The 72,089-nt window shown below is 44.5% G+C and overlaps 1 long non-coding RNA gene across 1 annotated transcript; it reads right to left on the bottom strand.

The window, feature by feature from the left end:
- Positions 1 to 18,172: 18,172 nt before the first annotated feature.
- Positions 18,173 to 65,820, bottom strand: LOC112676423 (uncharacterized). The gene is made up of 4 exons (XR_004809462.2): positions 65,535 to 65,820; positions 21,757 to 21,857; positions 20,618 to 20,702; positions 18,173 to 19,885 (listed from the first exon to the last, which is right to left on the bottom strand). It is a non-coding gene; the product is annotated as an uncharacterized LOC112676423 (long non-coding RNA).
- Between the last annotated feature and the right edge of the window lie 6,269 nt (positions 65,821 to 72,089).

Genomic DNA, 72,089 nt, shown 5'->3' with positions numbered 1-72,089 from the left:
CTTTGAAACCCCCATCGTTTTTCACAGAGTGAGAAGCCAACTTGAAGTAATTGTTCTAAGATCTATTTCCAGTGAAGTATAATTTATCTGAAGCAGAGAGCTGACTTGAACTCTAGCAGGAAACCGTTTTGGAGAGTTGCAGGTCAGAAACAACCGAGTGCATCAATCAGGGAAAGTCATAGCCTCTGCTGGAAAGATGTAGTCCTTTCCTGCACAGAACAGTGTCCCTCACTCTGGCTCAGCCTCAAAATCATCTTGGAGAATTTCTTGAAATGTCAGTTTCTGGGGGCCTCTGCTTTGGTCCATGGAAATCAGCAAGGAGCTGACATCAACCAAATTTGGGAGCCACTGGACAGACCCCCACAGCTCTCTGTCTGCCTTTATCACTTATTTGTTGGCATGCAATCAGTATAACACCAGCCAAAATACATGCTGAGGGATTCCCCCCGCCCAAATTGTATTTCCCGGGGCACCTGGGTGGCTCAGTGGTTGAGCGTCTGCCTTTGGCTCAGGTCATGATCCCTGGTTCCCTGCAGGGAGCCTGCTTCTCCCTCTGCCCCTGTATCTCTGCCTCTCTCTGTCTCTCATGAATAAATAAAATTGAATCTTAAAAAAAAAAACAAACACCATATTTCCCCCAGGAAAAAGAAGGCATCTTATATCAGAGTTCTTAGTCTGAGTTCTCAGATGCTTGATTTTGAGTGACAACAACCTAAAATGATGTTTGAAGAAAATAGGTTCAACCTGAAATGATCGGCATCAGCGCTGGCCTTGGATGCTTACAGAGCATGGAGCAAGTGGCTGAACAGGAAGAAGAAGAGGAGAGGCAGGAGGATAACAGAAGTGGAGGGAGGGAGAGACACAGAGAGAGGTTGAGATTCTGTACATTTTGAGGCCATTTCTGGGCCATGATGTCACAGTTGCAAAATATTGCACGTGACTGCTCTCAGCAGCCTTTCTTGTTTTTCTTATATTTATTTACTTAAAAAAAAGATTTTATTTATTTATTCATGAGAGACACACAAAGAGAGATAGAGACACAGAGAGAAAAGCAGGTCCCATGGGGGGCCCGATGCGGGATTTGATCCCAGGACCCCAGGATCATGACCTGAGTTGCAGGCCACTCAACCACTGAGCCAACCAGGTATCTCTATTCACTTTTTTTTTTTTTAACAGCCTTGAAAAAAGATCATCGAGAGAAAGAAATAATGTCACGATGCTTCCCAGGAGATAAAATGTGTGTTCTCATGTTATACAAATGTGTGTGCACAGCCTGGGACACTTCGTCCAGGGAAAACTCACACGCAGATTTCAAATGTTCTCCATTTCAAACATTGTAGTGAAATGTGCAAATGATCACCATCCCCAAAACCACCCTAGGCAAGTGTTTTGGACTGAGGGACCATGATGTCAAAGATATGGATGATTAATTTAAATAAAGAGCTACGGGAAAGATGGGTGGTGGAAAAGACAACATCCTTCAATGTGCTGATTTAAAACATGTACATACAATTCAGTCGCTACTTTAAATGTGGACTTTTTCATCTACATTTTTAAAGTTTATACCTTCACAGTTTTTTTTCTTATCTAAGAGGTGCTTTATATTGAGAATCTTCTTAGTTTGATTATATCATATGTAATAAATATATGCAGGTTTCTGGGAAGCCACAAGATGACTTTTTTTCTTTTTATTTAGGCTGAAATGTAGAATGCAAAGACCATTTCAGGGATGCAGAGCCCAGGTAGACATGCTCTGACATGCATTTCTATTTGCCCCTGCTCCCCCGGGACACAGCCTACTATTTCCTGGGAAATACAGGGGCAATTGCCTTCCCTATGACCCAGTGGATTTTTAAGACTGCCTTTGGCTGTCCAGAGCAAAGAGTTCATGCATTTTTAAACATATAGAATATTGATATGTTGATTATAGCTCCTTAAAGCCGTTAAAATAAATGAAAGAGAAAAAAACTGCTCTTCTTTATGCATCTGAATAGAAGAAGTAAATCTACCAGCAACATGTAGGAAGCTTATTTTTGTCGAGGACAACGAAATTGTCAAGACTAAACGGCCATACACACATTTCTAAGACCTTTCCATGGATTCGGCTCTGCTTAGTGATGTACGTTGTAACCAAACAGGGCAGAAGGCTCTCTGTGCACACACATGTAATATACTTACTTGCAGTGTGGAATGTTCTTGAGTCATCCCACAGAACTGCAAAATGGAGTATTTTGGGATTTTGCTGAGGCACACTTTTGTGTCGCCTGCTGGGGAGGCCAAGGGCAGGATTAAGTCCCGTGGCAGTGGTCCAGCCTGACCCTGCCCTCACCCACTGCCTTTCATGGCAGCTTCTCAGGACTCACAGGAAATGACTTTTGCCTTAAGCACACTAAAATAAACCACAATGTCTCTGTGCAAAATGCCATCAATTCAGGGGGAAAGACTCAGTTGCAAGTTAGAACGATCGTGACCTTAAGTGCCAGGATGTAGGCAGGAAGCATTCCGTTGAGAGGTCATTTGGAGTAGAGCCAAGAACCCATGCATGTGTTTTCATATCTCCTGGAAAGGTCTTCTGGAATGTCAGCATGTGCTTATTAAGCACCTACTAGTGTCAGGACTCCTGCCAGATGGTGCAGATGCATGGAAGAATTAAGACGCTCTTTGCCATCTTGCTGCCCACTGCTAAACTGGGAGGGGGGCGATGTAAGAACAGTAAGATGAAGAATAGCTTCAAACAGAGGTGCCAGCAGAAGGAAGGAGGGTAAATTAATCTCGAAGGCCAGAAGACTCATTGGGGGACTGGGTGTGGAAATGTATTTTGGGAAATGAGCAATTTGAAAAATTCTACAGGCAGATGGAAGGGGAACAGGGAAGCCTGCTGAGTTAAGAACATAAGCAAAGGCAAAAGCAAAAGCCCATCCTATCCTGTTCCTAGGAAAACGGTCTAGTGTGTCCCAGAACACATTGCCTATTGGATTCCCTGATAAATTTGGGGTACACTGCCTGCTTCCGATAACCTACCGGTGCATCTCATTCCATCACTAGTAAATCAGGGATGAAAGTCAGTGGGGTCTGTGTCTCATTCCAACTTAGTTTTAATGACAAGATGATCTAAAGCTATTGTGCCATAAGCTCTAAAACACCCGCTAGGGGATTCTCCATTACTTGTCCTCCATTTCCCTCCCCATGCCCGCAAGGATTCACTTTGTTACTACTTTGAGCAAAGGGAAGTGGAAGATAGAAATGTATCCGTTCAAATTAACCTCATAAGAGAAATTTCTATTTTGATGTAGAAAAAAAACATTCTCCCTGGATGTATGAAGTCAAAATCATTTTGTATTTTATTTTTGCGAAATTCTTGAGAAAATCTAAAGGGACATTTCCAGCTTGTTCTGGACTCAGTTAAGGATGGAGGTAAGTATTCAAGTGGTTACTTGGCACATAAAATTCTCCCTAGCGGCCATCTCTGTACCCTCCACATTGTCCAGGCTCCCTGAACCAAAGGTGGAGACATGTGGCCCAGGGAAGACCCATCAGGTTCTATGCTCATGGAATCTCAAGATCAGAAGGAAGATGTCCAGGCATAAAAGGTGGGGGAAACCAAGTCACAATGACAGATGCATGATGGGGAAGGGGACCATGAGGTGTGGTCTCTGTTGATATTTAATGAAATTGACCACCTATGTTATAATATTCCATATTATTTTCATTGTTCATTGGATCTACTACTAAAATTTTCCAAATCCTTAAAACCAAGGCAGGTGACTTTGTTTCTTCTATGCATGCTCAGTTCATAAAAGAAGCACCTCTGCTGACTGTGCTAAGCCCTGGGCCTGGTCTGGACAAGGTGGTTTCTTTACAGACTTTCTCCAGGAGGGAATTTAACAGACAGATGCACAAATTATACCTCTTGACCCTGTTGAAGTTCCCAGTCTAAGTCCATGGGAGTCTCCTGGCTGCTTCATCCTAGACAGTAGGGATATGAGTCCCTCGGCCCCAAATGCTATCCAGATAGCCTTCAGATTGTCTTCTGTGAAAGAATTTGGTGATAGTGGTGAAGTGTAGAGGTGCTGTGTGAGGGTTGTGATCATTCAAAATAAATGTGCATGTTTCTCATGCATTACAATTAGCCGATGCTGCATTTGGTTGGGGTCGCTGGGGAGAGTGACTATATAAATATAGACCAAGCTGAGACAGCTTTCTTGTGCCTCCGAAGCTGGCACTTAACCTGAACTTTATGTGCATTCTCTTGCCTGAGCCTCACCTGGCTGGGGTTGGGGGATGCTATCAACCTCCTGTTTGTTTAGATGGTGGAAATGAGAACAGACAGTGATGGTGAGTCCATCCAGATAATGCTTGCGTGTCCAGTTTCCTTATATGGTACCTCATCAATATGAGAGCTTCCCCAATAATTAGCTGCTGATTTATAGAAAGCAGTGTGCCTGAGAAATCATTTTTCTTGGGGGTCAGGAGGAAGACAGTATCCCTTTTATGAAACCTGGCTCATGTTGAGATTTAACCCTTTTTTTTTTTTTTTTTTTTTTTAGATTTTATTTATTTATTTGAGAAAGAGTGAGCACAAGCCAGGGAAGAGGCAGGGGGAGAGGGAGAAGCAGACTCCCCACTGAGCAGGGAGCTAGATATGGGGTTCAGTCCCAGTATGCTGAGATCATGACTGGGCCAACCAGGCACCCCGATTTAACCTATTTTTTTTTTTTTAAGAAAAGCCATCTCAATTCTGTGTCAGGGGATATCTAGAGATTCTCATCCATCATTCCCTGGAAGACACTCTCCTGAGTCAACAAATGAGCATCCCAGGCAAAAGACATAGTGACACTTTGCTGATACCATGTCCAGGATAAAGATTCTACATTGAACAAGAATAAATAACCACTTCCCCTGCCCAGGTGAAAAAATAGAGAAGTCCAGAAGTCTCTCACATCTCTCTGCCTTGAATTCCACCAGCGTGGCACAGCAGCCCGTCTCACACACGGCAGGAGGTTCGGGTGACGGAACATGATTCCTGCCTCTTCCCTCCAGGTTCACTTTGCTGTGGACAGGTGACCCTTTGTTTAAAAATCTCAAAGTAGCATGTCCATTTCTACCAACCTTCTGTAATAGAAAAAAAAAAAAAAAGATATTGAAGCCCTGGGCAGAAAAACAGTTATTGTGTTCAATGTTCTTTATTTGCCATCTGATAGCAGAAGGCAAGAATTGGGGGTGTGATGTGTCAATCCATTTTGCTCCATTCTTGCTATCAACGCTGCTCACCCACCAGCCTCCAGCTGAAGAGAATTCCATTCAGATGCCTTTTGCAGGGGTCTCAATTTTCAGAAAAAAAAGTGACCTCCAGGATCACGAATAGCAGAAAGAAAAGCTCAAAGCCATAGATGACAACTTGATTTTCCACTGGCCAGACAATGGGACTCAGTTTAATAGCTCGAGCTAGGATTTTATAAAGTCATAACTGGCTACAATAAATTCCCCAGGTTTCCTGAAGAGCAATATTGATAAATGTGATCCAGCCATTGTATTCATTAACCTCATTCCAGCAATGAAAAAAAAAAAAAGGTATTTTGATTTCAAATAACTTCCAACAGGAAGAACGCAAGATCACGAAAGTGAATCCTTGGTTCATGGATGTAATAAATTACAATGTGGGCATTTGGCTGCAGGACCAGAATTAAGACCTTTGCTTTCTGTATGACTCACTGGAACTGAATTGGTTTCTGGATGAGGCAATGAATCCTGGGGGTTTTTCTGAGTTTTGGAATACACCTTCATGAATTCTTTCAGACGTTCTCATCCAATACTCCAGTAGTTAATTACTTGCTTTGGCAACCAGAAAATAGGTTTATCTTATTTTTTAAATGACTTATCACGACCATGGTAGATCAATCTAACGGTTTAGTCAAATTGCGTCAAATTATTTATACACAGCCACAATACAATAGGGATATAAGTAATACAGCATCAGTATTATATCTTCTAAATAGACCAGATAGGGAAGAATGTTTGTGTAGAAGAAAAAAAAAAAAAAGACATTTCGGGCTAAAAGTTTTGCTTTGTTTTGTTTTAAATAAATAACTACTACAGTTTAATTGTGGCCTCAGTTCAATGACACTCAAATACTTTCTTACAAAAATAAGAGCCTTCATAAGCTTTTTAAATGGATATAAAGATATATTCATTGTAGAAAATCTGGAAAAAAATAACTTGCAATAGCAATCATATACCCACCAAGAATAACTGTTTTTATTGTATATTCTTACATTTTTATAAATGTGTAAATTTTATTTTAATTTTTTAAAGATTTTATTTATTTATTCATGAGAGCACAGAGAGAGAGAGAGGCAGAAACACAGGCAGAGGGAGAAGCAGGCTCCACGCAGGGGGCCTGATGCAGGACTCCCAGAACCCTGGGATCATGTCCTGAGCCAAAGGCAGACACACTCAACTGCTGAGCCACCCAGGGGTCCCCATAAATTTTATTTTTCCTAATGAGTACATTTCTGTATCATGCTGTATGTGTAAAATTATAGTCTGCTCTTTCCACTTAACAGTATATCATGGATATGTTCAATGTATTAAGTATCTGTTTTAGTCCCTTCATCAAATTCCATCATAGATGGATTCTATTTTATGTATGTCATTTCCTAATATTGAAACTTTACACTGCTTCTTGTCTTCACTATTGGATGTTTCTTTGAGGATAACAATGTTCACAATATCTTTGAATGTGCGCCCAATTACACCATAGGATAATTTCTAGAAGTGGAATGATTGGGTTTTGCATGCATCATTCCTTCAAACATACTGTTAAGTGCATCTCTCCACACCCACTCATTTTACCCTGGAGAAGAGTTGCCCTCCAGAAATTGCCCCCAGGTTTATAGATTAACACCTACAAAACCACAGGCTCATGGCAAACAGAGAAACCTAAAGTCTCCATGCCGAGGAGCTCCCTGTCTTCCAGGATGGGCTCAAAGTTGTCTCTTCAGTTTGCAGGCAAGCAGATCCAGGGTTTCTGCTCTGCAGTGGAGACTCTCCAGGACACTCATGGACTAGGACATTGTTGGGAGGGAGAAAGCTCCCTGGGCTCTACCAAGCCAACAGGATCACACGTGTGCATGCAAAACATGGACTTCACAAATACACCAAGATGGCCCAAGGCAAACAAGCGAACAAACAAAAACAAAATTTAAGCAACAAATGCAATATTGAATTGAGGTCAAGTCAATTTACCTATAATCCTGTCGTGTTGAATGTGAAGGATACTCACAAGTGATCCCAGCTCCAGAAACAGCATTGGGACAGCTCCCTTCCTGCTGCCAAAGGAAGACACCCTTCCTGCCCCTCAAAGACACCCATTGTCTAGCAGCAGCAGGAACTGATGTGCCTATGCTTGCCCTTTATATAAATGGAATCATGGGGTATACCCCTTATTGTTTCTTTGACTTGTTAGCAATGGAGTGATGTCTAAAAGATTTACAGCTTATATTTTGTATGTGTGTATCTGGCCTATATTCTGTATATGTTGTGTGTGTGTATCTGGCTGCCTTTGCAAAGCACTGTGGGGCATGTAGTTACAGATAATTTATTCTAGGTGTTGTAGAGCACTCCTGAGTATGATTATACCACAGTTGGGTTATCCATTCTGTCCTTAGTGCTGTGGTCAGGCAGCTTTTTAGGTTCTCAGAATAGGATGCTGACCTGGACAGAATAAGCTTACATTTTATGGAGAAGACAGATATGAATGACCAATAACTCTGGGGAGAGATAGGTACTATGGGGATAGTAATGCAGGTGAGCATGAAGGATTTTGACGTGGTGGGTGGAAAATATGATATAGAGTGGGCCCTGTAGATAGCTCCAAAGAGGGGGTGTTTGTCCTGAGCTCCAGGTGGAGACCAAGTGTCAAGCAAAAGAAGGTGAAGGGGCAGATCCTTCCATAACAAGAGAATAATGAGCTCAGAGGCTCTGAGTTGGGAACAAAGCAGTCTGTTTAAGGCAGAAAGAGAAGCAGTGTGGCTAGAAGACAGGGGGTAAGGAGAAAAGGATGTGAGGTGGATTTAAGAGATTGGTGGGGCTAGACGATGCAGGCTCCCCAGAGCCATGAGAAAAGCAGGGGTTTGATTCTAAGGTTAGTGGGGGCCATCAGCTTGCTTTAGAGCAAAGGGGTGACATAATCCTTAGACACCATGGAATTCGAACTCGTTTTTTGGACTCTGCCATTGTAACCACTGGTTGCAAATAAATGACAGAATAAGTGGAAATGTAAAGAATACACAGATTTTATTGGGGAATGAGGATTGCAATTTCAGTAACACGAGCTCGTTTCAGGAATTCTCATTTCTAGCTAGCAGGGCGACTGAACACAAATTAAACTCACTCGGGGAAGTGGTAGGACAATGTACAAACCCCTGTCTCTCTCTGGAACATTCACTTCCCAAATGGGCCACTCCTTGTAGCTCACAGGAGGCTACATGAGTCCAACGTCAAACCTATTGTTACCGTATTTCTACTCTTGTTAAGCTATAAAATGCATTTCCATGAGATTAGAACAGACTTCTGAATTTCCTTTTGTTTTATAGGAATGGAGAAGATGAAGTGATTTGTTTAAAATAGAAACATCGCCATCAAACACTTTCTTTAAAGATGAATTAAAGACACAGGTCTGCTAAGGAACAATTAGTTCCCTGCAGGCAGGGTAGACATATGTTTCCTTGTAGCAACATTCTGAGAATGCTGTTCCAGGTATTTTATCCTGTTTAACTGAGCATCCTCTCCTGTTAGCTGTGAATTTCTTCTATGATTGCATCTGGCCTTTGTTATTTTTCCCCAATTTTGTACTTTTCTGGCTTTATTGATATGCTATACTATAACCCATTATTTATTCTTTTTTTTAACATACTATAATTTATTTAGGACTAATTACTTTTTTCAGGATTCTGTTTTTTGAATCAATAGAGAGAATGTAGGAAAAGGAGGTATATTCCCCCCCAGATGAGTTGAAGACACTGCCTGAAGCTGGTTTATTAATGGCAGGTATCTCTGTTAATTCAGTTAATGTTTTCTAGGGATGCTTATGACTTATATGACTGGAGTCCACATGAATTTATTCATTTATTATCTATCCAAGCCAATATAATCAAGGCTTTTCATGGTCTCAACACTGACCCAGACAATAAGGTTATAGTGATAAATTAGAGAAACCCAATTCCTGCCCTTAGGAAACCTAGAAATGAAAGAAAACGAGATCACGCCGTTATTATAGGTATTACAAGCATTGCAGGAAGAAGCAGGGCTGCTGCAAGCCCACACAGTTACAGGGTTTGGTGTCCATGTAGAGCCCATGGTTCCCAGACAAGCCTCTTCGAAGGATGAAGAGGTAGACCAGAGGAAGAATGGTGGGCAGCCCAGCAAAGTTTATTGAGCAAGAGAATAAAGATCCTGGAGAGGGAGGGGGATCCAAGTGGGTTGTCTCTGGAGTTTCTAAGTTTAGGTGTTTTTAAGAGCTCTTTTGATGAACTCTCTTAGGCAATCAGGTTGTGTGGAGTCATGCCAATCAGGGTCACATCTCTGTACCTACTAGGTCAATGTCCACATGTGGATGGTCCTCTTTTTTTTTTTTTTTTTCTGATGTCTGGTGGCTTAGGTCCTAACTGGCCCTTGCCTGTGATACTGACAAATGCTTTTGTGATTAATTGTCTTATTTTAGGACATTTTGCAGAAGTCATTTCTGCAAAGGCTGCAAAGTAGAATGTCAGTGCAGTTTTGCCTAAGCTGAAAAATAGGATGTCAGTGCTGTTTGCTGTCCTGACTCCCTATGTCCTTGTTGGGCACCCTGGCCCTGACTGACCCAACTGTCCAACTAACTCCTAACACTACCAGTGTGTCCACCAGATGCCTTCCTTACAGTAGGAGACTCCCACTTGAAAAACCAAGTGTTCAGCAGCCCGGGTGGCTCAGCAGTTTAGTGCTGCCTTCAGCCCAGGGCCTGATCCTGAAGACCTGGGATCGAGTCCCACGTCGGGCTCCCTGCATGGAGCCTGCTTCTTTCTCCCTCTGCCTGTGTCTCTGCCTCTCTCTCTCTCTCATAAATAAATAAATAAAACTTAAAAAAAAAGAAAAGAAAAACCAAGTGTCTTTCTTCTAGAATGAATGTTTTAATGTGCCGTATTAAACATACTTTTAAATATTTTATTTTACACTAATTTTGCATAGCTAGTCCTCTTAATCCCAATGATTCAACATGTAGAAGGAATGTTAAATTTTCAAGGGGCGGATGCAATTTTCACCTTTCTAAAATGGTGCTGCCTAATATGCCAAGCGCGTTGCTTGTATGCTCGAAGTACGGAATGCATCTGGAAATAATAACCAGGAATCTTAGAAAAAAGTGTGTGCATGTGAGTGTGTATGAGTATGCATATGTGTATGCACATATGTGTGTATGTGTATGCACACGTGTGTGTGAGTGTGTGTTCTACAGTGTGTTTTTTATTTTTTTCTTTTACTTTTTACAAATAAAATGTATGTGGGAGCTTCCTCTGGAGGAAGTAATAAGGAATAGTTTGCATGAAAAAATAATTAAAATAATCGAACCCATACATGAAAACATTTAAAATACATGTTGGGGGCACCTGGGTGGCTCAGCTGGTTAAGCAACTCTTAATTTTGGCTCAGGTTGTGATCTCAGGATCATGAGATTGAACCCTGCCACGGGCTCTGTGCTCAGCAGGGAATCCGCTGGAGATTCTCTCCCTCCTTCTCCCTCTGCTGCTCCCCTATCATTCTCTAAAATAATAAAAAGTAAAATAAAACAGATTAGGTGTAGGCAACAAGGGTAGGGAAGGGTAATGTGGGACTTGATCCTAGGACCCCGGGATGATGACCTGAGCCAAAGGTAGACGCTCAACCACTGAGCCACCCAGGTGCCTCAGGATAGTCATTTCTGAGAGAAAGGGAATTAAAAGGGAAAGCCTTGAAATGGCCCCTGGACATTGCCCTTGGGAGCTCTAGGCGACAGGAGAGTGCTTGTGACAGTCTTGATTGAGGAAACAGAACTGAGTCCTGGGAATGAAGAACCAGGGCACACAGAGAGACCTCCGGAGAGGTGTGGGGAGGTCCCTGCAGAGGCTCAGCAGAAAATGGATTGGCACACACCTGTGGCAACAACAGATGGAGGCCAGGGAAAAACACACACGCACACACTCACACACTCGCACGCAAGGACTGGAGTGAACAGCACCATGAGAGCACACAGAAGCTTGAGATAATATCTGTCCCATCAGATAAACAGAAAAACTTAATTCAAAGAGAGATAGGGTCAAGCACTGAGGAAGGTTTTCACTCCCTCCTGTGGAGTAATTAAATGCTGCTCCAACTCTGCCTAGTAAAACCTAAAAGACTAACCCAAAAGGATTGAACTGTTCCCAAATGCTCTGTGTTCCACAGATACTCTAAAGAATATCTATAGAATTTAAGAAAAAAAAAATCTAGCTCCTAGCAAGATAAATTTCATAATATCTTGCATCCAATCAAATATTAGCGGTCAGTGCAAAGAAGCAGGAAGACATGACACACAATGAGAAGAAATGTCAATTCATCAAAACTGACCTGAAACTGACAGAGGTATGAGGCTTTAGACAAGAAAGGCATTAAAAATTATTCAGTATGTTAAAAAAAATGTAGGAGAAAGGTTGAGAATGTTATATGACAATGAGAGAAATAGAAACAAGCATTATAGTTGAAATTGTATAGATGGGGGGGCACCTGGGTGGCTAGGTTGGTTGAGCATCTGACTCTTGGTTTCAGCTCAGGTCATGATCTCAGGATCATGAGAGGGAGCCTCACATCTGGCTCCATGCTCAGCACAGAGTCTGTTTAAGATTCTTTCTCTCCCTCTGTCCCCACCCCCTGTGCTCTCTCTAAGTAAATAAATAAATAAATACATACATACATACAACCTTTTTTTTAAAAAAAGATTTTATTTACTTATTCATGAGAGACACAGAGAGAAAGGCAGAGACACAGGCAGAGGGAGAAGCAGGCTTCCTGTGGGGAGCCCGATGTGGGACTTGATCCCAGGACTCCAAGATCATGCCCTGAGCTGAAGGCAGGTGCTCAACCACTGAGACATCCAGACACTTCAAATAAATACATTCTTAAGAAACATTGTAAAGATGGTATAGCTACAATGAGTGAGCTGAAACAAACATGCCCTGGCCCAGAATGACAGATTTGACAAGGCAGAGGAGACATTCAGCAAACTTGGTGACAAAGTATCCCCAGTATCCAAAGTAAACCACAGAGAAGGGGAAAAAACACAAACGCGCACTCGCACACTCACACACAAAAGCAAAACCAGAATACAGATTCATTATCTGTAGGAGATGTAGCCCAGTGAAGGTTTAAGGGGAGCTCCCGAAATAGGGGAGTAGGAACAAAAATGTTTGAATAAATTCTATGATGCAAGCATCAATCCACAAACCCAAGAAGCTCAATAAAATCCACTCACAGGAAGCGTGAAGCAAACCACACAAAAGAATATCATAGTTACATTACCCAAAACTAGCGACAAGGAAAAATATCTTAGAAAGAGTCAGAGTAAAAAAGAAATATTACATGGAAACAAGAATTCTAAGAATTACAACATAGTCTTTGTTAAAAAAATGCAAATGAGAAGACAGTGGGGTACCATTTTCAAACAACAGAAAGAAAAGATGTTAAATTACAATTTTATATCCAGAAATGTGTGTTTTTTGGCTGAAGGAGAAATAAGGACATTTTCAGATTTACAGAAGCTTGAAAGGATTCATCACAAGACTTCACTGCAGGAAACGAGGAACTCCATCTGAGAGAAGATCTCATATTGGAAGAAGACAATGGATCTACATCAAGAAATAAAGAGGACTCAGAATGGGTACTATGTTGGTATATATTTGAGTTTTACTTTTATTATTTGGATCACTTCAAAAGAACATGTGCCAGCATTAATTCACACAACAAATACTTATTAACCACCACATAGGTCTTGGGCATGTCAAGTGGATCTTGGAAATACTGTAGTGCAGCTGCTGGGAAAAATGTAAATTCAGAGAGCAATGTATACAACTATGCTAGAATGTAAAACAATATGCAATTCATGGTCTTCACAATGGCTTGTTTTATTAGAAAGACAAATATCAACAGTCAAGGAAAACACAGTGAGTCAATAACAAGAACTAATTTATGACGGCTGTGCACTCCAAGAAACTCAATCCTCCACTTCCAAATCCTTGAAGAGATATGAATTAATGCCTATTGAGGGAATTAGCAAGGGCTTTTGATCAGTTATTGGTTTAATGAAACGTGGCATTTGGACTGATTTTTCCTTGCATATGCTAAGGATCCCCAGTCGCTGAAAATTGCAAAGTCATTTTTAGCTACTTGCAAAAATTCTATGCAGGTACTGGTTTAACTTTTGTATTGTTCAATAAATATTTTCTGGATCTATTATTCTTTCTCCAACCTGTCTATAAGGCAGGTTCCTTGTCTTAAAAGCCCCACATCCACCTGTCAAAGTGAATGCAAATGAATGGTCTGGATGGGAAGGTGCTCAACAAACAGGCAGCGTGTTCTGGGTATGAGGCATAGGCAGTGGGATCTGGGGAAACCATGTGTTATTTACTTCTCTGGCACTTTTCTTTTTAAAAGATTTTATATATTCATTTGAGAGAGTGAGAGAGAGTACGAGCAGGGGGGAATGGGCAGAGGGGGAGAGAGAAGCAGACTCCCCGCTGAGCAGGAAGCCCATTGCTGGACTCAATCCCAGGACCCTGAGATCACCACCTGAGCCAAGGCAGATGCTTAACCAACTAAGTCACTTACTAGTTTTATGACTGTATTAGTTCTCTTAGCTGCTGTAACAAAGTTTCAAATACCAGGAGACTTTAGACAACAGAAATGTATTCTCTCACAGATCTAGAAGCTGGAAGTCTGCAATCAGAACCAGGTTCCCTCCCAAGACTCCAGGAGAAGGTGCTGCCTTTCCCCTTGGGTTTCTGGGAGCCTGGGGATTCCTTAGCTTGTGGCTGCATCACTGGCATCTCTGCCTTGGTCATCATGGGGTCATCTTCTCCCCCATCCCTCTGTGGGTCTCGACATCATCTTCCATCTGTGCATCTCTGATCAATGTTCAAATTCCCTCTTCTTATACGGACACCAGTCATAGTAGCGTAAGGTCCACCTTCATAACCTCACCCAAATTCAATTCTACCTTCAAAGACTGTTTTTAGGGAAGGCCACATTCACAAGTACTCAGGGTTAAGACTTGAATGGATCTTTTCAACCCACAGGAGTGACCATGAGCACAGTCTTGATTTCTCTAGGCCTCGGATTCTACATCCATGAAATGGAGACAGTATCAGCAACAATCCCTAGGTTATCCTAAGACCTAAACTAGATCGGGAGTTAACAGCATGGTTCTATAGTGGTGGCACTTTGGGAGGGGAGGAAATGAGGTGACATTAGGACAGCATCCTCCTTGTTCAGGGCTTCAAGGAGGAAGAAGGTGGTGGGGAAAGTGTTAGGGGCAGGAGGGGATGGGGGTGAGTTAGAAAAAAGCCCATTTTACTTTTTAAGGCTCTACTGAAAATCTGTAATGAAACAGCAATTTAAAAATTGGTAAACTCTTTGGCCAACTAGGGCAACCGTAGCATATTAGGCCTTAGAAGAAATTGGAGAGCTGCTAAATTGGAGCAGAATATGAGAGAACATCATATGAAAATAGTCTGCATTATGCAGCATCAGTGAATGCTTTATGACTATGTGATCCCAGAAATTCTAAACAAAGTCTTACCTATTCATACTGTCACAACCCTAAGCAGATACAACTAAAATCTATGTTCATTTGCCAGAATGCACATATTTATTTTTCCTGAATCGGATTCCAAATTCTTACTTCATTTTCAGATGTATCTCCAGGTCCCTGATAACTTGGTTTTTGCTCAGGGAGAAATCACCTGGCTAAGGACCTCACTGTGGGAACACTTCCTTCTCCTTCAGAATCTGCTCCGAGTTCACCTTATGCAAGGCTTCCATGAAGTGAGATCGCCACGTGTCCTCAAGTCAGGCATCCAAACAGCCCCCAGCGGGTAATTCCACAGGATGGTTTAAGGAGACTGCTTAGCTATTAACTAATGCTTTGTTCTAACTACCCTTTTCCAAGTGCAAATTTGCCAGCAATCCATGGTTGTACCACGCACGAGTAAGTATAAATGTCTTTCGCGAACAATGCAAGACCCTGTTACTCTCATACAGTCAGTCCCAAGATGACCATTTGCGCACCTGTTAGAATTCCACATTCTTCCACTAGCAGCTTGAAAGCTCTTTAAGAAGTACCCACCCACCCCACCTAGAGGAACATATGCAGGCAAGATCAACGGGAGGCAGGGTAAGGTGACAGAGATGCCAGCAACGTCGACGTAGCATAGCCTGATTATGATGTGTACACCTCCCTCACGGAAAGCCACAGTCCAAGGGGTTCACGTTTAAAGGGAAATAATCCTCTGGTTCTGACATGAGACAATCCCCCCAGATTGCAGGCCTGGGGCCAGGTGGTCCCAAAAGACTGTGCACTGTGGAAGTTTCAGGACATTTGGCAAAAGGTATGGATCTTTGAAACTCATTTGCACAACTAGCTTACTGAGGGATAGAGCTTTCTCTCTCTGAGTCTTTCCTCCACATCAAGATATCTCTGGGACTTAGAGTTTGTCACTGAGCCTTAGTGCCCCTGACCATTGCCGATCCTGTTTTGGGAACTCCTGGTAGCCCCACAGACACATCTGTGTGTGACAGATGATGCAGGAGCTGTGTAGTCAGGGCTACACCCACACACTTACATAAGTTACCTGACTCCTTTTTTCAGAGACACTCCCTTACTGGGACAGCAGAAAGGCAGCAAAAAAAACAAGCATTTCCCCCAAGCCATGTTAATATATCTTTCCTCATGAGGCTTTGTCGTGAGCCTGGTAACTGAGTACAGATCCACAGCTCCAGAAAGTAGCTCCCCAGTATTTCTTTCATATCTGGGAGCATGCTTTGCCTGGCAGGCATGTTGCTGGCCTAGAGACTGGAATGCATCCTGCATGCCCTCCCACCTGGGGCCCTGATTTTGTTCCTATGGTGCTGATCAGGGCATCTGTCTTCTTGGGACTTGAATCATTAAAATCCACATCTCGGGATCCCTGGGTGGCGCAGCGGTTTGGCTCCTGCCTTTGGCCCGGGGCGCGATCCTGGAGATCGAATCCCACGTCGGGCTCCTGGTGCATGGAGCCTGCTTCTCCCTCTGCCTGTGTCTCTGCCTCTCTCTCTCTCTCTGTGTGACTATCATAAATAAATAAAAATAATAATAATAAAAATAAAAATAATCCACATCTCTCACAGCTGTCCCCCACTGTCAGCAGCCTAAGAAGGGGTGCAGGAGGCAGAGATTAAAAAGAAACACACATCCTGACTTGAATTTAGGCCATATCGCTAACCTGTCTTCCAAATCTTTCAACACAGGCACCTGTTCACCAAGATCTAGCTTACAAGCCAGCCTCCACAGAACAGCCCAGTGATCTATTTGAAACATGCCAGGTATCGTCTCTCCCTGCTTCAAATCCTCCACAGATTTCCACTTTATGCTTATAGTAAAATTCATACACCTCTGTACAATCTACCAGGCCTCCTGGTGTGGCCTCCCTCTTGCTCCCCTATGCCATCACTCATCCTTCTTCATTCTTACACCCACTGGCTTCTCCACAGGCATCAACCACACCAAACCACTCCAGACCAGTTAGTTACCAAGATAAAACTCTCTAAGATGTCAACTATGCTCTCTCTTAGCGTGAAAGCTCTTTTGAGTAGGGACACATTTTATTGATCTCTTTTCTTCCACCATGTTTCATACACTTACATAATCATGGGTCATGTCTTAAACAGGTGTATGGTTTCTCTAAGTTCAGAACACAAGTGGAAAACTCTCTGTAGAAAATGGATATTGAAAATCTCTTTAAATGCCTCTCAAGTATGCAGTTCACAGGTTTTGTTGTTTGTTTGTTTGTTTTTATTGCTGTATACCTAAGTGCTCTCCAACATAATTATGCCCATAAAGAATGATAGTCCCCAAGACACACAAAGGAAGAAACAAAAGACTATGAGCAGATGTGGGAACATCCAAACCACTCTTTTTCAAAGAGGACTATCAAATCCTTAGTTGTTGCAATGCCTCGGTGATTCAGTGGTTGAGTGTCTGCCTTTGGCTCAGGGCGTGATCCCAGGATCTGGGATCAAGTTCCATATTGGGCTCCTTGGAGGGACCCTGCCTCTCCCTCTGCCTATGTTTCTGTGTCTCTCATGAATAAATAAAAAGTATTTTTTAAAAAATCCTTAGTTGTCAATGAGACATGGTGTCACACCTGCCAGCATTCCAAGCCGCTTTAAGATTTCTTCCCTTTCTGTCTAAGGCTCAGCCTCTACAAACTTAGCATGTGTTCATAGATTTCTTTTGGAGAGGATTTCATGAGGACACAGGGTAAGATCTCACCCAAGGATTAAGTATTAATCCCAGCAAGTAGGTGCCCTTGTGATGCTGCACTCTTGTCTGTAAAAGATGCTCAACACGTGTCAAACAGGAAGCATGGACCAAAAGCCAGGATTTCCAAAATAGGGTAATAGACCAAAGTGCAGATTTTCAAAGAAATACCTGAAAAGGCATTCAATAATTCTTGAAGACTCTCAACTACTTCAAAAACACAAGAGGCAGAAGGGAGAATCTAGGGAGAGTGAGGACTTTGAAGGATTTCTGGGCTGATCAAGGAAAAATGGTGGCAAGATGGCAGTGGCACAGCCAAGTTTTATTTGGATGACACTGTAACAGCTTGCATTCTGCAAAGTCCCTCAGCACGAGACAGTCCAGAGGCAACTTCTGTCCTTCGGAGCTCCCTGGCCTGGAGACTCCCACCTCACCTGACTCATGAGCTTCTTCTCCTGGGGTTGCCTTGTTCTTCTCTTCTTCTGCAGGGTATGTGTGTTGGGGGGTAAATGGAGACTGTTTACCTCCATAGACGCTCGACAAGACATTCACACAACTCAGCACATACTCTTTTTTTTTTTAAGATTTTATTTATTTATTCATGAGAGACACAGAGAGAGAGAGAGAGAGAGAGAGAGAGAGAGAGAGGGATGCAGAGACACAGGCAGAGGGAGAAGCAGGCTCCATGCAGGAAGCCCGACGTGGGACTCGATCCGGGGTCTCCAGGATCACGCCCTGGGCTGAAGGCGGCGCTAAACCGCTGAGCCACCGGGGCTGCCCTTAACACATACTCTTAATATAAAATGTGGGGAAAGTTAAAAAGGTGGATCCAGCTCTCCATATTAAAGCCAGTAATTTGCAGAATAAGAGAATCCTAGAGAGATGCCCACTGAGATCGTGAACAAGGCAAGAATGTCCACCATTTCCTTTGTATTTAACAGTGTTCCTGAGACACTGATCAAGGCAATTAGAGTAACGGAAACAATTAAAGGCATAAAAACAGGGAAGAAAAAATAAAACTCCATTTGCCGAGGACCTAATCATATACCTAGTGAGCCAATGATAAATCAACTCAAATTCTAGAAGGATCCAGCAACATAGCAACAAGAGATTAACATACAGAGATCAATAACAGTTATATAAAGATGTAATAACTAGGTAGAAGAGAAATGAATCCATAAACCTCATTCATAATAGTAACAAGGTAGATACATATTTAAGGATAAACATAAGCAGAAATGTTCAAAGCCAATACGCAAAAAACTGTAAAACACCCCTAAAGACAAAGCCCGCTTGAACAGATAGATGTGTTCTCTCTCGTTCTGGGTATGATATCAGGACACCATCAGTGTTTTAATTTTCTTCTCTAATGTGATCTCAATAAAAAATGTTTATGAATTTTTCTTGCAGTGACAAACTGACATTGGATTTTATATAGAAAATCAACACACAGAATAGTCAGGGAAATCCTGAAGAATTAAGACTGAAGAGGAGATTAGACCTAGCAGGTGGTTTTGTTTGTTTGTTTGTTTGTTTGTTTGTTTGTTTGCTTTAAAAGGAGCCCTGAGGGCTGGCACGTGAATAGTCAGATCAACGGATGGACTAGAAGTCCAGAATACCCCTAGCACAGATCATTTCCTAGTACCCGGCTAACGTATTTCAAAACATGCAGCAAAAATACCTCTTCATAAAAAAATGGTGTTGTAGGAAGTGAATAGTTCTTTGAAGAAAGAGATATAATTAGTTCCATTCTTCACACCATACCCAGGAAAAACTTCCAGTTGGATCAGAACTAAACGCGGAATAAACAGCATGAAGGAAAAAAATGGAACTAGAAGTCGATTGCTACATAATCTGAGTCTCGGGAAAACCCTTCCAACTATGATTGAGGTTGCTGGTGGGACCCCCAGAGAGAGCAGCCCTCAGGGCAAGACCAGAGCCCTGCCCCCGACTCTCCAGATGAACTTGCTTACACCCAAGACCCCAGGAGCTCCCCAGAGAGTTGGCACAGAAGCTGGCTTTCAAGGATGGGAATTAGTCTGAGATGCCAGGGGAGGCACACAACCTTCACATGCTTATCTGCAGGTCAGCAAGACCTAGCATCGCCAGCACCCCAGCCAGACCAAGAGGAAATGTCATTCGACAGTAATCACTACATGTTTTTTCTTCTTTTTAAAAATTATTAGTTGATTTTCTTTTCTTTACCCTGAGACCTTCTGATCAGACCAAACTCGCTAAATTTCTTATAACCAAGAAAACAGGCAGGTTTTTTTTTTTTTTCTCTCTCTCTCCACGAGCACCTTGTGTTACTTCGCATGGTTGTCTCTGTTAAATAAAAGACAGAAAAAGAGAGAGACACCTCTTACAAATTACCTTCTGTACCCATTTTGTCTCCAGGCACATGTATTCTGTATTCATATTTCAGTGGGTTCGCCCTGTCCTTTCATGAAATGTTAATGCTACCTTTGAAGACAATATTATTAAATCACCCTTCCATTAAGATAGAGAAATGGCCCTGGAGTCTTTATTTCTCTCAACTCATTTCCTGTTAAAACTGCCCTGAAAGTCCGGGCTGCATTTTAGAGGCCACGGTGACTATGATGCGTCGGTACGTTTCACAAATCTTCATGGGCGGATGGAGTCCTCATCATCTCAGGGGGTTCAGAAGTTCCAGGTGCTGCTGGTCTTTTTCTGCAACACGTGGCACTAACGTGGCCCGCAGAGTCATTCTCATCTTAGTGATGTCAGGGGAGTGCCGAGTTGTTTTAAAAGGAACAAAAGCGGCATTGGCACCAACTGTCAGGGACTGTAAGATTTCAGTGGTGTCCCCAAGTGGTTGGGGTGGGGAAGCGGGTAGTTTTGTTGGATTATTTTCCAATTCCCCCATCTGTTTGATTTTTTTTTTTTTTTCAGATTTTCATCCCTCCATGCTTCCTGTAACCAGAAATTCCCTTGTGGTCAGAAGCTCTTCTGTGCCCCTCTGCTTTGCTAAGTGCTCCTATTTGGGGTCCCCACGGTCACCCAGGCAGCCCCCACCATGGCCCCCTTCCACCATACCTGAATGAGACTTTGTGTCGTTCAGATTGCAGGCCTATTCGTGTTGTGCACGGTCCGTGTCACATAGCAGCCACTAACTCTATGTCTGAAATGAGAGAAGCAGAAAATTGGAGAAAATCTCTGCTATTTTATTGTACTTATGGGTAAAAGGCCATTATTTCTCATTTAAGATGTGTGAAATGTCAGGCTCTGGCTGCAGCTATATTTACGGTTCAGCTACCATTGGTAGAAGTTTATAATGATTTATTAAATCTGCCTCTCCCACATGGACATGATTCATCACGCTTCACCCAGGAGCTCCCTGTGCCCCTCGGAACTGGGAGAAAAGCTGTCCTGGAAATGGGCCATGTCTTTCAGAGACTGGAGGGCTTTCCTTCTCTCACCTGGACACGGTGGCTGGATCAGAAATCCCATCTTCAGCACCCACTGTCTGCATGATGCTCATGTCTATGTTGGCTAGAATGAGTGCTCTGGTCTGCAGAGTGTTGGTGTCTGCCTCCTAAATCCATGTTGAAATCCTAACCATTATTGAGATGATTTTAGGAGCTGGGGCCTTTGGGAAGCAATTAGATCATGGACAGTCAGTGGGGAAGAGGGGTGTATCAAGAAAGCCCCCTTGCCACGTAAGAGACAGTGAGAAGACAACCATCAGTGAGGAAGGGGCCCCCACCAGGTGCCACATCTGCCAGGACCTTTATCTTGGACCTTCTAACCTCCAGAACTGTAAGCAGTGAATTTCTCTTGTTTATTAGCCACCTACTTTATGGCATTTTGTTATAGGAGCCCAAACAGACTAAGGCAATGGGCTTGTGAAAAGTCGTGGGGAAGAAGCCTTCTTTACTAGAGTAATAAATGTCACTTGCTGCAACTCATAAATTCTGGAGTCTTCTTGGCCTAAAACAGTAAGGTGTTGGTTCTCCTGGGAGTCCAGTGTGACAGGGCAGCTCTCTTCCACATCACAGCCAGGTCACTGTGGCCCTGGAGTGGGAATGAGAGAACCCCTGGCCCTTGGCCACCACCACCCCTGCCCAGGCATCCCTGGGGACTCACTGGAGGTCAAACCAAGCAGCAGGATATGTCGACCCTCGTTCAGCAGAAGGGGACCAAAGTCAATATTTATCCCTATGCAGTGTCCTTACCAAGAGGCCACGTCCTCCGGTTCCCACAGGTCTGGACCTGGCATCACCTGGCATCACCTGTGCTGCCCACCTGGCACCAGGGGCATTTGAATTCAGGATGCCTGGAATGTTAATGAAAAGTGTATGTTTTTCTGTCTTTATATATGTATTTGTGTGTGCTGATGTCCGATTCTTAGAATAACTTTTTTCCAGTCTGAAGATTGAATGTGAATATCTTGGAGAAAGAAGAGATAGAAGCAGAGGCACTGCTCACTGTGGTCCTTGCAGCACTGCTGGGAAGGCTAAAGCTCTGATGGTCCAGAGACACTGTGCTTTGGGCACGACTCTGCAGTCCAGCCAATTCTGAGTCCAAGGCTGACTTCTGGGGGGAAAGGTGATACTCTGGACTTTGACATTCTAGAACTGAAGCCCACCTTTCATCAAGGGTGGAAGTGGCCACAGGACATTAGGAAGGCCACAGCTATGGATCATTTGACACCAGGAAGGTGAATCTACTCTAAATACTGGTGTACATGATACAGGATTCTGACAGTGGCCATTTCGCTGGGGGCAGCACAAAGGATGAGCCATTTCAGAGGGAGGATGAGAGCTGGTGCAAAACCATGCCATTGACAGCCATCTCCTTGCAACCATATAGTATTTACAAATTCGTCTCAGTATGCAGTCAGATCATAAATGAAGGTTCCCAAGAACCGGCCTCAATGAGGGAAATTAGATTAGATTTAATTCTTTTGATAAATCCTTACTCTGCCCCTGGTTCTGGGAAGCAGAGGACTTGGGAAGGCCTGAGATAAAACTGGTAAGAGCTGGCATATTTAATTTAGTAATTATTATTAATATAAATGATTACTAATAAATGAGATTTTGGTAACTTTGTAATGATGTGGGAAACTTTTTTTTTTCTGTAGTGTGGACAATTAACCATGAAGAGAATAATTCTAGACCTCATAAATAAAAATCAAATTGAATAATCTTATATGCTTAGGGGAAGATGAAATGTTCTACTCATTAGTTTTCATAATTAAGAACAAGAAACAAAAGTGTTCAATAATATAATGGTAAATAATTTAATCTTTATTTTGAGTCTACATTATGGTAAATTAGAAAGAAAATGAGGTTAAAGGAGATATTTGCAGCATCAGGAAGGGTTTCCCGGCATAGCTGGGAGTCTGGAGACCTGAAGTCTAAGGACTCTGTGGTCTACTGAAAGAGATCGTTGTGGGTTGCTCCTGCTGCAAAGCCACAGTCTAAAGCTCTGGTCTGTTTGGTGTCATCTAGAGCTATCTGTGAATTGGAGTCAGAAGGAAAAGAAAGAAAGAGAGACAGAGACGGAGAGAGAAGGAGAAATACAGAGGAAGAGAGACAGTGAGGCTCCAGTAACTCTCTTCCGATAATGGGTACACAGAGAAAACATGTTTTTTTCAAGTACTCACAGAGCATTTACCAATATAGGCCATACTCTGGGTCATCGGGAAAGCTTCAAGTGATTTAAAAAGATTGAAATAATATGAATTCTATTCTCTGACCAAAACTGTGCTGAACTAGAAATCAAAAGATCTCTGAAAGATCTCTGAAACGTTCCCAACTATTTGGAAATTAAATAACACAATTCTAAAGAATCACCCAGACCAGACATTAGAAAGAATTTTAAGCTGAATCAAATTGAAAAGCAAGATGTTGAAATCGGTTTGACATTGGGAAGATTATTATTTCAGGGCAAGTTGGTTGTGACAATGCCTATATTAGCAAAAAAGAAAGTTCTTGAATTAATGAGCTCAATTTTCTCCTTGAGAAATGGAGACAAAAATTGAGGAAGAAAAATAAAATGAAATCCATAGCAAGCAGAATAAATGATAAAGATCAGAATATGAACCAATAAAATTGTGAAGGAAAAGCAGAGGAAAAAGATCAATGAAACAAAAGCTGGCTCTTTGAGAAGATAAACAAAATGGCAAGTCTTTAGTTAGACGGATGAGGAAGAAAGAGGGAAGACACGTGTTGCCAGTGTGAGCAAGTAGAGGGATGAGCTGACTGCAGGTTCCACAGATCGTGAGGGAATCTGCAGGAGGTGCTAACCTCAAGCCTGTACATTCAACAAAATGTAGTTGGAATAAGTTCCTTGAAAGACAGAGTATCAAAGCACAGTCAGAAAGAAACAGAGACACTAAATATCCCTGTGTTTACTGAAGAACTGGAATATGTGTTTAAAACCATCCCATGAAGTAAATTCCAGGCGCAGATAGCTTCATTGGTGAATTCTGTAAATATTTAAGAAAGAAATAATAGCAATTCTATTCACCCTCTTCTAGAAGATCGAAGAGAATACTTCCTTTCCAACTCATGATATGAGGGCAGCATCATCCTTATACCAAACCTGCCACCCATTTCATAAAAACAAAGAACGTATACTAAGAGTTCATGAAAATAGAGGGAAAGGTTTAAACATATATAGCAGCTTTTTTTCGCAACGGGTTTGCCGCCAGAACACAGGTGTCGTGAAAACCACCGCTAAACCTAAACCAAAATGGGAAAGGAGAAGACTCACATCAACATCGTCGTCATTGGACACGTAGATTCGGGCAAGTCTACCACTACTGGCCATCTGATCTACAAATGTGGTGGGATCGACAAAAGAACTATCGAAAAATTTGAGAAGGAGGCTGCTGAGATGGGAAAAGGCTCCTTCAAGTATGCCTGGGTCTTGGATAAACTGAAAGCTGAACGTGAACGTGGTATCACCATTGATATCTCCCTGTGGAAATTCGAGACCAGCAAGTATTACGTGACCATCATTGATGCCCCAGGACACAGAGACTTTATCAAAAACATGATTACAGGCACATCTCAGGCTGACTGTGCTGTCCTGATTGTTGCTGCTGGTGTTGGTGAATTTGAAGCAGGTATCTCCAAGAATGGGCAGACCCGTGAGCATGCCCTTCTGGCTTACACACTGGGTGTAAAACAACTAATTGTTGGTGTTAACAAAATGGATTCCACTGAACCACCCTACAGCCAGAAGAGATACGAGGAAATCGTTAAAGAAGTCAGCACCTACATTAAGAAAATTGGCTACAACCCCGACACAGTAGCATTTGTGCCAATTTCTGGTTGGAATGGTGACAACATGCTGGAGCCAAGTGCTAACATGCCTTGGTTCAAGGGATGGAAAGTCACCCGTAAAGATGGGAATGCCAGCGGAACCACACTGCTTGAAGCCCTGGATTGCATTCTGCCACCAACTCGTCCAACTGATAAGCCCTTGCGTCTGCCTCTCCAAGACGTCTACAAAATTGGTGGTATTGGTACTGTCCCAGTGAGTCGAGTGGAGACTGGTGTTCTTAAGCCTGGTATGGTGGTCACCTTTGCTCCAGTCAATGTTACAACTGAAGTAAAGTCTGTTGAAATGCACCATGAAGCTTTGAGTGAGGCTCTTCCTGGGGACAATGTGGGCTTCAATGTCAAGAACGTATCTGTCAAAGATGTTCGTCGTGGCAATGTGGCTGGTGACAGCAAAAATGACCCACCAATGGAAGCAGCTGGCTTCACAGCTCAGGTGATTATCCTGAACCATCCAGGCCAAATCAGTGCTGGATATGCACCTGTGCTGGATTGTCACACAGCTCACATTGCCTGCAAGTTTGCTGAGCTGAAGGAAAAGATAGATCGTCGTTCTGGAAAGAAGCTGGAAGATGGTCCCAAGTTCTTGAAATCTGGGGATGCTGCCATTGTTGATATGGTTCCTGGCAAACCTATGTGTGTTGAGAGCTTCTCTGACTATCCTCCTCTGGGCCGTTTTGCTGTTCGTGACATGAGACAGACGGTTGCTGTGGGTGTCATCAAAGCAGTGGACAAGAAGGCAGCTGGAGCTGGCAAAGTCACCAAGTCTGCCCAGAAAGCTCAGAAGGCTAAATGAATATTATCCCCAATACCTGCCACCCCAGTCTTAATCAGTGGTGGAAGAACGGTCTCAGAACTGTTTGTGTCAATTGGCCATTTAAGTTTAATAGTAAAAGACTGGTTAATGATAACAATGCATCGTAAAACCTTCAGAAGGAAAGGAGAATGTTTTGTGGACCATTTGTTTTTTTTTTTTTTTTGTGCGTGTGTGGCAGTTTTAAGTTATTAGTTTTTAAAATCAGTACTTTTTAATGGAAACAACTTGACCAAAAATCTGTCACAGAATTTTGAGACCCATTAAAACAAAAGTTTAATGAGAAAAAAAAAAAAAAAAAAAAAAAAAAAAAAAAAAAAAAAAAAAAAAATAAACATATATAGCAAATCTAAGCCAACAATATGCATACACGGTAATTCGTCATCACCCCCTCAGGTTTATTCCAGGAATGCAAAATTGTCTTAGTTTTTCAACATTGATTAATGTTATCACCTTATTAATAGACTGAAAAATTAAAACCAACACCAGGGGGTATGTTTTCCATGTTGTGCTTGGGGGAAGGGTCAGAAAACTATTTAGAATGGTTTAAAATACAAAGTCACTGGGGCATCTGGGGGGCTCAGTCAGTTAAGTGTCTATCTTCAGCTCTGGTCATGATCCTGGAGTCCTGGGATTGAGCCCCACATCTAGCTCTCTGCTCAGTGGGGCATCTGCTTCTCCCCCTCCCTCTATCTCTGTGATCTCTCTCTCTCCCTCTCCCTCTCTTTCAAATAAATAAATAAAATTTAAAAAAATACAAAACCGTTTGTCACTGATATAATGAAATGTCCAGCAGTGGCTATCACAGGCTGGTTTAGTGGTCTCCAAAAGATGTTATCAGGAATGTAGGCTCCTCCCATTCTTTCTTCCTAATGTAGTCAACTTGCTATCGCCCCTCTCATGTTTGATGCCTCGTGGTCCCAAAACTGTTGCCTGAGAGCCAGACATCACATTTGCACAGCCCTCACACAAAGCAGTACCGGATATTAGATGGATGAAAAAGATCTCCTTGTGTATCTTTTTTTTTTCTTAAATCAGGCAGAGAATTCTTGCTCCAAGCTCACCACCAGTTCTGACTTCTTATTTCTCATCCTAAAACGAGTCATATGTGACCCGAGGCCAAAAATCAGGAGGACAACAGCATTACTGTAACTGGATTAGACTAGTCACCATTGATCCCTGGGGTCGGGAATGTGCTTAGCCCAACATCGTCAGGTCTGGTAAGGTAGGAGAAGACCAGAATGGCTGCTGGCTGTTGGCAGGAGACAGTCATTTTGAGTAATTTTAAAAACAGATTTCCAATCGGGGATGAGCTGAAGGAAGAAAGTTCGTGTGGGAGAGCTGACTATCCGAAGGGCTTATTAAGGAGCACCAATTAAAGTGACTAATTATTCATAGTCACTCTGCCCTCAGAGAAACAGCACAGGGGGAGGCTGGTTGCTTTCTTAATTGAAGGTTGCATTTCATAGATGCTCCCCTTCTGGTCATGTCTCACCCCCAAAATTGAGCTCCTTGTCCACATTAAACATGATCACCATAAAACCACATCTATCGCTTAGCGTCTGTCTTAGTGTGTTTGGGCTACTGCAATGGAATGGCATAGAGTGGCTCGCAAGCAGCACTCATTTCTCATGGTGCTGGAGGCTGCAAGTCCAAAATCGGGTGCCCACAAATTCCGTGTTTGTTGAAGCTGCTTCCTGGCTCATGCATGCCTTCCTCTCCCTGTGTCCTCACGAGGCAGGAGTGAGGGAGCTCTCTAGGGTCTCCTTTACAAGGGCACTAATCCCACTCATGAGGCTCCACCCTCATGACCTCATCATCTCCCAAAGACCCCACCTCCTCACAACATCACCTCAGGCAATAGCACTTGCACTTGGGAACTTGGGGGTCACCAACACGGTCATAGCAGCAGCCAAAGAGACATTTGGGGGAGTGAGGGGATAAGAATTCTTTAAATGAAGTTGGTTTGGAGTTGTGGACAGATAGAATTATTTCAAGATTCCCTGAGTGGAACACCTGGGTGGCTTAGTGGTTGAGCATCTGCTTTTGGCTCAGGTCTTGATTCCGGGGTCCTGGGATCGAGTTCCACATCGGGCTCCCTACAGAGAGCCTGCTTCTCCTTCTGCCTAGGTCTCTGCCTCTCTTGGTGTGTGTCTCATGAATAAATAAATAATAAAAATCTTTAAAAAAATTCCTTGAGCAAATAAAAAACCTACAAAGCCCTTTTAGGCTCAAAGAGGGTTTTTTTTTTTTTTTTTTTTTTATACTAGAGACAAATAAACAACCAAGCAGGCATGATTTAGAACTTTGTTATCACTCCTCTTGAATTTTCCAGATTAAACCCGATCATTTTGGGACAAATCACCTCCCTCCCAGTCATTGAAAGAGCTTGGGGTGGTTCACCATGAGCTGCAAACATGGCCATGATAATAAGTTTGATAACTCTGTCAAATACATCCTTAGCATGATATGGAAAATGCATGCATTGTGCTGCTACCAGTTTGGCAAAAATGCCATCTGCTTATCATGGAGGGCTCAGACATGGTGTGGGACTCACCCACGTGGAATTGAGCCTCCGTGAGCTTATTTTGGTCACGGTGACAGCTGACCCTCTGCAGAGACCTCAGGAAATAATAGTCACACTCATTCAGATGCTTCTGCTGTAGTTATGATTCCTCAACAACCATTCATGCGTCTGCTACTGGTAAGAGAACAAAACAAAGTGTGAGGTCAAGTGAGGCACGAGCTGGTGGGAGGGCTGTAGACGTTGACAGGAACGAGCCACTATCGTGGACGGGTGGACAACACTGTGTCCCACCAGCCTCCAATCCAGCAAGCGAGAAGCTGAAGATGTGAACACACCAGAGTGTCCAGACAGGCTCCAGTCTCCTCCTTGCAAACTGGCAACCCCTGTCCTTCTTCGAAAACCATTTTTACTTATTTTATTTTTAAATATAGCAAATACATCAGGTGCCTGGATGACTCACTTGGTTGGGCAGTTGCCTTCAGCTCAAGTCATGATCTCAAGGTCCTGGGATCAAGCCCCACATTGGGCTCCCTGCTCAGCGGAGAGTCTGGTTCTCCCTCTGCTCCTTCTCCCACTCGTGCTCTCTCTCTCCCCCTTGCTCACTCTCCCTCTCTCTCAAATAAATAAATAAAATCTTTAAAAAATAGTTAATACATCAATATGGATTTGCCTAGAAACAAAACTAGAAAGTACAGATTAAGGAAGAAAAGGAAAATCATGAAAGCCAGGGAGGAGGATGATTTATGTCAGTGATCTTTCCAGCACACTGTCCTCAGTTGCTCAACTCAGGGTATGTACACATGGCATTGTGAGCATAATGTCACAAATACGGAAAAACTAGGGGTACTTCCTCTGTTCCCCCACCGATGATGTGATAGCAGCAGTTTTACAGACTGACTCTGGGCTGGCGGCAGGACACCTGTCACACGTAAGCTTACTCACACCCTTGGAAGCCACCTTCGAGGGTAGGACTCCAGCAGCTTGGCCCCACTCGGCTCAGCTTTACAAGACACACTGTAATTAGTCACAGCAGCTCCTTACAAGTAGGTCCCCTGGACTGAAATCAATAATCCGTTCGCACAGTGGATTTTCCAGGCTCTCTACGTCTGGGTGATGTGTCATTGTTTAGATGGTGTCAGTCGGACACCTGTACACCCTGAAATCTGACCACTGCCAGGTGGCCCCTTGCTGCAAACACAGTGAGGCAGGCTGGGCTAGTTTAGAGGTTCGGGACATTGGTTACAGCTCAAACAGCCCATGTGTCAATGACTTTTTTTTTCCCAAAGAAGCAGACTCCCCCAAATCCCCTCCTTTATAAACCGGTAAGCAGGTGGCTGCAATTTCTATCACCCTGATGTTTTAACTTTTTCTTCCTTTCTGGCAGCTTTTTAACAAAACTGCTAATGCACAAATATTTATGCCATTCGCTTTCCCGCACCCATTTTCTTCATTGTCTCCATCAGAGAAAGTTGTCATCAGAAATGTGAGCACTAGCTACCAGAAACCCAATAAGCAAAATAAGGAATGCGTTTTTTTTTTTTAAGAAAAAAAATGTATATCTAAATAGATCACTTGTGGAAAATTATGAGCAAGGACAGATTATGATTTCACATTGTGGAATTGTGCAATTTTCTCCTGCCAGGCCCTGAGCTATCATTATAATCAGAATTCTTCTTCTTGAGGAACCGAGATGAAATTTCAAAGTTTCTAAATGGTGTAAGATGGAGGCAGATAAGCAGCTAATGAAACAAGTTAATGGGAACTCGGTGAGTGGAGAACAGTGAGTAATTACAAAAGGAGATGAGATCTTCCGTCACCCAGTAACTTTTCCACTTGCAGATACAGAGGGACCTGAGTTGGGGTTGGCAGAAATTGTTTCAAGAGGTAAATAGCATGAACTGCTCCATCTACACTCCTGCGCACACCAGGAATGAGCACCTCTCCAGCCCCCATGACATAGGATACACAGAGTCCTGCCCACGGCCACCCCACTCTGCACCCCTGTCTCAGCAGATCCCGGCAGTGGCCTGGCTGAGTCGTCCTGGCTACACCAACCAGATTCCCCTAGGCCACCCAGGGCTGGTGCTGCCCCCTCTCAACTGTGGGGCATGATTCTCCTCTTTAGCTGAGAGATCCCCACCCCCAGCAAGACTTCCCTGCCCTGGCCCCCTGATTCCAACACCTCCAAGGGACGGCACAACCTTGAGTCACCTTCTCATGGCCACAGGTCAGATGACCAAGGGCATTCACATAGAATTTTCTCCTATTCTGTAGACTGCGATGGCATTGACACAGCTCATAGCATTTATATTATAGCTGATATTCCCAAATATGCATATTTTGAGAGGTTAATGAAGGATTTATTCTCTTAGGCTCATTGATAACCCTCACAGTAATATTCTCAATGTAATTGCATTTTTGTTCATATATGAAAGTCCTGCTCCTGGATAACTAATTGTAAAGCTAAACTTGTCAATCCAGCCCTAAGCTGAAAATTATTTGGAGGTGCCCAGGAGGTCACAGAGTGTTGGACTCCTGGTTTCTGTTCAAGTCGTGATCTCAGGGTTGTGAGATGGAGCCCCACATCAGGCTCCAAGCTCAGTGGGGAGTCTGCTGGAGAGTCTCTCCCTCTGCTCTCTCTAAAATAAGTAAATGTATCCTCTAAAAAACCCAGAAAATTACTTGATTGTTTTCTTTTAAGAAACAAACAGTTCATCAAAATTATTAATCTGTAAACTACAAAGTTACTTAGATTAAGCAAAGTGGTTACTTTTTAAAAATTTTAAACATGGTTACATATTTTTGTCTGGGAAGTAATTCCAATAAAGTGATTTGTTTTCATACTCATAAGATGCTACATAATCTTTTTAAATACCCTTTTCATCTCATGGATATTACTTAAATTTATAAAAATAAACTTCCATTTGTTACACAAATTAAAATTCTGCATTTATACTCAAAGGAGAAAAGGGCTATTGCATAGGAATGCACAACATTGACAGAAATGAATTTTTTTAAAGTAGGGTCCATGCCCAGTGTGGAGCCCAATGGGGAACTGAACCCACAACCCTAAGATCAAGACTCTAGCTGAAATTAAGCGTTGGACACTTAACCAACTGAGTGACTCAGACATCCCAGAAGTGGATTTTGGGGGTGTCTTTTTAGGATAGGAAAATTGATACAAGAGTCTGATATCTAAATATAAGTTCAGGAAGCACACATCTGGCCCATTTGTTCTCTCATACATCATCTTCCCTGTTTAGTTTTATGCATTCTTGCAATTTCCCAGCTTGAAAAAAAACACTCCTAATCACAAGGTTCAGTAGTACTCAGCTGGCTCCCTAGAGTCTATTACTTCTTGGATGGCAGAGTGCTGCTGTTGCAAGTGTAGGGAAATAACGGGGAATGCGGTCGTTCTGAAATGTTGTATCATAGTCACTCAGACTGAAGCTTCCTGACTTCCATCAGCCCTGATCTGGAAAACTCTTTAATCTCTGCCAACCACTGGATAGGTCTGAAAGAAATATTCTAGAAAATAGTAGTTTTCTCAGTATACATAAATTGACTTCCTCTGCAGTGAAATTCACTTTTGCAGAAATATAGCAGATGTCAGGAATCTTCATAGGTGATGTGAAGAGAGGTTTCTATTTGTTTAAGATCAGAGAATATCTGCCAGTATCAGGTAATACTGACCTTAACAAAATAATATTCATAATGGTTTATTTCATTCACTGTATACTTACCCCACCCTCAGCTATATCTGGGCTCCAGTGTGTAGTTGTGATGAGCTGCTAGCTGCCACCACATACGTGCATTCTTAATCCTCTCTTTTTCACTAATAAAGCCCCCAATTTTAGCCGGCTGTGCAGAATAAACACTGAATTTCCCACCTCCCTTGCAACAATATGTGGTCTTGTGATTAAATTCTGGGCCGCAGGATATGGAAAACATGCATGCATCTTTGGGATCAAAATGTAAAAGGAGCAGACGTATTAACCCCCCCCCCCCCCCCCGCAGGCTGGAATAGGATGCAGAGATACATCATCCTGAACCATTTAAATAATGACGGTATCCAAGGGATGGGTGAGCAGGAAAACAGAAAGTGCCCTCACATGCCCATTTATTAAGGAATGCCTAATGTTTCCAGAAACCCAGATAAGTGGGTAATAACCATCAGTCTACAAGGCTGCAGAGTCTGGCAATCAGACAGATACACTGAGTTAGCTCTGGAAGTTAGATTTTCCAGCTAGGCCTCTCAATAGGGTGGTGACAGCGAGAGATAAGAATTTTAAAAGCTACAAAAGCAAATTTTCTGTGAAAGCCAGTATTTCATTTTAACCGGCAAAGGATTTAATGCAGGAGGTGGCGAGATAATCCATCAGGGCCGAAAAAAAGCTTTAAATTCCTGAGTAGCAAGTATAGATCTCCCACCCAAACAGTATTACTGGTCATAAAACACTTTCCCTCCTCACATTCCTCCTCAGAAGGCCTCTTGCGTGGCAGGCGGACTTACAGCTAATCCCTTGCAATTAGGGGTTTGATATCTAGATGTTGGAAGCATTTGGCCAAAGGCCCTAGGTGACAAAATGGAAGTAGAGAGAACCCAAAGCACTTATTTTCTGCTTTGTCCAAGGACACAAGGATGGCTTCAAGGCTCCCTACCGTGAAGTCCTTGCTTGTTCATGGCCAAGGACTAAGCTTTGATCCGCACACACCTGGCTCCAATCCAGCTGGAGTGCCGTCCACTACTCCAATGGAGGGGGGGAAATGGGTTTCCTTCCTGCAAGCATGAAGCTGAGAAAAACACCCACTGTCACGTTGTACTAATATGCACCCTGCATCATCCTGGCAGCTCAGACTCTTCATTAGACTTTATGTCTGCTATTGGTTGAATTATTACTTCTTTTTTTTTTTGAAGTGAGCAAGAGAAAGATCTCTGGAGTGGTTAAGATCGGCAGATGCCCAGGCAGTTGGTCTCCTGTGTACACACAGAGAGTCTAATAGAAGAAAATCCCCTGTGCAGCCAGCAAACAAATCTCTAAACTTTATGGGCAGCTGTTCATACAGTTAAACTGTGGCATCCTGTGAAGTAGAGGAGGCGCTGATATAGGTGAGAATTCTGTTAAGATTTGATTATTCATGATACCTGAGGCTCAGTGGTTGAGCATCTGCTTTGGGCTCAGGTTGTGATCCCAGGTCCTGGGATCGAGTCCTGAATTGGGCTCCCCTCACGGAGCCTGCTTCTCCCTCTGCCTGTGTCTCTGCCTCTCTCTGTGTCTCTCATGAATAAATAAATAAAACCTTAAAAAAAGATTTGATTATTCACCATGAGAGTTTTGTCTCCTGAAACTTTTTATTTGGAAAGATGCTTCTGCTGGCTTTTTATAAAATGAAATTGGCAAACATCTGTAACCCATGTCCAGCTCTAAGGGCCAAGAATATGGCTTAATTAAATACCAAGAGGAAATACCCAGAATAGCACAAATTTTCCTAAAAAGAGGTCTGCACTTTACATTTGAGCCCTAATACCCAACTCTAAAGTACAAGAGTATTTCTTTAACCAACTATTGTTAACATAATTATAGAATATAAAAGATAATCTCATATTATGTATTTTTACTATTAAGTGTGTATATGTATATGTCCATTTTGACCATACAAATCCAAATTGGAGATATGGTTAATGATACTCTTTTTTGAGTACAGTTTCAAAATAGTTGTACTCAATTCCTACCTTCAGTACTTTGTATGTAATTCATTCTCAAATCAACAGCTTCATTAAGACAGAGACCAAGATTCTGGGAATTCAGATATTCTTTAATTAGGATATGAAAGAGCTAAATTAAAATTTTATTCTAAGAGAACCATGCCATTTGGGATTTGAGTAGACATTTCTCTAATGAACATATACAAATAGCCCATAAGTACATGAAAAGATGCTTAATATTGTTGGTCACCAGGGAAATGCAAATCAAATCCACAATGAGATGCCGTCTTCCACCCAGCAGGATGGTTATGGACAGAAGGAGGCAATAACAAATGGCAGTGAGGATGTGGGATAATTGGCAGTAGGAAGAGAAAATGGTACAGGCATTTTGGGGGAAAAAAATTGCCAGTTTCTCAAAAAGTTAAATATGCAGTATCATATTATCCAGAAATCTCTCTCCTAGGTGTTTATTTGTCCAAGATAATTAGAAATACATGTCCACAAAAAGGATGGAGCAAATGTTTACGGCGCATCACTCATAATTGCCAAGAAGTAGGAACGACCAGTGTTCATTGACTGATGAATGGATAAGCAAAAGGCTGTCTATCCCTACGATGGAATCTTATTCAGTCATAAAAATGAATTAGTGATTCATAGAACATGGATGAACCTTGAAAATACTACGTTAAGTGAAAGTTGTCAGTCACAAAAAGCCACATGCTACATGGTTCCATGTCTATTTGTTTGTTTTTAAGATTTTATTTATTTATTCGTGAGATACACGAGAGAGAGGGAGAGAGAGAGAGAAGCAGAGACACAGGCAGAGGGAGAAGCAGGCTCCCGTGGGAGCCCGATGTGGGCCTCCATCCCTGGACCCGGGATCATGCCCTGAGCCAAAGGAAGGCGCTCAACTTTGAGTCACCCAGGTACCCCAGCATGGTTCCAGGTTCAGGAAATGAGCAGAACAGACAAATCCAGGGGTGCTTGAGTGGCTCAGTGGTTGAGCGTCTGCCTTCAGCTCAGGGTGTGATCCCAGATCCTGGGATCAAGTCCTGTATCCGGCTCCCTGCAGGGAGCCTGCTTCTCCCTCTGCCTTTGTCTCTGCCTCTCTCTCTCTCTTTCTCTCTGTATCTCACGAATAAATAAATAAAATCTTAAAAAACAAAAAAACAAAAAAACAAAAAAAAACAAAAAAAAAAAAACCACAGGCAAATCCAGAGAGACAGGAAGCCGGTCAGTAGTTTCCAGAAGTGCTGGGGAGGAGCAAGGAGGCTGCTAATATGTACACAGTTTCTTTTTTGGGGTTGATAAAATTACCTGGCAGTGATGGCCGCACAGCCTTGTGAATATACTAAAGACATTGAATTGTACACTTTAAAAGAGTGAATTTCCTAATATGCCGATTTTATTTCCATTAAAAGAAAATGATCAGCGTATCCTTTATTGGCTGCTTCCCTTTCCCTGCCCCATGCCCCTGTCTGTTCCAGTTTCCTGGAGGCATTTCCTACCTAAACTACTTGTATTTCACTAATTATCTCAGGATTTGGTTCGGAAGGAATGCAGATTAAGACAAAATCCACTTCCAGCTTAAGGCAAAAGAGGGGAGCAGAGATCATGATGCCTCAACTCTCTCCAAAGAAACCCACTCTAGCATTCAGCCTCTGGGACACTTCATCTGTGCGTCCTCAAGATCTACAGACACCATCTTTGCAATGGTGCCGAACCCCACTTTGAGAAGCCAGAGTTCTAACCTCCCCACTGCTTTGCTGAACCCTGAAGCATCCCTTTACATTTCATTAGCCGTGTATCCAATTTGTAGGGTCAAAATATATACACTTAATAATATAAATACACACACACACACACAAAATAATATAAATACATAATATAAAATTACAGCTACATTATTTTTACATTTTTACGAATAATATTATTTGCAGATACAAATTTTACAAATTTCCATAGTGACTTTAGGAACACAGTATTATAATACATTTGAGTCACTTATAAATACATGCGAGTCACATGTCTTACACCCATTTTGAAATCTCCACATTCACAAAATCGGTGGTAGTCATTTTTAGTAGCCCTGTGGCATGAAAGCTTAAATACATCCTTCACAATTTAGTATAAAAGTATCCGTAAAGGAGAGGTTTCAAATTTAGGCTTACAATGACCAGATCTCATGCATTTTTATTCTTTATAAAGAAACAATTTATTTCTTTATAATTTAATTCATTTGACCTAACAAATACTTATTCACAGGCTGTGCTGACAAATTCAGAAGGACTTCATAAATCATTCATCAAAAGGCAGTTTGTCACAGATTCACTCCAGCTTTAGAAACAAGCCTAAGAGCTAATTTCGTATTGCTTCTTGAAACGATCCATAATTCATAATTACTGTTTTCTTCAAATGTGACAGGTATTTGATTCTGTAAATGCAGAGTTTGCTGACCACACACCCATACACACATGCATATTTCCCCAAGAAAAGAGACCAGGGGCTCTCCAAAAGAAGGACATTGCTAGCAACTTACTTAAAAATAGTCTAGGGGAAATAAAGCAATTTTTAGAGAAAAACAAAACAAACAAAACATAGGAACCTGCAAGCAGAATTCCCACTGCTGATTTCAGCAAAAGGATGTTAGTTTAAGTTTTATGATTGCTGGCGGTATATGACCTAGAATAACTTTTTGTGTGTTGAAAACAGAAATTTATTTCAGATGTTCGGATAGGTAAATTGAAAGCCCTGGGAATTTCAGCATCATAAATTTCTGATGTGGCTTTGGAATAAATGGAGTATATTGACTTCATCCTTCCTTTTGGACTTAAAAAGTTATTTATTGAGCACTGTTGTGGTAAGTAGCAATATCGGGATGTGTTCAATGCTGAGAGAGGCCGTATATGTTATCCTACTTGGAACACTTAGCCTCCTTGCAAGTATGTGAAAAATAGCTTTAAAAACATTTTTCTGCCTTGTGAACTCAAAAGAAACAACTTCTTCAAGCCTCAGAGACCATAACAATTTTTTTCCTGTTAAAAATGTGACACTAAAACCAATATCCCTCTCTAGAGGGTGGGATGTGACCCCTAGGATGTTTCCTCCCCAGGAACCCCCCTTACACAGTAATTGAGAACAACACAGAAACAGACCGGAAAGGGCTCAGGGATGCAATGTCGGAATCCAGCAGCCCCACACTTTCAAGATTCCTTTTCATACTCAGAGAAGATTAGATACACTCCCAATTAATTCTTCAGACCCTGGAAATAATATTCTTTAAAAACAAAACAGAAACCCAGCAGTGTCAGCAGCGCTCAGGCAACAACGTCCAGTCTGCTCGTCCTCCACCAGGTGAAATACTGACACTTACAGGCTGCTGTGGCCAATTTCTTTTCCTTTGAAGTGATCAACATTTCCAAGACAAGCTCTGGTTTCCTTCTGATGAAAACAGAGCTCACAGCACGTATTGATCTCTAAGTGAGAGGTATTATAGGGATCAATGAGTAAATATGGTAAGGGGGCCGGACAGGACAGCGGCCTCTGATGAGGGCTGCCTGTACCTATGGTTTGTTAAAAAAAAAAGGGGGGGGGGTCAACAGAATAAATTTGAAAATCTAATTGGCTTTATTAAGTGATTCACAGATCAGCAGCATCCTGAGAGGGGTTTTCATAGTAGGGGTGGGGGGTGGGAGTGTGGGGAGTGGGAGAGGTGGGAAGCAGTTGTTAGCAAAAGAAAAGAAAGGATCATTTCAGGCAAAGTCACCTTCCCTCATGGGGAGTAGGAGTTCCATTCAGTGGACTGCGTCACCTTCCTTTGGAGGTTGGAGAAGGCCATGTGACAGATGGCCTCACTGGTGCTGATCAGAAGATTCTTGATGACAGATTAAGACTACATTTCTGGGGAAGCTGGAACTGCGGTTAGTTTAGGCATTAGCCCTGGCTTGGTGACTTGGCCTAGCGATTCCGTTTTGGGCCTTTGGTTTTCCTCTTTAACACACACAGAGCTGCATGGCTTCACGGCACCTCAGGATCAGGATGTCCTCAGGACACAGCTGACTGCGAGGAATAGAATCCCACCCCACCTGCTCATGGAACAGCCACCTTGTGGCACAAGATTCCTCCCCTCGTCTGGGGACCGCCTCCTTGTGTGCTGTCCTGCCATCTGCACACATAGATGCTATCACCGTTGAGGGCTTTTTCCCAGATCAGGTTCTAGAGAGGTCCAGATGATCCCACTTTGCTTCGTTTTGTTTTTTAAAGATTTTATTTATTTATTTGAGAGAGAGAGAGAGAGTAAGCGAGAAAGAGAGCACAAGTGGGGAGGAGGGGCAGAGAGAAAAGGAGAAGCAGACTTCCCACTGAGCAGTGAGCCTGACTCGGGACTTGATCCCAAGACCCTGAAATCATGCTCTGAACTGAAGGCAGACGCTTCACACACTGAGCTACCTAAGCTCCCTTGATATATTTTAAATATATATATATAATTAATTATTTTAACACATAAATATATTTATCTTGTAAATATACTACTTCCAAGATAGCTATGGCACCTGAAAATATGAATTCAGAACACAGAGTAGATATTTTAGCTTGGTAACGGCACCTGATTGTAAGATAGTTGTATATCATCACTGGCCAGCACTCTCCAGCCTTCCTCACTGTGCTTCTGCTTGTGTAAACATCAACCACGTGCACATAATGAATGGCTCAGTTTGTGGCTTTCTTGCAGAGTGTCCCTGCAAATGGTCCTTCTGTGCTTGCTACTAACCCCAACCCCATGGAAGGACTTATGGAAAACTTTCTCCATCAATGGTTGAAAGAACAGGTCTGGAGAAAAAGGGAAGTTTCCCAGAGCTATATCCTTTTATTACAAAACCCAAGCCCTATGGGATGAAATATTGTCCATTTTTCCAGCTCAGACTTTCAGCTAAATGTGTCACCATAATGCTGGCTGGATCTAACGCTCATTTTTCAAGCCTGCAACTCCCCCTGGTCTCCAGGGCCCTGTTTTTAGCAGAAAATATTTGTGCTGGGAATGGACATTCTGAAAGAGAACATAATGAAGTCTTCACTCAGTTTCAAATTTTTCAGAATGTTGCTCATAAGAAAACAAGAGGTTGTGTTTATTTGGAGAAATTTGAATTGGTGCAACTGGCTGCCAGTACAACAGAATAAAACTTGAAAATAAATTGTAATTAGGGGAATCACTACTGAAGAAAAGTTCTGTAAATTAAAAAAAAGAAAAAGCATCATGCTCTGGTGACTCTATGTCTATACAGGTTTCTGTCTTGTCTTCCTACAAAACAACATGGGAAAATATAAAGCCTGTCTGGGGACCCCCGGATATTGACACTGAAGACCCAGATAGAATTGCAGAGATGGAGAGGGGAAAATAATTTCCCAGGAGAAGAATGCAGCAAAGTCACAGTGCCCGTGACAAACCATATTGCACTCCCAAGAAAAAAGCCAAAAACGAGGAAATGATTTTTAAAGCTTCTTATTTTTTTTAAAGATTTTATTTATTTATTCATGAAAGACAGAGAGAGAGAGAGGGGGGGGGGGGCAGAGACACAGGCAGTGGGAGAAGCAGGCTCCCTGCAGGCTCAGGGCATGATCCTGGAGATTGGATCCCAGGTCTCCAGGATCATGCCCTGAGCCAAAGGCAGATGCTCAACTGCTAAGCCACCCAGGTGCCCCTTTTAAAGCTTCTTCTCTTTTTTTTAAAGATTTATTTATTCATGAGAGACACACACACAGAGAGAGACAGAGACACAGGCAGAGGGAGAAGTGGGCTCCCGACGTGGGACTCGATCCCGGGTCTCCAGGATCACGCCCTGAGCTGAAGGCGGCGCTAAACAGCTAAACCACCAGGCTGCCCCCTTTAAAAGCTTCTTAAAACCTGTGTATGCTCACTGAGCATATGCCTTAAACACTCGAACTTAGAACAAAGGAAATTCCTTTGGATTCGTGGGACTGATGCACACTTACTGTACACACAGTTGCAGTACATTTGACTATTCATTTAAAACACATTTACGGATTCGTTAAAAGTGCCCAGTGCTGTACTAAGGAGGTGCTGGTGAGTGAGATGCAGAGGGACCGTCTCCTCTCATCCCCTCTGGAGCTTGCGATCTAGAGGTTGGGTGTCTCCTGGGCACAGATGGTTTCCAAGACACAAATTAGAAGGTAAAATGCCTGACCCAGGGAAAATCCAAGAGCCGAGGATGTGACAGCAGACAGTGGGTAGCAAGAACACCATAAAAATCGAAGGAGAGTCTTCCATGAACTTGTTCCCTGGGCCATCTGGAAAGAGGACAAGCAGGCTTACACCACAGACCCAGTGACAGTCACTGCACTCCACATGGGTCACAGCAATAGCCAATGTACACAGGGCGCCTGTCCCTTGCCGGACACGTGGGATTTTTCATCTTCTGATGACACTTTGGCTCTTTTTATCAGCCCAGCATCCCATGTGGATGGCTATTTTACCTGGACCACTTTATTTTAATTTTTTAAAAGACTTTATTCTTTCATTTACACACAGAGAGAGGGAGGACAAGCAGGGGGAGCAGCAGAGGGAGAGGGAGAAGCAGGCTCCCTGCTGAGCAGAGAGCCATGTGGGTTAAGATCAACAGGACCCCGGATCGTGACCCGAGCCAAAGGCAGATGCTTCGCTGACTGAGCCCCCCAGGTGCCCCTCCCGGACCACTTTTAATTCCCTGATCCAACTCGGCCAGTGGTCCTGGTACATCATCACATCCAACTGACTCAGCAACCAAAGTTGGCAAGGTTGAGCAGGCTGGACAACACGCCGGCAGCCCTGCCTGCCGAGCCAGAGTGGGCCAGCCCTGCTGACACCGGGAAGAGAGCATGAGACGGTAGCCCCACAGCCAGCCCCATGTTGCAGATGTTGGTGAGATACAACGGCATTTCAGAGCAGCTTTGTAAAGGCAAGACAAAGTCTAGAAACCAAGCCCTTATTTCCACAAATAGGTTATAACTGAAGGTGGGTTGAAATTTAAGCAGGTGGTGACAGGCATATTCTAAATTGGAATTAAAACCACTGAAATTACTTCTGTAAGAGCAGACTATCTCTGAATTACGACTTTGGGGCAGACCTGCAGCCTGAGGTAAGCTATATGCCAATGCTGCTATCCAGGGAAGACTTCGAAATCTTAAGCTACGCAGAGCTACGGGGGGACAGGGGCCTGCCATCGCAATCTGTAAAACACTGTTCAATTTTCTGAAGCATTGACTGCCACTGCCCTAAAAACAAGAAATGTGAGCAGAGCTATAATCCATTTCTGTGATACTTTAGACATCCATGTGAAATGCACCGATTTCAGTCCAATATAAGAATGATTGGTCTACCTATGGCCAGCCCCAAGGTAAGGATGTTTAAAAGCCCAGACACACTGCCAACTGCATTCTGTAGGGTGTCTCGCCTCGAATATACCCAAGTCCTCCAGAGCGCTAACCATTAGTTTTCTCTGGGTGAGATGTCATTAGCTTCTCCAGGATCTAGCATTGCCCTTAAGTCACAATCTTTAGGGAAGTAGACAGCGATCATTGCAGACATAAGTGAAAGTTCTGAGTTCCCATTCACAGAGGAGAAATGACACTTGGGTGGCTCAGTGGTTGAGCATCTGCCTTTGGCTCAGGGTGTGATCCCGGGGTCCTGGGATTGAGTCCCACGTCAGGCTCCCTGCAAGGGCCTGCTTCTCCCTCTGCCTGTGTCTCTGCCTCTCTCTGTGTCTTTCATGAATAAATAAATAAAATCTTTTAAAAAAATGAATTGTCAATATAAAATGAACAGTTGATTCCCCCGGACAACTTACATGTTCAAGTGTGATCTCACTTCCCTGTGACAAAGAATCTCTCACAGGCAAGGCAAATATTTGCTCTTGCACAAGAGGTCATTCATCATTCTGTGCTGTTAGCAAGTTAAGACCTAGGGATTGATTATTATTTGGCACCGAAATGCATCCAGCACCCTTAGCTTGAGGTGGAAAATGCATAGTATGTACTTGCAGTGACCCCTTGCCGCCACTCTGGAGCCTCCGGGAGTGAAATCACTGGGTCTCTCGATGGAGATGAAGGAGCAGGTCCATCCAGCAGGTTTCAGGGTATGGGGGACACACCCTCCACAGGCCCAGGCTGAAAATTAAGAGCCACATGCAGGCTTATTTCCTTATTTGCCCTGTTCTGCCTTCTATTCCTTAGCATTGACTTGAATTTTCCTTTATTCCTTTCTTCTCATCTTTAAAATTAAGAAAAAAAAAAAAAAACAAAGATTATTAAGCAGGGCAGCTGAGTGGCTCAGTGGTTGAGTGTCTGCCTTTGGCTCACTCAGGTCGTGATCCTGGAGTCCTGGGATCAAGTCCCATGTCGGGCTCCTTGCATGGAGCCTGCTTCTCCCTCTGCCTGTGTCTCTGCCTCTCTGTCTCTGTGACTCTCATGAATAAACAAATAAAATCTTTTTAAGAAATGATTCCTAAGCACTAAAATCTAGAGAATTTCACGTAATAAAAGGAGAGGTCAGAACTAGCCGTGAGCTGAATTGTCATGTTTCCTTGACATAGTAATGCCGTCTACGCAAGTGACATCATTCAAAGAAAAACGTGAAGAATTTAAGGAATCAGAATTTTCACTCTCTCCCAAAATGAAAAGAAAAATTAAGAGAAAAGACGCATGAATTTTATTTCCCTTTTAGACCCAAGCAAATAAAGACAGAGGGAACAAAGGGGGTATAAGAAGGACGCACATTTTTTTGGAAGCTAAACCAAATGCCAAAGGTAAGGCAATTCAAGAAGAAATCCCATTTATCGCACAAAGCTTCTAAGAGTTTGGGAATCATTGAGCAAACAGACAAACTGGGTGCCCGCAGCTCTGGGGCTGAGCAAGCCTCTCTGGGTGGGCGCAGCTTGCCAACTCCGTCCATGAAGGGGGAGATGGCTGTGTGTCCCCTGGGCCAGATAAGTCCAGTCCTCTGCTACTGCTTCTAACCTCACTCCCTCCACTCTGTCCCAGGAAGAACAGTGGGCGCACTGCCCCTGAGGCCAGGATCTCCTTTGAAACATCCCCAGGCCAGTGTTCCCGCCATGGTGGGGGCTCTATTATGGCCGCAGCATTCACACAACTTGTGGCCACCAGAGGGGCCCATTCTCTCTTCTGCTCTCCCAGATACAGCCCACATGCATCGGGCACCTGCCCGCTGCACCTGCCTCACTGCAGGGGACACGCATCCAGCTCCACAAGTGTCCTGGTGAAGCTGCCACCACCAGACCAGGGCTGAGGGCTAAGGCTCCCACTCTCTGCTTGTGGTGGGATGGGAATTAGTCCAGCTTTGCCCCATTGAACCCTCCTCTACACCCCTTCAGCCCCCCCGCGCCCCCCCCCCCCACACAGGCCCATCCTCACATCTTACTGGTCATCAGTAAGTGATTCTGGAATGTTTACAAGGTGGTCTTTCTTGAAGTTCACTGAGAAATCTGCTATCTTTCCCTCCTTGCTTCCTTATCCAGAGCTTGCAGTGGACCATTCTGTTGCCATAATTAATAGAAAATTCCTATTTCCTACTCCACTTCTCCCAACAGACTGGGAATCTTTGAAATCAGAGACAAAGTTGTATTCATGACCATGTTACTAAGTCCTAGCCCAGGAACTGTTGCAAAGCAAGTTCTTAGTAACCATTTGTGAATTAGATATCTGAGGGCCTTATAATTAAAGAAATAACAAGATCGTGATGAGGAATGGACTGAAATGGAAGCCTTGGAAAGGCTGCCACATACAGTTGTACAGGTTGTGCACTGCTCAAATAAGGCACTATTCACATACGTGGTCATATAAAAGATGTTCCCTAGTGTTGATGGGATATAATGTGAAGCAGATCCCATGGAAGCCTTGTATGGGTCAGGGGATTGCAAGTAAAGTTATCTGTCTCTCTTAATCTCTTTCCCTTTTTAAACTAATCCTGGCCGATTCTCAGGTGAAATCTCCAGGTAATCTCAGCAAATGAAGGTCTATCAGATCACAGTTGCCTCCAAAGTGAGAAAGTGAATCATAAAACTGAATCCTAAAGCCAACTGGTGTGCTTTCATACATAGCTCAGACTCTATTCAACAAGATCATTTTCAAAACTATCTCAGGTAATAAAATATTACTGTTTCACATCAAGATATAGAATTAATTGCACAAAAACTGTAATATTAAGGCTGAGACTCAAAAGGGTGGGTAATACAAACACAAAGGATATTAGGAATAAGGACATTGTTCCAGATTCAGTAAAGACATCTCTTTACTAAGAACGATGAGGTATCCAGGTAGGCAAAGGAGTGGAATTACTTTTTATCGCAAAGCTGGAAAGTGAAGAGAAGCCATTACAAGGACTATCTCTACACACAGTTTGTTTTGATGTTTTCCACAGTGGATTTAAACTCATAAATTGAACTGCATGTTTCAAAGGAAGAATCTATACAGAGGTTTTTATATCTTTTTGACAGTGTGAAGTTCACGGTCAGTGGTGGGTTGCTGACGTCTTTCTGGAGGACAAGTGCGGGGCTGGGTGGAGCTCCAGCTCAGGCACAGCTGGGCTGATGGCGAAGCAGAACGCACATGGATGAATAAAATACTGAGAACGTCTCCCGGAATACAAAGCAAAGCACTGAACAAATGGAAGACACACACACACACACACACACACACACACACACACACACAGACACAAATCTTTAGTGAGAACGACATGGGTCTTACCAGAGGAGTGCTAATTCATAAATCACACTCACGGGTAGATTAACCAATAGACATAGCAAAGCAAAATCACTGCCATTTGAAGATAGAAATAGAATCTCCCAAGTGGAGGGGAAGAAAACAAAAACCCCGAATAAACACATGATTCCAAAGGAAGCATGAATGGAGGGAAATAAACAAAGGGAAAACAGAGAGAGAAGGGTCCCTTTCTCACAGACCATCTTCATGCCTCTCTATGGGGTCACTCGGGAGTGATCTGGGTTCCCTGTCGCCACCTCCCCACTCGGGAGGCTTCTCTGACCCTGGCAGTGTGACTTGATCTCTCTCTCTGTGAACCTGAAGACATGCATGCCTGGTGGCACCATCCATAATAATACAATAACCATAGCATCTTACTGTTGTCCACGGCCAGCATCCGCCGCCCTTCCTTGGCCTTGGGACCGCGCTTCCTGAGCGGGTGTAGGGGAAACAGCCCTCCCTGGTTCGTGCTTCACATCCAGTACCACACTCAAGAACAGCCAGTGATGCAGCAAGCCCCCTTGAGGCGTCTTAGCAGCCACTGCTACTGGTTCAGGGACAAACGTGGGTCTGTAGAAAGCCCCCAGAGGAAGCGCTGCTGACTTCAGAGGGACTAAGGAGCTCTCTGAAAATCTGAAAGCATTGACAATTGAGTGCAGTGAACACAACGGCACATTTTTCAAGAGGTAGCAGGTTGGAGCTATTTGATGAGTGGCTTCTGGACTCTTTACCTCCACGCAGAACTGGAATAATGGCATTCTGACTGCCCACGGTGGGCTCCTGCTGGCTCTTGGAAAGTCCTGAGTGGAGGCTCACCACTCTTCTTGTGTCCCCAACCAGCTCACCCCAAGACACTGACCTAATTCCTAATGGAGCTGCGTGAGCTGACCCCTGGCCGGCCAGCTTCTTAGAACCTAACACCCAGGCTCCGCTTCTGTTTCTTGCCTCCCTTCCTGTACCGCCTCGCTGAAGGGCCCACGTAGGAGAGGGACCCAGACCCTGATATCACATCTTACTGGCGGATTTGCGACCAGCGCCAATCCCCAGCCTACGGACAGACGCCACCACGTCAAGACCAAAGAAGGCTGGCCCGTACTGCCGACAGAGGGTAAGCCATTATCTGGGGGGTGCCGCTAGAAAGGATGGAGGGAAGCTTCCTTTCCCACTGGATATGAAACTGGAGACCGTTGACCCTGGACCTGCAGACCGCCTGTCAGAGGTACAGCGAGAGGAGCTATGTCTGATGACCCCCAGGGGACAGGTGTGCCTCCATCCCAATGGATGTTCCTGCACAGGAGCTAAAAGTGTTTTCCTTTGGGGAAGCTAGATTCATGAGTGTGTGTGTGTGTGACTTGCAAAAGAAACAGAGCCACTTGACTTATGTCATAAAGTCAGGACCACATAGTTATCTTCGTCTCTCTGGATTTTCAAATGTGAGAAAATATTGACACAAAGTGTCTAAAGAAAGAGGAGAAGGAAGAATGGGAGAGAGGAGGAGGAGAAAAAGAGGAAAGAGGGAGCCAGAGGGATATTCAGGCTTTAATTGAACAGGCAACATAAGAAGCAGAAAGGCTAATAAATTGGAGGCCTGATAATTACCATAAATGCTTGTTCTACCCCAAGGACTGCCACCCATTAAATAAAATGCACTGCTCAGGCAGGGTGGACTTGGTATCACAGTCCCATGGGTGCTTGGCAAAACTAAACCTCTTCCTTTAAAACCTCATTTCAGAAAGTAATTTTGGCTGGATTGTAAATTATTTGGGTCAGCGGGTTTTGATAAACAAGCTTGTTCTAAACTGATCCACCAGAAAAACCATTTCTAAAGACAATTAAAAATGAATTGTTTTTCATGCATCAAGAGCAGCGTTGGTGGCGGTCTATCAGGGGATCCAGGTGAGCGATATATATAACCGGTAGCACGGATGACCCCCTCCTAAGACTCCAATCATGAAATTTTGGTCCTCTGTGGCCACACAGAGCAAAATGAAATGAAGGATTCTGGGTCTGTATCAAAACAAATCTTTTTTTTTTCTTCAGAAAATTAACAACGTTTGGGCTTCCTTTGCTTTTGAAAGAGGCAATACAGATGAAAACAGGAGAATGAAGACTAGTTCCATAAATTGGAGAACTATTTTGTTCCCCTTTTATAAGCTGGGAAAAAGTGGAGTCCAAGATTATTGTTATGATGGCTGGTTTGGGAACCTGGAATGAATGACTTCATGCTGGGGGAGGGGGAGGGAGCAGGCTGGGAAGGGGGGGGTACATGCTGGCAGGTGGCAGGCAGAGGGTGGGGCTTGCCACTGACTCAGAAGAGCTGGCAGGTGGCACAGGTGAGCAGGATGGAGGTGGAGGGGGTGGGGAGTGGCCACCTGGAGGGCTCACTTGCCCTAAGTCAGACACTACTGCTCCTGTGTTTTCCAGGAGCACCAAAATTTTTCACTGAGCTGTTAATTTTCTATGGGTACATCACAAGTCTCCGTGAACTTGGTGGGTTAAAGTCCCCGCTTTGTTATTTCCTGCTTCCCTGGGTCAGAAGTCGAGGCAGGCTCCACTGGGTTCTCTGCGGTGGGTCTCCCGAGGCAGAAGTCAAGGTGGTGACAGAGGGACCTTCCTTCTTGGGCTCAGCTTTCCACCTCATCCAGAATGTTGGTAGAATTAACCTTCTTATGTTTTCTAAGTGAGCCCTGCACCTTCACGTCAGCAACCGCACATCAAATCTTTCATGTTTCCTATCTCCCTGACTTCCTCTTCCTTGCTGAACCAGGAGAAAGCCCTGCTTTTAAGGGTTCAGTGATTAGTTGGGCACCCCCTCCTGAAGAACTCAGGATAATCTCCCTATTTCAAGAACAACTAACTTGAAGCCTGAATCACACCTGCAAAGACTCTCTTGCTATATAAGGTAACCTATTTACACGAGAGACCTCAGGAGTAAAGGATCTAGGGACTTAAATTCTGCCTGTCGTAATGAGACGATACACAGCTACATTTTATCTAAGATTTCTGAATTTTTAATTATTAGCAACTATTCAACATTTGTTTTCACATTGTTTTTTGTCCACCAAAGACTCTTCTTCTTGGGTAGAGAAGCAGCCACATGCTTCTCAAATACAACCTTTGCTTCAAATTATCATGGACACCAGGAGAATACTAAATAAGAATACCAATTTGGCCACTGAAATCATATGTCTGCACTCAGTTCTAGGGGGCTGTGTTGCCTGACAAACAGCTCTGTTTGTCTTGACGTTGCTGTCCAGGGCAGGGCAGGGCAGGGAAGTGGGGTTTACTGCTCCATAGAGTCATTCAGGGATCCAGGCACTTTTCAGCTTGGGGATCTGCTGTGTTCTTAGGAGTCATCTTTTTTTATAAGCAGTCAATGGATGAGATAGAGACAGTGTGGAGAAGTCAGACCCGCTCTCAGGTGCTTCAGCCCAAAGGATTCAGACGTTACCACTGCTCACACCCATTGGTGAGAACTGGTTCTCTGACCTCTGTGAGTGCAGGTGATCTGGGGAAATGTGATCTACAATGTACTCAAGAAGAGGGAAAAGCAGATATTTGTGGCCTTGAAAGAATCTGCCACAAAGACAAACAAGGCAATTGGAAATGTGCTTTCACTACTGTAAAAAAAAAAAAAAAAAAAGTATAGCATCAGCACAATTAAAAATCCCCATGGAAATAATGCACTATGGGAAATACATCTGTGGATTTCAAAATCCAGTTTGAGAGACACTTTGGATTAAAAGATATATGGCCAAATATTTTTAATCACAAAAGCTTTCTGTGTGTCTGTAAAATATAATTTATTAACACAATGATTGATTAAAACACAACTCCTCAGAAGCCTGGAAGCACTGCAGAAAAGGTGGCTTCTGTCATAAACAGAACATTCCAGGGAAAGAGCAGAGGAAGAAGGTGCTGCCATAGCTTGCTGGCTCTCCTCACCATTTCCCTTCTCCTTTTCCACATCTGTAACTGCAATTAAAGGTATTTGGTGAGACAAGAAATGTGCTCAGCTAATACACTTCACTCCCCCGCCTCTGGTGTAGCCAGGTTTGGTCGTGGGGCTGAGAGCTGGTCAAGGGAATATGGGTGGACTTATTAGGTGGGATTTTGAGGAAGGTTTCTGAGACGGAGTGACTCAGCCAGGGGACACAGTAGGGACAGCCAAGCCACACGGCAGAGAGCAAGATTAAAAAACAATTTGGCTGCCCATGCTGTTGTTTGTGGTCGTGGTATCTATTCTGTCTATCCATACATCTCCTCATCTATCTATCTATCTATCTATCTATCTATCTATCTAGCTATCTCTATCCATTTCTTCTATCCAGCCAGCCATCTACATCTAGACTGTTTACCTATCTATTATCTAATATTTAACTAAACCCCCATTTTGAGACATTTATATTGCCTCAGAAATGCTGCTGTTGTGCACTACAAATAACCTTTCTTCCCATGTATCTACACACACCCCTATTTTCTTAACCTAATTCCAAGAAGTAAAATTACTTGATTGAGAGGCATACTCAGTTGTAAGCATGCAGATTGTCCCAATCCTTTCCTGAAGTTTTCGCTTCCACCAGGGAGGTCTGAAATGTACTTTTCCATTTTGTGAAGTTATTGACAATCTTGTTAGCATAAAGAGATATCTAATCATTGCCTTAATTTATAATTTATTAATTGCTATTGAATTTGAACCTTAAATAATGCATCCTTTGGCCATTTGCAGCTCATGCTTCATAGATTTCCTATTCATTGTAGCCTGTGATTTATATTTCATTTTTTCAAAGTGTGGGATGTATTTTAAATTGCGGAGTTCATCTTCTGGTTGTATCTGGATCCCCATCTACAGTGCTGTGAGCCGGGTATGATAATCACAATCTACTGCTCTAAGAGAGGAAACTAGTGCTCAGGGGAGTTAACTGCCTCCTCCAAGGTTGTCCGCAGAGGGTGAAGATGAAGATGTGAACCTAAAATCCTAAATCCCATAGTCTTCACCAGAAGAATAGATCATGTTCCCCAGCCGCTTTTTCCTCTGCAACATCCATCACAGAAAGATGTGTGGTCAGCTTGTAAGAGGAAGGAGGAAACAAGAAATACAACAATCCTTGGCCATGTCCTTGCAACATCGGGTTGGGAATCTGCAAGAAGATGGCACAGTGTGGAGGATGAGCTGCTGACTGGGAGACAGGAAGCAGCTTCCACCCCTACTGGACTCTGGCCTAAGCAAGTCACCCAGTGAGCCCAGCTTCCTGCATCTGAAACAGAAGAGGCGTAGTTTAAACCTCTCCTGCTGATTTCACCACGGCCACAACCAGGTCATAACATCAGAAGGCCAGTGTGAATAACAAATCCTCCGTGAGAGCACGTCTTATAATAAGGAGTCAACATGAGAAATTAAATATCCTTAATGTTCTAGCAAATAATATGATGCATATAAAATGGCTTTGAAGATATGAGCTGTTCAATCTAAATGTATGGCATCGTGATTGAATTTTTACCTCTCCTAAGTGTCAGACTGAAAGACCCCAACAAATGTGCAAATCTTAAATTTTTTACATCTTGATAGGTTCATCTTGAGAGGCAAAATTTCTCCAAAGATTGAGTCTCTGCGTGAATTCAAAATAGTTAGGAAGTGAGATTTCTTGTTTGTGTCAGAGTCCTCTCTCACCCCAGGATAAGGCCTTTTTGATGGGTAGAATGAGGTTCCAGAGTTTCACAGGGACCTCGGCATGACCTGGGATCCCAATGATAAAGACATTTGAATCCCAGAGACTTCCCAAAGGACAAAGCACACCCACTGTCATAGAGTACTTCTGCTTGAATCCATAATGTAGTTTTAGAAACAATCACCCACCAGAAAGAACTAATTTAGGCTGCTTGGTCTTCCCCATAGCATAGTGTTCCAAGGTCAAGTGTTCTAAATGAGAAGAAGTAGGAGGAGCCAGTCTCCTAACACCTGATCCTGGAAACTAGCATAGTTTCACCGTTAGTAAATTCTCTTTGCCTGGCAAGGCCATAACATGCCAACATTCAAGGGAAGGAGACATAGACAGTACTTTCAGGGAAAGGAATTCATGGTCGCCTTTAATTTTCCACCCAGAGAGAGGGCTAAATATTATTCTTCGGTTTACTCCCTCAATTGCGTGCACTTACTCAGTGAACAACTTGAACAGTTGTGCAAGGGGTCTTGACCAGGAGAGTTCCCCAAATGTGCATTCTTTGCAAATTATTTCTCCCAGACAGATTAAGATTACGAACTTCTTTCAAAGCACAGTTTGCCGATTCCCCAGCTGACACATTTTAGAGATATTTAGTGTCACTGAAATGGTTGCCCAAATGTGTGACGGTACATTTCATGCACAGTAGATGCCCATATGGACATCCAGGAAATTACTTCAGGTAATGTCATGATGACATAATTAAGTTCTAGGTACGAGCTACTCGCCTCACTAACCTCATGAATAATGACGGTGCAAAGTTCAGTGATGAAATGTCTTTGATGTTATTGTGCAACAGGAACTTTCCAGGACTTAGCCAGACAGTGCAGCCTTATCCCAGCAGCGGGCCTCAGGCACAGAGCACGCGGAGCCTCCTAATCAGAAAGGACCCACCCTGGGTCCCGGCTCGCTCATTCCAAATTCCTGGAGAAGACAATTCATCAGATCATCCTATACAACTTGATTTTCTCTCTTCACCGAAAATGAAAGCGAACGGCCTCGCCACAGGCGATACTGCGCTAAAATAGTCAGAACCACTAAGCTGAGAGCATTCTAAAATTACAATGAATTAGGACCTTTGTAGGGTGAGGATGAGGGTGGAATTCATTGGCTTGATTTGATATATACTCTGTTCATCTAATTTCTGAATGCAAGAATGAAATGTGGCGGCAGATTATTGCCAAATTGTATAAGGAGCTCTAAGGGGAACTCGATCCCAGTTACTCTGGGAAGACTGGTCCCTTCCAAGTTTCCTGCCGCCTGAGCATCCCCCGGCCCAATCCCGAGGCATCCCCCACCTCCTTCACACCTGGGCCATCCTCCCAGCACCGGGAACCACACGGCTTAGGAGGACTGAGCCTGTCCCGATCCCTGATCACCGCTGGCACTGCCCTGGCCTGCAGGGCAACTCGGGGCATAGAGATGAGCTGAGGGGCCTTCACAGGCCGAACCGGATCTGTTGGAGAAGCCCCTGGAGGTTTCCTGGGGTGTGGGAGGGGAAAGCTTCCACGGTGCACAGTGAGGAGTATGGAGGCTCGGGCTCTTGGCAGGACTGCGCCCTGGAGCGTGGGGGCCGCGCAGTGGCCGGGGCTCCGGAGAGCTCCCTGAGGGTGCTGCAGAGATCCAGTGGGGCCGCCCTCAGGCCTTGTCCCAGGGCCGATCCCCGCGGTTCTTGGCACCCTCGAGAACTATTATATTCTCCTTTTAAAAAGGATTGAGAAGGAGGTTTTCTACTCAACGCCCCACGCCTCCTAAGTGGACCAGCTCCGCGCGGTAATAGTTGTGTGCTCTCCGATGTGGTTACGAGCCTTCCTCTTTAACTGATGATCAATATTCGGTCCCCACAGAATGCTGTGCTCCGGCCTTTGGGTATTTCTTTCAGATAGGAGACAACATCAAAGAAAAGAGAAGTTAGAAGAGGACAAGAGCTTTGCTGGAAGAAAAGAGTGTACACCGGTTACGAGTGGGGTTTCAGTGGGGCTGGTTCTTGGAGGGAGATTAGCACCCAGGATGTTTCTGCAGGGGTCCTGGCAGGACCGGCATCTACAGGAAGCAAGGAAGGACCACAGCATCTGGAAGAGGCAGGAGACGCGCTGCAAGGTGGCTTCATCCACGCAGGCCTCAGTACCCCACGGGAGCTCTGACATAGGCCGCCCCCGGAGGCCAAGTGGCCTTGGGAGGGCAGCTCTCTCCAGCTAGGCACTATTTCTGCTAGCTGCGCACTGTCATGGAGAAGCTTCCAGGAGACGGATCCCTTCCATCATTGAGAGGGGTCCGGGTGGTACCTCTCAGCAGCCCTACAGAAAGGAGGGAGGCAGCGCCCCACCTGTGGCCTGCTTCCCAATGTATGTCCCCGCCGCCCGCCCCCTGCCAGCTGCTGCTTCATGACTGCCCAGAGACGCCCTTCCCAGCTCACTCCCTGCTCCTCTTTGCTGGGGGGCTTGAGGGCACGTTGAGACCAGGGGGATGACTGCCAAGCTGATCGAGAGGGAACAGCCTCTCTGCTCCCCCCAGAATCCCACTGGACGCCATGGGCCGCTCGGTTCTTACTCCTTAAAATCCAAGGATCTGAAACTTTTCTTATAATTCTTTGATTCACTCATTACTTCAAATACCTCCTGTTTCATTTGTTTAAAGTTTAAATGGATTCACCGTCTTCAGCAAAAGCATCCTTGCCTTCATGGCTATGGGTACACAGAATGGGATGTTGTGCTGTCAGGCACAGGGCAGGAACCACACTGTAAATTGCATTTGCACACTTTCTTGCAACCTGGTACATGAAGTTGCAAAGGCAATCTCTATGAGCAAATGCCAGAACTTGTCTCTCTGTGGGTCCTTCTTACCAGACACTCAATCCTAGAACAAGCTCACCCTCCCCAGAGGGAACTAGAATCTTTCTGTGTGTGTGTGTGTGTGTGTGTGTGTGTGTGTGTGTGTGTGTGAACCTACATTTTTGTGGGCTTTTCCCTCTGGAAACTACTCTGTGATTGGAGGAGGGCCCTGTGGTCTTGGATAGCTAACCCAGGCCTTTCTGGGCTCATTCGGTGCACCTGCAGCCTCTTTGTGGGAGTGAGGGAGGGTGCACAGAGTGATGAGATGAAGGTGAAGCTGATTGCTTGGAGGGGAAGAGTGCTTGCTCATCTTTGCTCAGTAATTTAACCGCCCTCTTCAGAGAGAAACCCCTCCTCCATCGCCATACCCTAGGGTAAGACTCAGGGAAGGAACACACACTCCTGAGGACAGTTTCTCAGAGAAAGGCTGAGCTGGAAAGGTAACGAACCAAGAGAAATAATTAGTTTCTAATGAGAATGCTGATTCCATCCCTAACATCACGCCTCCAGCCTGGAGGAGAGCCACAGACGGACTCACTCGCTGTATGATACAAAAACAAGGCAAACATATATACACAGCAATCATGTGCATGTTCTGCAGGCCCATGTATGTATGAAAACACCCGGATGAAGGTCTGAAATAATCCACGCTGACTTACCGACGACACGTTATGTATGAGTTGGATGCTAGGATAAGGTTGGGACATATACATTTTAATCATTTATATTAGATTGCAGTTTAATTTCAATATATTACATATTTTTAGAATTTTTATATTGAAATCTCTTCAATTAAATTTTCCATTTCAATTTTTACATTTGCGTATGCATTACTTATGTAACAAAAATTAAGTTTAAAAGGTTTTTTAAAGATTTTATTTATTTATTTGAGTCAGACATCTAGAAAGAAACCATGAGCAGGGGGAGATGAAGAGGGAGAGGGAGAAGCAGTCTCCCCACTGAGCAGGGAGCCTGCCATGGGTCTTGATCCTGGGGCCCTGGGATCATGACCTGAACCCAAGGCAGACACTTCACTGACAGAGCCATCCAAATGCCCCAATTTTAACAGATTTTAAGGGATGCCTGGGTGGCTCAGCGGTTGAGTGTCTGCCTTCGGCTTAGGGCATGTTCCCAGGATCTGGGATCGAGTCCCACATCGGGCTCCCTGCAGGGAACCTGCTTTTCCCTTTGCCTGTGTTTCTGCCTCTCTCTGCGTCTCTCATGAATAAATAAATAAAATCTTTTAAAAATAAAAAATAAACAGATTTTAAAATGAAAACAACCCTCTTTCCTATGCAGAAACAGTGAACTGATCTTACAGTGTTTACCAGGCAGGTTACAAGGTCTGCAAATCCCCCCAGATGCCCAAACCTCACATCACCCATCGTCATTCATTGATAAGAACAACAGGAGGAAAAATGGTCCCAAATCCAATTGTTAGATGAACACATTTCCTCTTCAACAAATGCTGATCACATATCAGCTGCTAGACGCTCTTCCTCTCCTGACATGTGGCAGGAAATTCCCACAATCGCTAACAGACAGAAAATCATCATTATCACCAGCATGGTCATCATGGATTTCCAGTCCTCATTGCTCCTTGAGGTTCCTCTGGGAATCTGGGTTGCAGTCTCCGGGTCAAGCTGCCCGATAAGCCTTCTCTCTCCCCACCACCTATCCCCACGAGCACCCATCTGCAGTGTCACACAGTCTCCAAGATAATACAGTGTGCACAGCGTCTGGGTGATAGATATCAGATGTGTGTGTGTATATATGTGAGTGTGTGTGTATGTATGTATGTGTGTATATATATTCCTGTACATATATCCCTATACATATTCCTGTGTATACACAAATATATATGTGGGCATGTGTGTGTATAAAATATATATGTTTCCAGCAAATCAAATAGGATTGCTGCTCTGACAGCAACAAGGACAGTTCGCTTCTCCGACAGCACCAGTGTTTCTCTTTCATGCTAGTTAACATTTTCATTAATAACTAACGAAACATGGATAATTGTTTTATGCATGAGGACAGAACCCTTCCCGTGATGGGACTACCAGGCTGGGCATCTGGCATCTCATCGTCTCTAGGGCTAGCAACCCACAACTCAGCGAACACGATGCATGAGCTGGGAGTAACCCCCCACCCCAAATGTGTGGTGCTACAGCAGAATGTGCAGATCTGGGGACCCAGTTAATCCCTGGGTCAGAGTCAGGGTACCACGGGTTGAATGTCCCAGAGCTCTTACTCTACCACGGTCCATGGGAGCTCCATGTCTAACTGAGGGCAATGACATAAGCGTGGCTTTCCGTAACGCACTATCCAGGGGGTGCTCTACTTCTGTACATGGCCCCCTGCTCTGCACTCTTCCAGAAATGAGCTGCAAAGTTTGCTCACCCTGGGGGCTTGATAGAAGTGGCTTCAGAAGCTGGAGGGGCGAGAGCAGAGGGTAGAAGAAGAGGAAGAGTGGGGGAAAGACTTGGAAAGTGTAAGAACGTGGAGGACAGCCCAGGAGTCAGGGGGTGGTCCGGAGTCACAGCTGGATGGGCAGGATGCAGAGGCTGGCATCACCCGGGTGGGGGTGTCCTGTCCTTGGCCTTGACAAATAGGAAGGAAATGTCCTTGGCCACTTCTATGGAGCGGGCTGTCCCTCCCGATGTCGTCCTGAGAGTGCACCGAGACACTGCACGTCATCCGGCAGCACAGAGCTCAGGACACGGACGTACCCTCTCTGTGGGGCTCAGGATCCAACATTTGGTGGATCTGCGCAGAGTACAGATCTCCACAGCACCCTGGGACCTGTCCTTCCCTGGATTCTGAATGGATCATTGGTTCTCCTATTTCCGTCAGAACAGAAAGGGAAAAGCGTGAGAGGGGACAAGTGGCCAACAGGAAGGCAGGCTAGGTTCCCACAAGTGACCAGGGCCACAGCTGGCGCCTGTCCCCAACTCCCACCACAGTTCTCTCTGCTTCTACATCCATTTGAACATTTAATTTATGGATGCAATTAATAGAAACCAATCAGGCAAGGCTTTGCACACAGTGCCATGTTCAACAACAGATGTTTCCAATAGTGATTATGTTAGAATAATAACAACGTGGGAAAAATGCCTGGTCATCAGTACTGGGTTGTGCAGGCTAATGAGAGTGATGGTCTCACCAGATCACGGCCGGTGAAGGAGCTTAGTGGCCAGAAATCAATGCAGTCCTGCAGGTGGCCCACTCGTGTGCCTGGCACGCGGTACATCCTCAACGATCATCTGTTTACTTTATCAACACTACCATTACCACATACAAGTGCTGCTATGTGATTACTAATACTCCATCACTGCGTTTGTATGTTGGGCTGTAGTTTGGCCAATCTATGCTCGGCTGAAAAGAAGAGCTTCTTTGGTTCGGACAAGTGGTTCTTAAACTTTCTAATCTCAGGAACCCTTTGCATTCGTTAGAGTTTATCCAGAGGCCTAAAGTACTTCTGTTGGGGTGGAGTTTCCTCTCATGCCAATGAATGCAATCCCGCTTAAATCTATCTGACATAAATACCTCTGTGAGCAGAGCATTCAGATAAAGACAGGACTGCCAGCTTGAAAGATTCCTGCTGGCTTCCTACAGGAAAGAAAAAGAAAAGCCAAACTTCTCAGCAGATACCCTCCAAGAGCCATGGGCCCGGAGGCAGCAGGCTTGAGCTTAGATTCTTGTTCTGTCCCGAACTCCTGAGGGACCTCAGTGGGAGCCACGTCCCCAACTATGTGCTCAGCTGTACAATCAGGACGTCAGCCCAGAAGAAGCTATGCATTCCTCCGGCTGTGAGGACTTGGTGCCTGGTTCTTCCTTATCTGTTGGAAAGTCTGGTATTAACACAGATGCATGGGTCTCAAGGAAGGAGAACCTACCCATGTGCCAGCCTAAAGGCACCTCCAAGGTGGGGGGAATATGGATTCACAAAGCCCTGAGTGTGACATTTGGTTCAACCAGTCATTACCTGCTGCATGACCTGGGGCAAGTCACTCCTTAGCCTCACGCCTCTTCCCAAGGGCTCAGTAGTGTCTTGATATCAGAATGGGATGCCATTACTCCACTTGTAGCTGGAGCCCCAACCTGAAGCCCCACAGAGAGAGAGAGAGAGAGAGAGAGAGAGAGAGGTGGCCAGAGGCGTCTGACAGGTGGAATTCAAGGTTGGCATCTTTCCTGCTCACCAGCGACCAGGCCATGATGGGAAGACTCCTAGTGCTGTGTGATCTCAGGTTCCCATCAGCAGAAGAATGCTCCTTCTTTCATGGAGGAAGGCCACAGACCTCCCCCCACCCCCACCCCCCGCCAGGAGGGCTCTGGATAACCAGAGATGAGGCTCATGCCCTAGCTCTACCATTCCCTCGTTCAACAGCAAAATGAGGATGTTACTTCTCCAAAAGAATGCCAGAACATCATTCACCATGCATCCCCCACGTCCGCTCGCTGTACAAGGCTGAGTGCCTCGGTCCTCCTTTGGCCTCTTGTTCTGTGTAATCAAGAGAGCCCTTACAGTCTGCTCACCACCAAAGCCACATGGCAAGAGTTTAAATTGTGAATCGAGTGCCACAACATCAGTGAGGGGCCCTTTCCCTCCTACTGAACACAAAATAAGTATGTCTCCAGGAGCCCTGGGCCCTGTCTGATATCCGAGACACATTCACAGACCCGACTCTAGCACAGCCTCGACCTTGGACCTGAGGAGGATGGGAGGCACCTGGAGAGGAGGGCAGGGAGCATTCCATGTGGACTGAGGGAGCGAGGCTGGGAGGCTCACAGGCCTTCTCTGGCTCATTCCAAGATTTCCCTGCATGACGCAGAGACAATTCCAGAATGTCAGCTCTTAATTGGAGATGCCAAAGACAGACATGAACAAAAGAGCTAATTAATATTGAAATCACAGTGGTGTTGATGGGAAGAAAGCCTCGGGAAGGCAGCAGTACCCATCCTCAGGCCAACAGGAAATACATGCCCGTCCCCAATTAGGAAGGTACAATAAAAGTCCAAATCGCCCACACAAAGCAGGACAAAATCAGGCAATAACAGCCAAGCTGCCTGACAACTTATTCTTAGCCGCCTGGCTCCTGGTGATGGGCAAAGGGAAGGAAATTCATGCCCAGAAATAGAATAACAGTGTTCTCTGTAGGAATTTTTGCCAAGCACTGCTAAGAGAGAAAGAATCGCCTTAAGCCTCCTTTGGATTTCTCTCTGTCTCCCTCTAAATAAAATTAGGATCAGTCTGAGAGCTCCTTGGAAGCTTGTCATAGCCCAGCACCGACATGGACCCTTTTGGAGAAGTCGGTGAGGAGACCATTGTGAGCCCCCTGCCTCCTCTTCATCGATGCCCGTGGGGTTCTGACAACGTCCCCTTTCCCACCCCCACTCTGCCTGTGACAGGGGGTCATCTTCTATCTCATGTCCTGCTGTCCCAGGGCGGGAAGGTCAGACCGGCACCCCAGGCCACATGTGCTCGCAGAGCTCTTTCAACCCGATGACTTGCCAACGTTGAAAAGTCAAAACTCTTACACAAAAATCTGGGTTTCCGGAAATATCTGTCTTTATAAAGTCTGTCTATAAATGGGCAAAGAAATAGGAAGAACTGTTTGTCTACTTTTTGGCGCGATGAATTTGGATATACAGTGGATTACCGTTTACCCAAAACCCACTGAGCACAGTTACTGGTTTCTTGAGCCATAAAACTCAGTGATGCTCACACCCGCCTTGTGGGGTCGCATGGATGGAACACTGGGCCAAATCTGACACAAGCAGAAGGAGTCTGGCGTGATGTTGCTGTGTGTGTTAGTTGTGTGCTGCTGTAACCATTCACTCCGATAGACCCAGAGGACAGGACCCTCAGTGGGACATGGACTCTGCCCTCGAGGGGCAGACATGCCATGTGCCGAGTCCCTCTGACATGTATCGACCTGGGGACATACAGAGGTGAGGGCCTGTGGGGGCGCACAATGGTAAGACTGAGGTGACTGCATGGGTGGGGGGCCAGAGCAAAGACCAGAGGACATTGAGATGTCCACAGGTGCAGAGGATGGGAGAGCAGTGCTAGGCACAGGAAATAGCAGGAACATGGGCAGGAAATGTACAGAAGCTCTGCCCATCTGGGGACCTATGTAGGGTCCAGTCTTCTTGGTGTGCAAAGTGATGGAAAGCTCCCTGTGAAACAGCCCTCCCTTATTGCCCCACTCCTATACCATGTGTTTCAGGTTAAATTCATCCCACCTGAAGCCCTAATGGTAGGCATATGACCCGGACGAGACCAACACTCTCATTCCATTCCTTGGTCACAATACCATTGCATCGAGAATAAACACTAGACCCAAATCCATTCAAGCCTGGGATTCTTCTTGACAGTGTTAGAGACAGTTCTGATCTTTCTGGCTTGACTATCAAGTGACAGAAATCTATGAGCAGCTGGGGGATGCTACATAGAAGAATACTACATATTCTTGTATATAATAAGCACAAGACACAGGATATCAGACCAAAGGGACAGAGAGAAACCAGATCCTGATGATCTTCTGATCCAATCTGGCTTGAAGGCATCTTGGACACTTTCAGCTACTTGAGCCAATACATTCTTTAGGGCCTCAAACAGGGATATTTGGGTTTCTATGGCTTGTCAACAAGCAAATAAAAGGCTGCAAAAATAACTAATGAGGGAATTCCAATTAGACCTACCAGATCCGATTAGCTGCCACACCTGTCCAAACCACATCTGCCTGAATGATGGTATCCTTAGCTCAATGACTGTAGTTCAAGTGTGTCTCTCTAGAGCATTGATTCCAAGAAATATATTCCCTTTTATTATCCTTTGGAAGAGTCAAACTTAAGGAAAACATAGTCATAGCCTTTTTGTAGCTGCTGAACATTAACCCTGGAAATGTAGCCAATCTCTCAAAGCTGATGATTTTCTCCAGGAGTGACATGGGCCTCTACGTTGTGGCCACATATCACCACAAGTGCATCACATCCCTTAGAAGATACTCTGCCTTCAACACTGGCAGACCTAATTTGAAAACACGATGCCTCCCTGGGGATGGGATTAGCATGTTAATGTTCTTTCATCAGCCCTTTGGCTTCCCATTATTGCAAGCCTGGCTGATTCTGGAGGCTGAGAAATTGAATTATTACAGGGATAAGGTAGTGGGCACCACCCCTGAGGTCAACATGGTTCTATCTTTAGAGTTCTCTCCCCTGTGGAAGACCCCTGCATGGCTTCTGGGGTTCTGGAGACCTCAATTGATTTACTAACAACACAACTGTTAATCAAATTAAGACCATGAGTCCACAGCATGAGCTGAGTAGCAAGATAGACACTCAAAGAGGACAATATATAGTCATCACTCTAATATCCTATTTCCAATCCTGTGAAGACTTTCAAAGACTCTTGGCAGAAACAGTACAATGTGTCTTCCTAGAGGTATGGTATTGAAAAAATTTGGAAAAGTACAGTACTAGCTGATTTCTCTGATGCGTAAAGTGTAGGAATGGCCTTTTGTTACTAGCTTGTAAGAATCCCCCTTAACTGGAGTGCCTAAGTGGCTCACTTGGTTGAGTGTCTGGCTCTTGGTTTCAGCTCAGGTCATGATCTCCAGGTCTTGAGACTGACCCCTGTATCAGGCTCTGTGCTCAGTTGGGAGTCTACTTGAGATTCCCTCTCTCCCTCTGCCCCTCCATACTGTGTTCTCTGTCTCTCTCTCTCTCACTCAAATAAATAAGTAAATCTTAAAAAAGAAAAAAAAAAAAAGAATCCCCCTTAACTACATCCTGGGCTGCTACCCAGGATGGAAATTCAGTAACATCCAATAGTTAAGCCTATAGGCCCTGATACCAGCCGGTCACACTGCAAGCTTGGTTGCTGCACTTACCAGCTGGGTGACCTCAGGTAGATATTTAACCCTTCGGTGTATCCATTCTATTACTTATAGAGCATGAATGGTAGTATTACGTACCTTGAGGGCTTTTGAGGATTAGATGGGTAAACAGTTGGGATGTGATGATTGTAAGAGTACCTGCCACACGTTAAGCACCCAGTCAATGTTACCTATGAATATGCATTAACTCCTGTGTAAGCTCCTACTCAGGGAAGCTACTTCCGCTCCATCTTGGCATGTTCCACAGCTCCGTACATTTCCCTCCACACTGTATACCCACAGTAAATGCTTCTAGCATAATAATATTCCATATGAAGGAAAGAAGACTTCCATCAGAGGATCTAAGGACTCAGGCCCAAGGCTCTACCTAATGTCAATTCCTTTGACCTGGGCCCTTCATCTCTCTTTGAGGATTGTCACTAGAGATAGTCCAACAAACTGTATAGTGCCCTTGAAGTGGCTTATTTCATCTCCAAATCACTGTGGCATTTATTCACTCACATGCTCAACAAATATTCCTTGAGGACCATAAGTGTACTGGACACTGTGCTGCACATGGGACACATCGTTGGGTCAGGGATGGAATTTGACTCTGTGGGTCCTTCAGTGTATTAGAGGTTTAACTGTACAGCGGTAAAGATAGAGATGTGAGTACAATATAGCTAGAGACGTAACATTCACTGACAAAATGGAGGTCAAGCACTGCGTAACCCCTTTATAGACATTATCTTATTTTACTTCCCCCTGAGATTCCTCTTTGGGATTGTTGCATACACCATTCTAACCGTGTAATGATAATCCAAGTATTTATGCTCAGAATAAGTGCAGATTTCCATCTGACAACACAGCCATCAGAAGCTACAAAGGAGACAAGAATTAAATAGGGGGAAATTTAACTCATTTCCAGCTTCTCCTTAATCTTCCTTATCTGTGATTTGCTCAACACCACTTAAAAATCTAGACCTGGCTGCATATTGCCATGGGAAATTTACCCATGACCCAAATGCAAGAAATTAACGAGAAAAGATAAATAAACAAACCAACTAGGCCTTTTTTTTTTTTTTTAGACTTCTAAAAGCCAAGGTGTTCTTTAAAGGATTTGCAAGGATGACTGATGATTGGTAGTTTTGCCTTCTAGTCTGGTGCTAGAACAAACCTCTGCAGAAGGTACCTTTCCACTGTGCTATTATCATCCCATTTAACAGATAAGGACCCTGAGCTCAGAGAGGTTAAGTGATTTGTCCAAGGTCAAATAGAGAGGGAGGTGGACTCAAGATGTGAGCAGAGGTCCTCCCTCTGAAATCCTAATCAAAGGGTTCACTACTCTGCATTTTCTTTCTCTATAGTGAGCTAGAGAGGCTCTCTTTTAATTTCTACTCTGGTGATTAAATAGCATGAATCTACTCCATCTCCAGAATGATGGCCCCAAAAAGGCTTAGAGAGCTGTCCTGTCTCTCTCTTCACCTCGCCCCTGGGCCTTTTCTACTCATCACCAGGCTACACACTCAGGCATCCTCTAAGCATCTCTCTGTGACAGACATCGAGGGCCCTCTACGCCCCTGACACCCATGAGAAGAAGATACTCCAATTTCCAGGGTTGCTCTCATGCCTAGAAAGACCTTGTGAGAGCTAGTGTTTGTTGCTGATTTTTATCAGAAGCCAGGGTACGAGACATGCCTCACTTTTCTCTGAAACCTACTACTAGACAACCACGAGCAGGAGTGCAGCAAGAAGTGGCAAAAGCCCTGCAAGCCTCTGTGGGAGAGTGAGAGGGAGTGGTGGGGAGTATAGAGCCTGCCTCTATACACAGCTTTGACCCATCAGCCCCAGATGAGGCTGACGGGCAGGAGTATGAACCCAGCGTGACCTAAAACACATAGTTTTTCAAAAGGAGCTAGAAATCCAGGTTTCAAGGCAAAATTGATGATTTTTACATGGTGGCCAGCGAGTCAATTTAAAAAATGCAGAATATGCACACATCCCTTCTGAGTTAGACGTGGCCTGCAGTCTGCACGTGTGTGACCTCTGTTCTGGGATCAGGCACTGATTAATGCCAGTGAAGATCATGTCAGCCTCATGGCAACCTTTTCAAACAGTCAACTCATTGGATTTCACGACTCACAAAAATGTCAAGGCTTTTTCACACACACATTGCCATTAAGCCGTGTCTCCCAAAATCTCTGCTAGGGAAGACTTTTTTTTTTTTTTTAAGACACTAAAGTAAGACCTTTCCTCATCTTGTTAGCTTAGGTCAAGTTTCCAGTCGCTGTAAATCATTGTGTTCTTCTAGATTCTGGACCCATAGGAATTCCCCACAATGCCCCTCCACCCCCAACTTGCTCCCAGCCCTGAGATCAAAAGTCAATTTTGTTTTCATGTTATCACAATTTACCTTTTCCCAAATTCACACTTTCTCACTTTGCAAACCTCAATGCACAGAATTTCCCCCATCTGCACTCTTCCCGTGCAGAATTTCTGGTGCTGATGAGTGTCTACTGCTGGATAGGTCCCTGGACTATCCCGCGTTGGCAGAGGAAACGCACAACTCTGTGGCTACTGCCAGTCCTCTAGCAGTGGCGGGGAGATGGAGCCGTAGGGCTCGCATCATAGCTATGAAAAATTCAATACAGCTAATTAACTAAGTCCTCTGGGTTTACACCGGCCCAAAGATTTGGAACAGAACCTGGCATGGCCCAGAAAAGTGATTAAGCAACTGGGCTTGGTAACCAGCAGGCTCAGTGTGTTCCTCTGAAGGTCAGGCTCTACTTTCTGGAAAGAAAGCCCCATCTTCATGCAACCACAAGAGTGACCATGGAGCACTCAGCTACTGTTTTCCAAAGTGGTTTGTCTATCGAGCTGGGGCAGAGGATATGTTCACTATGATTCTATGAGTGAATCAGAGTCCAGCCCTCCATGGGCCTAGCCTTGCCTCTGGAGAGGAGAGTCCTTCAGGGCAGGAGAGTGGGGACCCCAGCCTGGGGGCTCTCGGGAAGAAGCACGGGCTTGGGGAGCTGCACAGGTGAGCCAGTTGTTGGGGCCACGGCGGCCTACGTACACGGATACAGCCTCTCTCAAAACACTGCTGATTCTTATCACTCTTCAGTGACAATGACGTGGGAGCAAGAAATAATGTGCATTGTCAAAGGCAACAGAGGGAAATGAATCATCAGCCCTTTTGTTGCTGTTTTTGCCGGTCAACAAAAACGTGGTGCAGATTTTTCTAAATTTGGATTATTCTAGGCCTCAGGCTTGTTGAATCACACATGCCCCGAGGAGCAGGACTGCCGGAAGCCCCAGGGTTTTAAGCAACATCACCTTCTGTCTTGAGGGAGAATTAATGTTCCAAGACCAGGAACGGGCTGTGCCAAATTTGAGTTTCCTTAGGATCCTTCTTATTTTTTAAATATGCCTCTTAGCAGTCTCATTGCTCTTTACCAAGAGCATCTCTGGCTTATGGCACTGCCTCCTCCGAAGCCTCCAACAAAGGCTAGCATACAACATCTGCAAACCAGCCCCTCCCACACCTTTGCTACGACAGAATGTCCTGCAGGCTTCTATACCAGGTGAAGATCTTAAGCCTGAGACCAAGTCTCCTTCAATGTCTACACCAGAGGCCGTGGAATGTCAGGGCAGACAGAGCTCCCAGCATTGTTTTTTCCTAAAATGAATCAATGGATGGGCCCTTGGGGCTCCCTTAGCAACCCAAGGGAGAAGCTTCAAGTCCTTTCTCCAGGAGGTGTCCACTGCAAAAGGAAATGGACAACCAGTGTGCCAACCAAACATCGGCAGAAACTCAAAGTTTGCTGGTTCACACAGACCCCTGCAAAGAACACGGAAAGAAATGGTGTGCTGGTTCCTGGCTGAATGTGACATCATACCTCCAGCTCATCAGAATGATAAAACCAGCAGAAATGCCCCACAGCCGGTCTTCCTAAACTGGGAGATGGATCCCACTGGTAAGACTCACAGCAGGTGGCACATTGATGAACATGTTGTCATTAGTCATTGAATGGAATGCGAATTTCAAAAAAAAAAAGTACATCAAGCTCATGATTTTCTTGTCATATAGTGAGGCTAAAATTGATTTACAAGTTTAAAAAAGGGAATCATTTAAGGAAAATGTGGTAGGAAATAATACATGACATGGGGAATTGGCAGAAGTAGGGAAGATAGTACTTGGAGAGGGAGAGACAGAGAATTATTTCTGTTCAAGAGACTGGGGGTCCCCTCTGTGGAGAGGGTATAGATAGGCCCCCTCTAGAGGGGTCAGCCCGCCACTCCTTGGTGTGGTCACCCTCGCTCCAGCCCGATGAGACCCTGGGACAGAGGGAAGGGCCCCCAGAGGACCGGACCCCTGGCAGGCCCGACGGTCAGGACCCTTGTACCTTCACAACATCTTCGTCCGCAGACCTGCACTCCACAGCCTCTGACACGTCCACCACGGAGCCGTCCTCCTGAATGCCCACGACCTTGACAGGAACCGACACGGCCTTCCCGGTGAGGACAGCTGTGTTCAGCACCTCCGTGTCCTGCACAGGAGAGCAGAGGGTGTAGGTCACACACGGGGAAGCCCACGAGCAGGCTGGGGCCGCCAGCCAGACCATTTCCACCTTAGCTCATGCCCTGCCACTAAAACCACGTCTGCGTGGACCAACTCCCCAGGTCGTGCGACACGGCAATTCCGGAGTCGGGAGCATTTCATCCCAGCCTGAGCTCAGGAAGCCTGACGGCTAGACCTCCTTCTCCACCCCCAGGGGCAGGGGCATCATCCTATCCCCCCACAACCCCTCCTGCCACCCCACCCCACCCCACATCCCAGCCTAAAACCAGGCTCACACGCTGCACAGGGTGCCTTCCAACATTCGCCAAATCTCCACTCAAGGGTCACTTGGTAAGTGATAGCTTGTGCTTATTAAAACAATGAACATGGCGCTCAGGGCAGTTTCAATTTAAGAAGACAAATAATAGGGCACCTGGATGGCTCAGTCAGTTAAGTGGCCAACTCTGGATTCATCTCAGGTCATGATCTCAGGGTAGTGGGATTGAGCCCTGCATGGTCTCTGAGCTCAGCCCAGAGTCTGCTCGTCCTTCTCTCTCTGCTCCCCAACCCCCATATCTCTCTCTCTCTCTCTCTCAAATAAATAAATAAAATATTTTAAAAAGAAGACAAATAACAGCACAAGTAACAGAAGAGAACTAACTAGTCCCAGAATATCAACCTCTGCACCCCTGACCTGACCCAGGATCCTTCTTCCCCACCAAGCCTCCATGTGCCCCCAGTCCCCTCTAGCTCAGGGATCTGTGAATGTTAGAAATGTTAGTTTCTCTCTTCCTCTGCCGATCCCTGGGGTCCTGTAGGATCTACCTTTATGACTTCTGTCTCACCTGTTACATTCTTGCCATCTCCATGGCCACCCCCCCACAGAGAGACTGTCCTCACTGGGACAGCCACAACGGCCTCCAACCCATGTCCTGTGTTCACTCTCCCCATGACAGTTGAAGAGATTCTTTTTCATCTCAATAGAATTCAGATCATTTCTCTCCTAGATTCAAACTCTTTGAAAGCATCCTACTGTTTATTCTTAAGATAAAGCCCATGCTCCCTGCCAGTGGTGATCTGACCCTGGCCCACCCTCCGGCTCTCTCACCCTTCCTCCTGTTCCTCCTCACAGACTTCTCTTACTTCTCTCCACGGTAGCACACACTCAGCATGCCTCCCGCTCTTACCCATGCAGAGCCCTCCACCATACCTGCCTCTGCTCCGGCCATCTCAGCCTCCATGCCCACTTCTTCAGAGGAATAGGGCTTTTCTGCCCTCCACAGTGTGAATGAACGCTGCCCTAGCCTGTCCTGCACAGTAATGACCACCACAGCTCACCTTATGTTTATCTTGTGTTTGTGTTTCCATCTCTAATGACTCAGTAGACTGTAAACTCCCCAAGTGTCTCAGCCCCCTTTGTTCTGACTTGTGTTGCATCTACAGAACCGGGGATGGTATCTGGTGTGCAGAAGAGAGGTCACATGTGTGGGCTTTGGAACTGGACTGTCTGGGTTTGAAGCTAGCCCAGCCTCTGTTCCAATGGATCTCCAGTCATGGAAAACCTGACTCAAGTGAAGTGATCCAACACGGGTCTAATTATGCCTCTTACATAACCAGAGTCTGGAGGACCGTGGCTGCTGCCTCTGGTCCAGTGACTCCCCGAGGTCAGGGCTACTTCTCTGCCGTTCTCTTGACCACTCCCTCATGTAGCAAGATGGCATCCGTCACACCAGCCATCTGCCCACTGTCTACACAGGGAGAAGGCAGGATGGAGAGTACACCTGCTGTGCCTGCTCCTTTTCATCAGAAGTCCAAAGCTTGTCACACGGCCAGCCCACCTGCAGAGGAGGCTGGGAAAGTGGGCATCTGGAGTAGAGTTGGCAGTGGAGTAGGAGTGTGTAAATGGCTTTTTATAGTCCACTACCAGGTCTGCCACGAGTTATTTACTTCTCCCTGTGCCAGAGTTCCCTGGAATACAGAGATAATAAAAATACGTACCATCAAGATTTAATGAAAATGTGCAAAGCTTAGAACATTATATGCTCATTGGCATATAATGAGCAGCAAGAGCTCAATAACTGTAGGTCTTGCAGTAGATGCTATGAGAGATTGCTTCTATGAATGAATGAATGAAAGAACCACCAGGCAGGTTCACAAAGGGACTCTAGTGAAGATGCTCTTCCATGCTTGTCCAAGAGAAAGAGTCAACAGGAGAAGCCGATGGGAAACTGGGCCACAGCAGCAAGATCCTCGGAATACTCAACAGCAGGCTCCACCAGAATCAACCCAACGGATGATCATTTCAAGTGCTCCCTTCACTCTTGGAGCCCCTAGTCTCAGCTCAGGCACTAAGTGGGTCCACAGTCATCTTCTTCAATCAGGCCTAATTGTCCCCAGACACAGAATGGGTAAAAGAATGTCCAACAAAATGGCAGGAGCGGCAGATGCTTACAGAGCACTGACACCCCACTAGCTGCTGGCCAAGCACCTCATATTCAATTTCTCTGCTGGACTTCCCCACGATACTACAGGCGATGATTATAGTTATTACTCCCATCTTACAGGCGATTTGTTCTTTGTTGGTAATAAACTTGCAAATAAAAGCAACTTGTAAAAAAAAAAAGTAACTTGTTAACAAAATACAGTTTTGGAATAAATATTTGAAAGCCATTATCAATTAAATCTGCAAAGGATAAATAATTATCTTTTTAGAAATATGGATTCTCTCCTCTGGATTCGTTCATGCATTCATTCATTTGTTTATTTGCTTATTCATTCCTGCATGGTGACCTTGTTAAAGGACATTTTCAACTTCCCATGTGTGCAGGCCTGCCCTTGGGCCCCTGGGGAGCTTCACATTAACATTTACCACAGTCAAGATTATTCCCCAAAACCTCAAGCAGAGGCTCTGTTTTAACCCCAAACACACATAGGTCTGCTTCCCTTAAAAAAAAAAAAAAAAAAAAAAGAGGGGCCTCTGGATGTCTCAATGGTTGAGCATCTGCCTTTGGCTCAGGTCGTGATCCTGGGGTCCTGGGATCAAGTATTGAGTTCCACATCGGGCTTCCCTGCATGGAGCCTGCTACTCCCTCTGCCTGTGTCTCTGCCTCTCTCTTTGTGTCTCATGAATAAATAAATAAAATCTTTTTTTTTTAAAAAAAAAAGAAGCATTCCGAATATAAAGAAAAAACAAAAACAAATCTCTCTAGGTCCCATAAGATTAAAGTCGCATCATCTTGGGATGCCTGGGTGGCTCTGGGTTGAGCGTCTGCCTTCCATTCAGGGTGTGATCCAGAGTCTTGGGGATCGAGTCCCACATCGGGCTCCTTGCATGGAGCCTGCTTCTCCCTCTGCCTGTGTCTCTGCCTCTCTCTCTGTGTCTCTCATAAATCAATCAATCAATCAATCAATCCTAAAAAATAAGTGGCATCACCTTGCACCTACTTAAAACATAAGATAAATAAAGTTTGTAATTTCTGGAATGTCCTTCATTGTGATGATTTGTAACTCTAAGTGAAAAAACGTCTATTACCCTGCACCTAATGTTCCTTCTCCAGACCACTCTCTTTTTTGGGAAAATCGTATATTCTGGCCAGCTGTCCTAATTTGGGCTTGACTAAAACTCTTTTCCTTTTCTTTACAATTTTAAAAAAGATTTGTTCATTTTGCATCAAAAACCTGAATGCACTTTTGGAGAAAATCACAATGGTATATAAGATGCAGCCCAAATGACAGAGATTTCCATTCTTCCCAGGGAAAGGAAATATATATACAGCTGCATTGAAGGTGGACGGCATGAAGAGAAGTCATGGTGGGAATCGATATCTGAACTCACCAAATGCAGGATAACCATATGGATATAGGAATGTTCACATTGTCTACAGAGAACAAGATGTCACCTTGTTTCAGCAATAAAGAGCCAAATTCAACTTGTTGCCTGCAGACTGAGGAGCCTCCCAGGGGAAATCTGAAATTGCCCCCTGCCCTCAGGAGGAAGGAGGCAGTACCCTCCTGATGCCAGGCGACACGTGTGACAAGCAAGAGAATTTCATTCCAGGCTGGTCTTGGGTGAGAGACTCTCTTGCCAGTACCTTGGGGCTCATGGAGGGGCCTCCGTGGGTATTCCTGCACTGTCCACACAGTCCAGTGCCACATGCCCCTCAAAGCCATGGCCTGGAAACCAGCTCCCACCATGGGAAATGGGGGTAGAGCCCCATCCCAAGGACTAGAGTGTGAGGGCCTCCTAAGGCCCGGACCAGGCACAGGTCAGCCAGGGTCATGCCCTCTCCATCATTCAATTGTGAGCATTGCTTGTATGTTTTCTGTGCACACTGGCAAACTATTAGGTTCCCTGCCCCCCCAGTATTGACCTCCCTGCAGTATTTTGCCCACCCTACATCTCTCCTCCTCCTCCTCCTAATAGCAACCTGAAGGGTGCTGATGCTTTCTGCGCAGGGTGGGTAGGGGCCCGTGACCCAACTTTGGCTAGGGCACTCTCTTGAGTGACTGTTTCAAGTGAAACTGAAGAACAACAGAACCTATTCCTGAAAATAATGACAGGGTTCCTGGTTCCAGCTTGTCATCCCAGAAGTTTTAGCCTTTTACTTAGTGTGATTGGCTCTTGATTTTGCATGTTTTGTTTTGTTCTGTTTTGATACTTACAGCTGAAAGCATTCTCACAAAGAATGAACCCAGGCTCCCCTCCAACACCAGGGAAACAGAGTAGACCTTCACTAGTCTCTGCCCACTAGACACTCACTTCCAAGAGGGCCTGCAGTGATTTCCCAGACACAGTTTCAAAGAGAAGTGACAAGTTTATAAGCAAAACAAAACCCACTATTGATCCAGGCTTATGCTTTTCTTACAAATTTCTTTGCAACTGTGTTCACCTATTTCCACTTTCTCATGACTCAGATGTTTACACCTATTTTTCCAAATGTCCACAAACAGCCTCTCAGGAATTCTTGCCTACCTTTGGCACAGTAATAATCCTCTTTTCCCGTTTAAATATTTCACTTAAATCATCCCGCAATGCCTGAGACTTCAAACAATTCACCATCTATCAAAAGACAAGTCTTTTACTCTGCTCCTATTTGTGCAAGCTTTGAGTTTTATGCCTTGAAAGCATATTTATGTCCCTTTATGGGGATCAATTTCCATTATGATTGCATGATATTCTGAGCGGAAAGACAATATATGTCTTAGCAGTTTATGCACTGAGAGGCGTGAATGCGGAGTCGTGGGAAGGCTCATCATACCTCCGTGTGAGTACTGAGTTCCACTGCACAAGTGGTGGGAAGTGGACAATAGAAGTTCTGTGCAAGAAGTGATCTGCCAGTACCAGAAACTCCAATGAGTGGATCTAGTACAGGACCCCTTCAACAACTTCTCTGACCAGCTGACATTTTTCCAGAGGGAGAAGTAACATTGGACACAAAGGTCACAGGAAGAACATATAGATGCTCAGAGCTTGGGGCTCCAGTAGCTCTAAGAGTATGACATCTCCCTTTGTGTTATTCAGACGGTCACATATTCTTAAATGACACTATTAACACCAATAGTGTCTCAATCCGAGGTGACAACTGAATCTAGAGGGATCTCAGAGCTAGAAAGAAGTGCTAGAAAGAATTTGTTATCCGTAGACACCTGTCTTCAAGAAGGGAAGGGAGCCATGACTCCTTTTTCTGTGTGTGGAAATCGATGGTCTGGTGGGCTCATTGAACTACCACAGCCAACATAAAAGTAAAGGAGATCGGGAGCATCCTGGGCTTCCGTGTCCTGGAGCCGCATACTAGCACCACACACTCAAGATGGGGGGAAAAAAGGAAGAAAACAAAACCCACGACTCTGATGTAAGTGAGTATCTGGTATGTGCCAGGAGTCATTACAATGATACGCCATCCTGTGTAATCTCTGTTAACAAATTTACGATGTTGGTTCTATTTACACCTTCATTTTATCCAGAACTCAGGATTGGTAGAAGCTCTAAATGGTAAGGAAAATGGATGGACTGCCCAGCATTTCAGCTTCTGGGAATTCACTTAGAGAAAAAAATGTCATACAGGAAGCCTTTTAGGGATGCTCACTGGAGCACTGGTTCTAACATGAATATGTCCATGAGTGAGGGAAGTGCCTAATGAACTGGTGTGTGTGTATGTGTGTGCTAGGACTTTTTAAAAAGATTTTTTAAAAATTTATTTATTTGAGAAAGAGAAAGCATGAGCAAGGGAGTGGCAGAGGCAGAGGGAGAAGCAGATTCCCTGCCAAGCAGGGAGCCTGATGTGGGGCTCCATCCCAGGACCCCAGGATCATAACCTGAGCTGAAAGCAGATGCTTCATGACTGAGCCCCCCAGGTGCCCCTGTGTTAGGACTCTAAGCAGCAGGTAAAAGGTTGGTGCT

The sequence above is a fragment of the Canis lupus genome, chromosome 26 (genome assembly GCF_003254725.2).
Source record: "Canis lupus dingo isolate Sandy chromosome 26, ASM325472v2, whole genome shotgun sequence".
Lineage (NCBI taxonomy): Eukaryota > Metazoa > Chordata > Mammalia > Carnivora > Canidae > Canis > Canis lupus.
Note: the sequence above shows the minus strand (reverse complement) of the source record. Positions and strands in the feature narration are given on the sequence as shown.